The following is a 72,089-nucleotide window of genomic DNA, read 5'->3' on the forward strand; positions in this document are numbered from 1 at the left end:
AAATAATACAGAAATCAATATTAAATGTGATAATAGATTATTTGGCTTGGTAGCAATATAATATGGATAGATGCATGAAGAACGAGGTGACAGATCAAGTATTGGCGATGGAATGTTTGTCAAGGTGCATTGTCACTTCATCTTCCTCTCTTCTATAATTTTTTATTACATGTTTACATAAATCAAGTTTTTGTTACATATTTTTAGTATTAGGACTTATAACTTCAGCTCTCCTGTCCATATCCCATATTTTCACATTCACTTAATGTGGGTTTTTGTAACCTTCAATTACTGTTGTGACAAACTTGATCACTTGTGTTGGTAGAGCAGACAGAGTGTGACCCCATGAAAATATTATCGTGGAAGAAGATACCAGGTGGGTACACAGCATGGTCGAGAGTGGCATAGAACCTGTGATTGATGTAAGCACGATGGTCGATAGTGGTATAGAATCTGGGGCTGATGTATGCAGCATGTTTGAAAGTGGTATAGAATCTGGGGTCGAGGTATGAAGCATGGATGAGAACGGCATAGAACCTGGGTTCATTACACAGCATGGTGGGGGGGGGGGAGATGGTACTTTGGGCACATTGCACATCACATATTCAGTATATAGAACAAGTCTAGTACCGGTTAATTATAGTTTGTAAACTGAGTTAAGTTAATCAGCTCTTCATCGAGAATAACCTTTAAAATGTTATTCGCAATCATTCAATCATTTCTCGAAATTTTAATTTTAATTCTAAGTGTAAATGTGCCCATAACAAGTGTTAACTGTGATAGATAAGAGTGAAAAGATAATGGGTCATATGAGATTTATTTAAACATTTTGTAGGCACTATTCAAGAACAGTGCTCCATTGAGCATAACTTTGGAGAAATTGGTATGAAGAAAACAATAAGTAGTAAGCAATTGCTTAGGAATGTACCTACATAGTCTCCCAGGCTGGCGCTTTTTTTTTTTTTTTTTTTTTTACAGTATTTATTCATTACCTGCTTAGGAATGTATGCAGAACATCAATTTGGAGTTTATGGCTGTTTATTTTTTTTTTTTTTCTTATCGACTTTGGAGATCAGTTTATCAGATTTCTTAAACGTACAGTACAGTACAGTATATGTAAGTGAATATCAATATTTCTTTCTTTTTATACTTTGGTCAGTATTTTACTAACCCTTTATTTAATATTTGTCTTTTTAATCTGTACTGTATTTGTCACATTTTAAAAAGTTTTAGCAACACATTTTAGGAATTCACAGTATTTCTGAAGCAAATCTGCAAAGCATATACCATGTCATGTAATAATGTCCAGAGCTGGTTGTACATGTTATGTTTTCATTATTCAATATACCATACAAAAGGATAAAAATGGGGGCGATAAGTAGCCACCTTTACCTCGCATCATATTTTCTATTCATTATTTTCTTGTACACTGTCATAAGTGGAAAAATTGGTTTATAGCCTCTGCTTGTTAATTAACATGATATTTTATCATTCATTATGGGTATGTACATTTTTGGAAATGTGATTAACTGTAACTACCATTTACTAGAGTTAGCTGCTGCTGACTGTGTTTGTCCCACCATCACAAAGGTATCAAGGTGGAAGTCATGGCAGTGAATGTTATACAATTTTGGATGAGTTTTGAAGGAAGAGTAATCATCATGCAATATCTTCCCTGTTAATAATCCCTTAATTTATGTGTAACTATTATTTGGTTTGATGTGTACATAGGATTAAATGTTATATCTTCATTAGATAGTAAGTTACCAATATTTTAGCCACTGCTTGAAAAATTAATACATTGCTAAAATTCCAAGACATTTGTATAATTTGCATAAATGTGACATGCAAGTTTGTGCAGATTTGTGGCTCAAGTATTGTGTGAGTGTTGGGTTGGCCCTTGAGTGCTGGGTTAGCCTTTGACTGTAGATATGCAAGCTACAGGTTCCATGGTACAAAATGTGCCACGACCAGCTATTTTGGGTGATCCTTAAGCAGAGCTCATTTATCCTGTGCTGCAGATGGTTAAACGATGCTCATAATGCTGCAAGTTTTTCTCACCATAGTTGCTCCTGTCACAAAATTCTGTCATGCAGTTGACTAATATGTAACTTTTTTAGAATGCAGTTTATGTATTAGAATGCCCTTTTTTTTTTAATGTATTCATTGAGTATGATATTCCTTAGTTGTTTTAGTCTTTAGTTGTTTCTTGTTGTATTGTTATACAGGTTGTCTGTAGAGGATGATAATGTTCTATACTGTCATTTTCCCTGTGTGTATAAGCTGTTAAATTTTATGTTGTATGTGAGAAGCGTTTCATCGTGTATACCTGGCTGTCCCAAAATCATCACCAGATACATGTGCCAATTCATTAATTTTCCAGGCCAAACCTATTTAAAACCTTTTGGATTGAGTATGTGAAACTTTGAGGTTTCTTCTGTTTGAAAGTGACATGTGGCTATTTTCCGGACCATCACCAATAATAATTTTAAAAATTATTTTAAATTTTGAGCTAAGCTCGGTCTGTCTTTTTATAATTATATTTTTCAAACAGACTGTTTATATATTGACCCTCAACTGGTAATACAGGAGTATTCAAAATTATCACTTAAAAATTTTGGAACTTCCAAAATCAAAAGCAATTTCCAAATACTGTACAGTATTAAAATAATAAGTTGCAAAATTTACTAAAACTATAAAATCTATATACAGTACAGTAATTGCAAGTGTCGCAAATTTGTAGTGTGGCTTGAGAGGAGGGCCACATTTGTGGCTAGCCATTTTTTCTCTCCCAGGGTTGATGCTAATATGACCAGAGCCTTTTTATCATAATATATTTCCAAAATATATGAGAAATTATTGTTCAGTGATAACCACAACAGTACAAATATTGCAAAGCACAAGTGCATGTGTTGATTACAGTACTGTAACTTTTTGAGAAAACTGATATACACTATATCTGATATAAAAAGCTGATATAAAACTACACCCAAGTGTAGTTACAGGATGAGAGTTACACTCGGGGTGTCCCATCTTCCCATTATTCTGTCATATGATGCTTTGAAACTACTAATGGTTTTCACCTTCGCCACCACCTCATTTAATTGTATTCACCTTATTGTGCATGCCGTGGTTAAGGTCTGCTCTTTCGGCCCGCCTCTCAACAGTCAATTGTTTTTGTTACTAACTACTAATTCTACACTCTTCCCCCTTCCCAAACACACTCCTTCCCAGGAAGCAGCCCGTAACAGCTGTTTAACTCCCAGATACCTATTTACTGCAAGGTGACAGGGGCATCAGGGTGAAAGAAACTGCCCATTTTGTTTCTCGACGGCGCCGGGAATCGAACCCAGGTCCACAGAATTGTGTGTCCAGCGTGCTGTCCATTCAGCCACCAGCGCCCCTATAATCTGCATCTGCACTATGTGCAGATCAAGGAGCTGTTAGGAGCATGGTGTGTGTGTGTATATCCATTTTAATAGGTTGTTAGGAACATGACAAATACTATTACAAAAATGTTGCCAAGTGGATTAATGTTCATGTTGACAAATTTATTACCATGATAGGTTGCTTATGAGTGGTTCCAGCAGTGTCTTAGTGAAGGAGTTCTTCTGTTATGCTGCTGATGGAAAGGGTCAGTTCATGATCATTTACATATTTGTGAACCCTGCACATATTTATCATAACATTCATTATTTGAAAGTCTTTGGTGAAAAACTGATACTTGGATGGAAGGTACTACTTGTGAAATCGATCTCCGTGCTCTTACCTTAGTCTCACTTATCTAGGCATTGAGAGACACAAATTTGGTTAATAAATAATAGTGATTAAACTTTTTTAGTTACTGGTAATAAATATAAAGTGTGGGTAGATAAAAGGATATTTGATAAAGCTATGGCACATGTTATAAAGGACATGCAGAGAGGAAGAGGAGAGTAAGCTTATACAGATTACCAGCACTGTACAGTATTATGATTACAACAGTCACTAGTGTTTGTATCTCTCTCTCTCTCTCTTTTTTTTCTCTCTCTCTTTTTTTTCTCTCTCTCTCTCTCTCTCCCCCTTAGTCTTAGTTAAGTCACTGCACCATTATCATTCATACTATTGTGTTGTTCTTTAGCTGTTAGATTTCTGAGAGGTTACTTGAGTTCTGTTGGAGCTGAGAGGGAACAACTGCTAGCTACCTTAATTTCACCACTATGCACATTATTGAGCAAGCACCTGTAAGTACTCATCAGTTTGTATTTGAAAAGACATAACAATACTGTATTTCTTCATTTTTTCTTTATAGTGGAGTGACGCTAAATAGCATTAAAAATGTACTGGACACCTGCTGCCTCAAAAGAACGTTTGTAATTTTTCACTGTTTTATGCCCAACATTTTTCTTTTTATTAGTGCAAAATATATATCAAGATCTTGAGTGTAAGGTATACAGCATTTTATTCCACACTATCACTTTGGAAAAGGTAAATTTGTTAATAATTTCTTGATTTTTTACCTATTTTTGGGCACTAAATTCTGATATAGTGAATGTGTTTACTCACTCCATCAAAAATCTTTTATTACTTTTCCATTGCAACTAACTGGAACAATTTTATTACAGTACTGTACTTTAACAGATCCATCTGTTGAATCCAGATTTCTTGCATACTGGGTTTGATTTTATCTTCTCCCAACTGGTTATTATTGTCAATATCTCAAGAATGCTTTATCATATTTGCTCGAGATATTAATTACATTACATAAGTTTAATAAAAAAATTATGGCTACTATTAAAATTAAGCAATGTTGCTCTATAGCAACTGGACATGTGAATCATCAGAAATATTGCATTCTTTCTTTGCCTACAAGTCGTATATTCCTCGATAAAATCCTTGGTGAATCTGACTCCCTTGACGTCACCCTTTTTGTGTTTTTGCTCTTATATTGACATCCTGAATGATATGTTGAACCTCTTGAATGTTCTGTGACAGGGCTATATAACTTTTTAAGAGTTGTAGGTTTTGTATTATTATTGTCGTCATTTATCTGCATCTTTTTATTACATATATCTTTGATGACTATTCATTTTTTTTTTTTTTTTTTGAGTGGTTGTATTGTAGATGGGCCTCTGGGCCTCTGCAGTCCATCTATTCTCTGCCATATAGGCCCCCCCTGTGGTGACTGCTTTTCCAAATTGGACGGTCCTGAGCAGTCGATTTCCAAGTATTGGGGATGATGTCCAGGTCTTTAAGGGTCACCTTGAGGCAGTCCTTGAATAATTTATTCTGCCCCCAAGCTGAACGCATGCTCAGACATACAGTAATTCCCTGACTATGTGGATAAATGCTGTTTAATAGACATGCATACTGTATTGTAGTGAAAATGTCCAATTAGGACAAGCTTGTGTGATGAAATTATAAGGAATCTTAATTAAATCAAAGGTCTGTGAAGGATAATAATGAAGGGGATTTTTAGCTAAAAATTCATGTAAATGCTGGTGAGTTTTTCTTTTATTTTTTTACCTGGGTAAATACAGGAGCAGATTACTTCTGACTTATGTTGGCAGGCTTTGCATTCTCCCTTCCAATCCCTCATCTTGAGCCTTACCCAACTAGTTTTTCCTGAAACATAATATGCCAGTAGGTTTATAACTAGTTCCCCAATTACTGCTGGTTGAACAGGGGTGAATGGTTTAGGATTAGTTCCCAGTCTACCCTCTATCCAGTGCTTGAACCCAGCCGAAATCACTCGTGAGCATGCTACCACTTCACCAGTTACATGGACTGCGAAATGCTAAACAAAATTTATACATGTAAGGCCGACCGAAATTGGAATTGCAACTTAATATGGTGTTTGTGCCTAATGAAAGCCACTGGCAAAATTTTGAATGTCCCAAGACTGCAGAAAAATGGATTTTAAAATCAAGCACAGTATTATGAACTAAGAAAAATGAAGGAAAGAAATGACCACCCAGGAAGACATTAAAAAAAAGAGATTTAATTTGATACAGTATTGTATAAAAAAGTTTAATGTAAATTTACAAAAGGAAAAGGGTTTGCATGAGCTAGCAATAGGAACACAAGGTCACAATTTAAGAGGACAGAAAAACCATACATTATATACTGAAGACAGTTGGAAGTGTTTCTTTACAATTAGAGTTGTAGATGGTGGGAGTGAGTATTACAGTAAATACAATAAGCACTGGAAATCATTCCCTTGTGAAAGGAGCTCAACCTGCATTCCTTCAAGAGGCAGAGGGCTAGGGAAGTTATAAGGAATAGATCAGATAAGGGATAGTAGCTGCACCAAATACTTAGAAGCAAAGAGGTAGGTCTAAGAAGTGAATCTCCCAACCTGTAAACCAAACTTGGATAATTATGTGAATACGGGATATAGTATTTGGATGCATGATTGGCACGTGGCAGTCTCGATAAAAGAGAAGCCAGGATGGAGAGAACAAAAGTAGGCTTTCGAAAAGTCAAACTTTAAATCTATAAATGGAGAAACAATCCCTTAGGCTGGGGTTTGTGCAGGTATTAAACAAAGGAGAACAGAGATTTAGATTACAAAAATTTGCAGGAAGACATTGACAAGCTGAATGACTTATCCAGCTGGTGGGAACTAAATCTCATCCAAGACAAATGTAAGGTAATATGGATGAGAACAGAGAAAAAACTTTGATTAAAAAAAAACATATCACGATGAGTTCTGGCTGAAGCACACCAGCAGAATGTGTAAATATGGAAGATGCAAGAATAACACACAAATTTCAATAAATTCTTCGGAATATTGTACATTCATGTGTAAGCCCAAATTTTGAATATGCAGCAAATGCATGGAACATTCACCTTAAGCACAAACAAAAATAGATAAATTAAAGTGATTTACTACCAGACTAGTCCTTGAATTATAAGGTTATTGTACGGGTTAATTAAAAAATAATTAAAGAAAAGAAGACTTTCATAGGATATCTATATTATCTGCCTGAGAACATTGTGAGGGAATTTACAATTGCTCAAGCAGGCATTTAGCATAGTTTAAAGATATGATTAAGACAGTGTTCAGTATCTGGAACTAGCTCACCACAAACATAGATGAAATATATACACACGTGCATGGTTTAAGCCTGAGACTTGCTACCCCATAAACACAAATTGGTATACACACCATGTTTAGAATGGATAAAAGGTGAAATACAACCACCTCTCTTCTGAAGCCACATGTAACTATTCTCTCACATAATTATACACTTATAATATGCAACTTTTTTTGGTAGCTTGGATTTAATTTAGTATGGACCATTACAGAATACCTCATAGCTATTGCATGTTTTTTTATGATGCTGTATAGCTATAATTTCAATGGTGTCTTATTCATGCTGTTAAGAAGCCTACCTCAACAAATGTTTGCAACTGTTGTAGACTATAAAATACATTACTGGGTATTGAAAGTTTTAATATAAATTCCTTAGTTACAGAAATTCATTATTGGCTAGATCTTCAGTATTGTTAGTAAATATCAATAAGGGGAGTTTTGCTGTGTTCCTAGTCATATTGGCATTGACTAGCAAATAAGGTAGCAAAGTCTGCCATTTAAACATGACCCCGACTGATTACTATCCAATACAAAATTCAGCCTTATTTACATGATGGATAGCTATACAGTATACAACACTATATTCCATACCATCAAACACAATGTTTTATGTGGGCTGCCTCCATGCTACCAGAACCAAAATGGGTAACTTCATTAAACTATTTTGTTATTGGCCACACTAGGTTGACTAATGGAGAAGAAGTTTGCCCATTTTTGTCCAAATTGTCCTATTTCATTCAAAACTTTGAATATCTGAATTTCATTTTTGAATTTCCTGATATCAAGGATGGTCATAAATCGTTTCTCATCGATTCCCTTAATGAATGACATTAGGTTCACTTCTTTTTAACTTTGATTCATTCAGTATGGCTAAGCTTGCATCTTCCTGCTCTCGTATTGGGAACTTGAGTGCTGAACAGTACTATATAATCTAAGATACCTTGATTGTACCTGTAGCTTGAATAGTGCTTTATAGGCATACTGGTATAGTTTTTTTTGTTAATTACTTACTCTCAAGGGGTAGAGTTTCAGCAAGTTCAAATATTGCAGATGTTCTATGGAGTATGTTTTGGCACCTCTCGCTGCCATTTTGTCAGTCAGTCTTGCTGTCTTACTTTTAGTAATTCTCAGCCTCATATTATTACTCTCTTTGCATTCTACTCTTTTTAATTTGAATTTACTACAGGTATTACAATACCATGCTTCATTTAGTGCAGTCGAGTCACAGACGAAAGGTTTAATTCCTGTGGCAGGATAGAAGTGCTTGGGCATTACAACTGATTCTTTTGTTTACCTACATAGGCTCATCTACATTATTTACTGTCTACAGAAGCAGTATGTAGGTACCCATGGATGTGGATAGCTGTTTTGCATTGCATTGTGGGGGAAGGACCCCACTAGGCCAACCCTAAGGGGACCTCGATAACCAAACAGACTTCCTAGTACTGTCCGCATCTATGGGAAACTGTGTACAGTACAGTACTCAAGTTACTGTCTTATAAACTGGAAGCACTTGGTCATTTTAGAACCACTGTATACAAAGAAAAGAAGAACATTTATTTTTGAATGTGCTTTATGAGCTTCATTATATTTGCATTACCATATACATTAATGTTAAGTATGTCTACACACATTTAACCTTACGGTTTAATAAAATTACAAATACAGTACTGTATTACAACAATAATTAGGAAAATTTATATTACTATATGAATTTTCTTGACAATGATGGTTTGGCCTGTTAATGAATTGGTATTGAACAACATATTTAATTACTTCATTGACTTGGTACAGTATATAAAAGCAAAATTGCTTAGATATAATGAAAAAAAAACATAAAAATAAATGTTAGAGAGTGAATGCACATCCATCTCGTCAGCACCTGGGATTTCAGGTCTCGAACTGATAGATCTTTTATTTTACACTTGTGTGTTATGTACTTCAGCTGTCCTTCCTTCACTTTACCATATATTATGTATATTTTTGTATAACCTTTTTATTTTGAAAGTAATACTTTGGCTCTAGAATATAATTCTTTAGTCACAGGTATGCATATTGCAGTAGATATACAAATGCCTATTTGCAAGGAATACAGTATATTCATTAGATAGTTCAATTGAAGAGGAGCCATCATTTGTGCCGGCAGGTCAGCCTGTCTAAATGCTTGTTGCATTGGTGTATACAAATGTGGTCATGATTAAGTGGGAGATTGACAAGTTGTTTTGGTACGTACAAAATATGGTCTTAGTTCAGTGAGTTAAATATTTTCTGAGTTGATTAATGCAAAATTTTTAATATACAGTACTTTAGTTGAATTGGTGAAAGACGTTTTTTCTGGGTTCTTGATACATTAGTAAATTTATTATTGGTTCAAATATATGTTTTATGATATTTAAGGGTTCTTTTGTGGGGGAAATTCTTAATATCATACTGAAAGTTTAATGAATTTTACAGAATCATCAGGCTGAGCATGGTGCCTTTAATTTATTAATATTGCATTCAATAATAATTTATATAAATCATTTTTATTATTTGTTAAATTATATGTAGCAGGATTAAATTTTACATGTGAAAAATTAAATTATGGCATTTGTATAATAAATGACGTATTTCACAATTATTTATCTTTAGAAATAAAAAACATTCATTTGCCATATTCAATAATTTTGTTGTAATGTGTGGTTATTGCTGATTTATATACTTACAGTACTGTACCAGTGTGTATTCACACATTTTATTTCCTTCATTTGTTATTTATTGTTTCAAAGCAATATCTGGTAATTCTGTATTTCATCAACCTTATATTTTTACAGTAAAAATATATAGTGCTTCCGTAAAGTAAGTCAGAATTTTGAGCAACCATTGTATAGTGTTAATGTCCTTGTATTCTTAATGGAATTCAATACAATTTATCAAGATTTTTATGCAGAATTCACAAACTTAATAGTTCAAATACAGCAGCATTTGTTATTGTTTTTCTTAATATCTTTGCCAAGGAACTAATATATGAATGGATAATTATGTTTTCAACTATGGAAGTTTAGTTATTTATTTTTAAAAGGTTACACCACTGAAAAATGTTAAGCTAAATTAATCTAGTTTTGTTTTTTATTTGTTTACTGTAAAGCCTCAGCTTTTCACATTTAGTTATAATAAAAAATTGAATTAATATTTACAAACAAATTTTCATCACATTTTATATACTGTCTACGCTCAGTAATCCAAGTCATAAGGAGCCCACCCCTATTTGAGTTAGCCGATTTTTTAGCCAGTTATGTCCAAAAATGAACACATTCTAATTTATTCAGGTTTCTCATTCAGAAGTAATTGCAATAACCCAAATTTCTGTTCAAGTTGAAAGTCAAGCACAAGCACTCAAATTTATTCAGATTTCTCATTCAGTACAATCTTTTTATAAAATCTTTTCTTTTAAATTTTTTTTCAGGTTATGTCATTACTGTATTATGAATTCATTATTATGAATTAACCCAACAACTTGGTTAGGTTAAAAGGTAAAAAAACTTGAACATGAATTCATTCCGAGATTTTCGTTACAGCTTATTACTGAGCTCTTACAGTATAATATTAATCACAAGTATATTTTAAGCATATTATGTTAGTTATTACTAAAATATCAATGACATTGTCAAAAGGTAAGAGAAGTTACTGTCAACTTACCACCTACCACTAATTTCTCATTTGTTAGGTTAATAGAAAATTGGTCTTGTAACTAATGCTGGGGTTTGCATTTTTGTTAGTTTATAATCCAATGACTATATTTGTTAATTAATAACTTGTTAATCCTTCCAACATTATTTTTTCAAGTACTGTATATGCATGTTGATGGTGACTGCCAGTTGCACAAATTAGGTTTAGGATGAAAGGAAATATGGCCAACTATTTTTGTCCCACCAGGGTATTAAAGATATCTACTCTGGATTCATTTTATATACATAATTAAGTCCTGTGTTATTAGGTAATTAAAGAAGACTGTAAATTTGAACTAGAAACTGTTTTACATTTTTTTTAATTTTGTGATCAAGCTTTAATAAAATATTCATTATCATAGGTTTGATTTGCACAGAATGCTATTATAGTTTTGGGATTGTGGTTTGACAATTAGGTGCCACCTGTTTTCAGGATTTCTCTGTTTATTTGTGAAGTTCAAGTGATGTTGGCGGGTGGCCAATTCTGAGCTGACTGGTGTTGCGACAAAATCTTAAGTGACTGCAGCAGGACCTTTTGTGGAGCAGGGCAGTGTTCAGGGGTCAGTCATAATGAAGGCTTGACCAGGTATGGTAGTAACAATTTTGCATGATATGAGCTGCATGTAGAATTATAGTAACGTAGTTGAGCATTTGTTGAAAACTAAATAAATGAACTCTGGTATATCCATGTGTAATTGGATGTCCCCCCCCCCCCCTTTATGCATAGAAATGTTAATAAAAATTATTATTATGAAGAATGTGTTTATTGAATGTTGGCCTTTGACACTACAAAAATATGATTTAAATGTATTCAACAAAAGTTGTATTAGATTTTTTAATGGCAATTAAATTTAGTTAATGCATTTAGCATCCTCAGTTCTTGATCATACAAGATAATTGTATAATGGATATACTGTAATTTAATTGCCCAGAGTCGTTCATTTGAACATGACCTGCTCTTCTGCTGCAGTTTGTAATCCTAGCCAGACCTACAATGATATTTTAATAATATGTATTTAAAATATATCTTGATCCCCATCACAGCAGTTTGTATTATAAGTTGATGCTGCTCCATTCATTTCATTAGTTCCTCTGCTCAACACTTCCTGCCCTCTGTGGGACTATCGCCAGACTTCTGGACTTCACTTACACATTGCCATTTTTGTATTATAGCTCACTAATGCTAGTTCAGTATGTACAGTGCTCAGAGACTTAATTTTATAATAAACTCTTAAAAAGTATTTTTCTTTTCATTATTCCTCTATTAGGTATTACAGTCTAAGGGTGACTAATTATTCAGCCTTATTGTGATTTTTGTGATATTTTGTTTCGAGACAGTGTCTTCAGGACACAAGTTAGGATTAACTTCAAACATGTACCACTCATGTAAGGAAACCATGTAGGGCTTCAAGTTTAAACTTTGTATGGTCATACTGCAAAGCTTCTAACTAAAATTTTGGAGACTATCACTGATGTTCGTGTGGAAAACATTGGTAATTAGATTTTTATTATTATTGAGAGGTCTTTTTAATCTGCTTCAACTTCACTCAAGAGTTTCGCCTTGTGGTGGTGAGTGAGCTCACCCCTGGGGTCGGTGGAGGGGTTGTCTTAGTCTCGTCTGCCCTTATCCGGGCGATGTACGTACAACTCCCCTCAAGAGTTTCACCCTGTGATGAGGGGGCCTCACGTATGACTACCCGGGGGCTAACAGGGGTTACCTTGAATACCTCTCTTCTGTCTTTCTGGCGCTGTACATGCAAAATGATCAAACGTCGTTTGATACTCACTGGAGTTACATGGGTGTCCAAGCTGGGGCGAGGAGGAGAAAGACGTCTTTGCATCGATGTAGAAAGTAGAACGATGTTGTGGGACTTCCCTGTTGAAAATGGGGGACACCAACATTGGACAACGCACCCCTCCCTGCACTGACCAGTGCTTGGCCTTGCTTGCTGTCCTGGTAGGAGGTCTCGCTTGGCTCTGGGGTTCAAACATTTGAAATAATGATGCATGGAAACTGAAACGGCTACACAAACACAAGCTCTTGGGATGAACGACCAGACTTCGAGGTCGCTCTTTTTCCCGAGGTAAGGCGCAGGTCTCCTGTCTTAACTCTTTCTCTGACATGACCTACTATTGTGTGTTACATCGCACTACTCTTCCCTATCTTTCTTCCATTCCTGAGTTTCACAACCTTTTCCAAACTTTAATCCCCGATACCTCCTCCAGCTCCCCATCTTCCACTCAATGATCTGAGGCCGCGGGTGTTCCTCACGGATTACTAACCAGAATTCCATCCTTTCCACATTTCTACCTGCTGGGTTGGTGCCACTTCTCCGCCTCCAACTTCTTCTCTTTGCCACGGCCTCGCTTCATGCGGGTCGGCGTTCAATCCCCGACTGTCCAAGTGGTTGGACACCATTTATTTCCCCCAACCCATCCCAAATCCTTATCCTGACCCCTTCTAAGTGTTATCAGATCAAGTCAAATATTTATTCAGGTAAAAGTACATACATACAAGTTGTGTTATAAACATAATGTTGGATTTCTAGATAGGGCTAGTACATACAATGCTTAAAGTCACTAATAAGCACAGCGTTTTCGGCAAGGTGTGGGAGGGATGGGAGTTATCAGGGGAATGCGCCAAGCCATTACAACTATTTAGCACTGGGAAGGGGTCAGAATAAGGATTTGGGATGGGACGGGGGGAAAGGAATGGTGCCCAACCACTTGGACGGTCGGGGCATTGAACGCCGACCTGCATGAAGCGAGACCGTCGCTCTACCGTCCAGCCTAAGTGGTTGGGCACCATTCCTCCCCCCCCCCCGTCCCATCCCAAATCTGTGGGAAAAAACACTTGGACTAAAATTTAATTAATACTAAATGAGATCAAAGTATAAATTGAGTTGAAAAAAAGAAAAAATCATGGCGGAAATCAGTAGTTATACAAGTTGGTCAACAAACAGTATTTGAAAATAACAGGACTTGGGTTGACATTTAGTGGATGGGGTGGAGGTAAGTTAGGTCACATGGCGCTTATTAGGTAGTACTTAGTTTTTCTCTTAAACTGGTTGAGAGAGGTACAGCCTTTGACTTGATTGGGAAGGTCATGCTTCTGGAAATTAGTTAGTTTAGTTTAGTTCACTTATTATGCACCCCATACCCATCTTGTGGGCAGTAGTGGAAAGGGTTACAGAGGCACATAATGGGCTCAGGGACTGAACCCCACAGTTCATTTAGCTAAGCAAGATACAATCTTGATGAGCTAGTTACAAAAATTCAATATAAGTCGTTAGTTAGTTGGACATTGGATGAAGTAGTTTTGAAATTGCGCGGGTTAAAGGGACCAATGGTGGCCGCGGGTGTCATCGACCAGCTGGCCGCCTCTGTTGTCATCACTAACACTAACACACCATCAAAATATTACACTAACAATTCCTAATTATGCGAACAAAATTGATTACAGCTATCGTCATTTATTGATATATATTTTAATATATATTAAATGAGTTAATGGTTGTATCTGTGTGCGAGGCGTGTATGTGTGAGAGGCGTGAGGGAGGCGCGGGGCCGGGATTCCGCACACCAGCAATCATGCGGCGGCCGCTACTGTGGGCCGGGTTATTCTTACTCTCCGCCTGCATGTGTGTCTTAGCCAAAATTAGAGACCCATATGATATTCTTGGCGTCAAGAGAAAAGCTGATACCCAGGATATAAAGAAAGCTTATAAAAAACTAGCCAAAGAATGGTAAGGTGCAAAGGGAGTGTCTTTTGGAGTGACGAGACTAGTGGTGTATTTATGTGTAATGTAGCGGTTTACACATGTGTAAGAGGTTAATGTGTACTCTATACATGACAGTGTTTATGTTCTGTATGAGTTCTGTGAATGGCACACTTTATATTTGTGTGTATGGATTAGTGTGAGTCGTGCCATACTGTGTCGTCACTCCGGTGATAAACATGGGTATACTGTACTACCAATATATTATATTATTGTAAGGGATGGCTTATAGTTAATGTACTCTACTACCCAATCACTGCAGTCAAAGTCTTCATACTTTCTGCTCAATTCATCACACGCTTATTTTATAAAAAAATTGTGTATCTAGCACATAGTAAAAATAATCTAACCTAACATTATATTCACCTGGAACTTGTGTATTTCCTTCTAAAGTGTTCTTTATCTGTTTATATCTATAAAAAGGAATGTCATTTCGAGCGTGGGCCAGACGCAAGGGGCTAACATCACTAAACTCTGCAGGGTGACTGATCTTTCTCCGGGGATGGTCATAGGCAGTGTGGGGCCCAGTGGTCCCTTTGCATGAAATGGCAAATAATGCTAATTTCTAATCTTGCCAAACAGATTGCATCAGCACTAAGAATTCCCAGCATATTTTATACATGATTCAATGTTAGTTTGTCTTAGATGGTTTATTGATACAGACAGTGTTTAGTGAAAATAGAGATGAAGGGTGGGGTTAGGTGATGAGGTAGTTACTCATACATGAAACTTTTGATTAAAAATCTTAAAGTAGTAGTATTAACTATTTTCATTGGAATATGCATGCATCATTGTTTATCAATAACGAACTTTGTCAAGTCTTATTATAGGAGTAGACATATTGATGAAACTTGTGCTGGAGGCTTAGCTCTCATGAAGGTTTACCGTCCGTGGCCTATGGGGACCTTGATAAGTCTTAAGTTCAGATTATCCTGTTTTTGAAAATGGATTTATCTGTAGATCTTTACAATTTACAGTTAACTCCCTAACTGCACACATGTAAATTAGGCCAATTTACATGTGCAATGGGGCACATAACCAATTGTGTGGAAAAAATTAAAAAAATTTTTTTTTAGTTTAGCTGTAGCGAGATGAATAAATGTAAACATAAAATTATGAGAATTAGTATTTTGTCTATTTGTAATAGATTCCTCCTCATAATTCACATCATAAAGGTTCAAAAAGTCCTTGAAAATTTGCTAGGCATCAATGGTTCCTGGCATAGACATTATTAAATGGATGGTGATGCACCATGCATGGTGCCAGTTTTTTGTATTACTTCCCAGAAAGGGAGTTAAGGTTTTCAGGATTTTTATTCAATATGGCAAATGAGTGCCAGAGTTCTCCAGTGTTGAATGATGTCCACATAGAATCTTTGGGAATGTTTTATATAACAGAGCACATTAAATTTGCCACAGGTGATAGACGCACCAGTCCATACTGTTTGAGAGCCACAGGAGCAGTTAGAGGGTTAAGGCCACCTCATGTCTTAGATGAGAACAGATCAATTTTAGTATTTTCTTGTTGGTGTTACTGGCAAAAGTTGAGACATGGCACATTCACATTAGGAATTATGAGTGTACTGCATTAGTTTAATTTTCTGGATTTGTTGCAGGCACCCGGACAAAAATCCATCACCAGAAGCTGAACCAAAGTTTATCGAAATCAACCAAGCATATGAGGTGAGAAATAATTTACTCAAATTATTTTTGTGTATTTTTGTAATAGAGTAATGAACTTTGCAAGTGTAAAGAGTTGTCAAGTCTCTTAGGTGTAGTCTCAGTCTATATCTATAGTATAAGACAGTAATATTTTTGTGCTTGTTTGTCTCTGTTTTAAGTTGGAGGCCAGATGCTTGGGGCTAGCCTTTTAGAAATTTGCAGCGGGCAGTGGTCTGGGCTACGGGAGGGGCATAGGCTCCTCAGGATGGGCCTAAATTAAATGCTTTTAAGGAATGTCAACATTTATAGACCCCTACTAAAGTGGTTTTCATGGAGTCAAGTGTGAAATATTTGTTGTTTCCCATAGAGTTTTTAGACCTTCATAATATGTTCTGCGAGAGCTCCAAAGAGTTGTTTAAGTACAGTATTTCTAATACATTTTCCGTGAGAAATGGGAAGAGTGGGGGATGAAAGGGAGGAGGATGAGTGGGTGAAAAAGGGTGAAGAAACCCGGTGAATTAATAAACTAAACATGACTGTGTTTGGCCAATGAAGGATTTCGATAGTGCCATTCATTCAAGTGAGGTCCTGTTGCATTATGTTTTATCACGTGAAAGGCTTGGTAGAAATCAAAATATTAATTATGCATGTAAATGTATTACACAATAATTTATTCATGAAAATAATCATAATGAAATCCTAAATCATTCAGTAACAACACTGTTATACTAAATGAGCAACATAGCAAGGTCACCTAGGACATTTGTTGAAATTATAATTATTATTTTAATATTTGTTTTTAGATTGTCTTAAATTGTTTCTTGGATGTAGTTACCTATCGGGGCTTTTTGTTATATCATGATACCTCTTCTTTCTTTGTCTTTGAACTTCAAAGTTACATTTAAGTGGTTCCATTCAAGCATAGTCTCTTTGTATATACAGTACTGGATAGTACTCTAATGTATTCAATACAAATTATTCTAATGCTTTACTTTTTCCAGTTGTTGATGGACCCTGAAAGGCGGCGGTTGTATGACTCTACAGGTCAAACGGAAGAACAACCTAACTTCCGCAAGCAACACGATTATTCCTCATACCGACGATTTGATCCTTTTGATGATATTTTCAGTACATTTGGAGGGAGTTTTCGCTTTAATTTCAAGCATGGAGATGGAACAAATATATATAAAAAGCAGTCTATAACATACAAGTAAGTTCAAATTCATCTAAGGAGAGTTTTCCTGTGCACTCTATTTTTTTTAGCATTTACTGAATTTTTGCGATTGAAGTGTGATTTTAAAATCCCCAAGACTAAGTAGTCTTTGTACACTGTACAGTACTGTGTATTATGCAAACATGATGGGTTTGCAGAAAATGGACTGTATTTTTTAAATTCTTGCCTAGTATCTTGGGCCTAAGATTCTCAAAGGGTATTGCATCTCTTTCCAGCATTCCATAGTATGTAGGTCATGAGGTCACAACTGTGGGAACCGACCTGTGAGATTTATATTTATTTAATTTATATGAATATATATAGAATTTATATTTACGTTAATTTATATACTTCGATAGCAATTTGTATAATGATAAGTGGACTGTATTTCTGCAATAATCTCATAATCTCACAAATCGATCCTCTACACATTAGGGGGGGGGTTATTAAATTAATATATATATGCAGCCAATCAAACTACAGAAATAACTACATACATTAAAGAGGTTCCTTATCTTATAGTACAGCAGGTTAGTCCACCAGGTATAACTAGGGTGTAGACACCAAATTATCCTCTTTGAGGTAGCTTCCATATCACCCAGTAACTGGTGCACAAATCTTGCATCCTCGTCTTGACCTGTCAAAAGTGCGCTAGCTGTGAAGCCAGATACCTATATATGACAAGTATATCAGAGAAAACAGTACATGGAACATGAAGACCTGGCTTAATTACCTTTAGTTTGAGGCTTCCATGTGATCTAACCGGATCACCCTATATAATGACATTAATGGCCACTAATGATAAATAATGGGTTTCGGAAAGAACACTTAACTTGATTTGTTGACAGCGTGTTGACAGATGGTACACCTTTGGTATCCATAACACTACGTCCAAGTAAAATTAACAGGAGCCGAATTTGCTCCCGTGTGAGCCTCTGGTCTCGTATAACAATGGCTGTTTAACACTCCATACTATTGACGTTACTGGCCGACATTGTCCAGAATGATAGGAGCCGAATTTGCTCCACACGTCTCGGAGGTGACACAACAATGGCTCCCTCCTTCCTCCACTCTGACGCCTGGCTTACATTGTCCAGATTTCAGAACGTGATAGAAGGGTCACATTTACTTTACTTTAATATTGATAATTAAGTTAATTTATATAAGATGTTTTTATGATGGTAAAGTCCAAAGACTAATGTATTTAAGAATAATTCCCACCATAATAGGTGGTGAATTATAATAGTATGTGGTGATGATATCCCGTTTTCTATAGACGGTAATTCCACTACAAGTTACGTTTTCTATGGGTAACTTGTTGGTAATACAGTTATTATCTGTATGATTATTAAATGGTGTCGGATTTTCCGACAACAACTTGATGAGGGTCCACGGCAAACTGAAACTTTTGTCATTTTTATTTCATGTGTAGGGTGGGTGGTGGGGGAGGGTTATTTGTTAACAAAATCTGTGGTTGTTGGTTTTGCCTTGAGCCAGTTTATGGTGCAAGAAGCCAACTACAGTGCTGAAGAGATGATGCAAACCCTGTTGAAAAGCCAAGCCCTACACAACAACTGATATGCACTCAGATTATATAATTCACTTTTGTAACTCTCAGGGTTTGTAAAATATATTCAATTCTGGAATATATATTACACTGTATGTACTGTATGCGTGTGTGTGTGTGTGTGAATTTGTATATGTTATACCTGCATGTACATATTAGAAAATTTGTATACAGTACTATATGTGTTTGTTACTTATTAGTGGTTTTAACCATGTATCCACATAGTGATCTACCATTCTCTTGGTTTAGACCTCTTAGTTAACTGCCTAGTTTTTTGAACGTTAAATGTTATTCTTTTATTGCATTTGTGTGTTGAATATGTGTTCACGTGTAAGTCTGGTCAGTGTAAGGTGGTGGTTGTTGTCCTGCCAAACTGTAGCTATGAATATATTCCGTAAAACAAGTTCTGAATAATTAATCCAAAATCATTAAATAATAAATTTATATGAAGATATTTTTGTTTAAAATTTTGTAGCATTTATGCATGTGTATATGTATACCTAATACTTTTATACAGATGTATTTGAATGTATACATTTGTTTATTTGTGTGTTTTATAATATTTGTTTTATGTACTGGTAGAAGCAAATTTTTTGGAAAGTTTTGTTATGCAATATCTTGAAAATAGCAACATATAAAGATTTTAATAATAATAGGAAAGTTCACCTCAGAAAGTATTATTCCAGTATACGTAACACATTATGTTTTGAAACTACTGACGGGTTTGGCCTCCCCCCACCTTCTCACTTAACTTATTCCAACTGTCTACCACTCTGCAAAAGTGAATTTTCTAATATTGGTTCAGCAGACTTGTTTAGTTAGTTTAAATCTATGTCCTTTTGTTCCTGAAGTTCCAGGTCTCGGGAATTCTTCCCTATGAATTTTGTCGATTCTCAGTTACTATTTTGTATGTAGTGATCATATCACCTCTATTTCCTCTATTTCTAGTTATGGCATATTTAATGCCTCTAACCTCCCCTCATAGCTCTTGTCCTTCAGTTCTGGGAGCCATTTAGTTGCATGTCTTTGCACCTTTTCCAGTTTGTTGATGTGCTTCTTAAGATATGGGCACCATACAGCCACTGCATATTCCAGCTTTAGTCTCATAAAGGTTGTGAAGAGTTTCTTTAATATATCATCATCCATGTATTTAAAAGCAATTCTGAAATTGGAAAGTATAGCATAGGCTCCTCTCACAATGTTCTTTGTGTGGTCCTCTGGGAATAGTTTTCTATCGAGAAGCACCCCCTAGATCTCTTCCTTTAACATAATTTTGTAAAGCTTTTTCACATAATTTGTAGGCTGTGTGTGTGGGCCTATTTTCTTCTATTCCACATGCCATTTGCCAAATGGTGCTCTATACAATTATTTTGTCTAGATCTTCTTGAAGTGCTTGACAGTCGTAAAAGTTTCTTATCTTCTCTCATATCTTAGCATCACCAGCAAACATGTTCATATAATTCCGTGTTCCTTCTGGTAGGTAGTTTATGTAGATAATGATCAGTGTATTTAATCATTGTTTAGTGCAAACAAGCTAAGCAGTTTCAGAACCCAACATATAGAAGAAAAAAAAAAGGGATTCATCAGTGCATCCTAGGAGTGGACTGTATAGAATATAGATACAGAAGTGTATGCAGATAGATGGAGAGATATAGATATATTGTTGGAGGGATTGAAAGATTACTACACAAATCAGTTTTAAAGTAGTAAATTATTTGTTTATGTAAGATAATTTAAAAAATTTTTTGTTTTGAAATTTCATAGTTGTAATAATTTCCTGCTTGATTTATATATGTTGATGACATGTACCTGCAGTGTTAGGAGAAAAACTCGAATGCGGCTTATCAAGTAAATTAGTTTTATATTAAGTTATATAAAACCTCAGATCTATTTTAAGATTAATGTTGTTCATGAAATCTGAAATCTTTCAGGTCTTATCAAAACTCAATTATCCCATTAAGCAAGAAACAGCCTTACCTGATCCTTTTCTACTCAGACTGGTGCATAGCCTGTGCACACATTGAACCCATATGGAGAAGACTGGATGAAGAACTGGCACCCATTAATTTTGGCATGGCCACTGTATGTACTAATTTCTTTCATTAACTGTTATATGAAGGTGTGTGTGTTAGATAAGGTACTTGAATTGTTTTCCGTTTAATTAGTTTACTGTAATTATGAAGAAATGTTTTGCATCTATATATAGTTTAGACTGGATATATTCTACCAGCAAATAAAAGAAAAACGTAAGTGCCTTCACACATGTTAAATTCATTTTAATTGTTGGCCATCTTTTAAATAACTTAGTTTTATAAAAAGTGTGTAAACAAAAAATTATGTATAATTAAACCAGTTAGATTAGTCTTGTGATGCTTATTTTGTTATTTAGTATTTTATATGCCTGTTTTTTTGAGTACTGTTGTGGTGTTGTGCGTTGTCATGTTAAATATTTTGTTTTGTTTAGCAATTTTAAGCTCTTTTAGATATTTTTTTCAGATAAAGCATTTAGTAGTGGCTCTATAGTGTACTCTCAATTATTCATATAATGCCTAACCACGTGGGCTGGACGGTAGAAGGTCGGTCTCGCTTCATGCAGGTCACCATTCAATTCCCGATCATCCAGGTGGTTGGTCACCATTCCTTGCCCCTGTCCCATCCCAAATCCTTATCCTGACCCCTTCTAAGTGCTATACAGTATAGTTGTAATGGCTTGGCACTTTCCTTTGATAATTCCCTTCCCTATCCAAATCTAATTGGGACCAACCTCTGGTCAGTTAATCTGAAGATCCAGATAATCCAGAGATTCTATCTCAAATCTCCAAGTTATTTATCCTTCAATCAAATAATCCTGAGATCTCAGCCTGACAAGATATTATATCTCAATGTGATTTCCCATTTATTCAGTCTATGGATTATTTAACTGGTGGTTTCATAAACTGGAGCCTTTTCCTGAACCAAACATGTCAGTCAATATGGAGATTTCAGTTAATAGAGAGCATTCTGTATAAAACAAAACAGATAAATGTATGGATAAGGTAAGCTTTCACAGTTACAAATTCTGCACATAAAATATTGCTGCTATTCACTGGTAGCTGTCAGGTGCATTGAGCTAGAAAACAATTTTTTTTTATTGGCAGGAAGACATAAAGTAACAAGACAATATATTATTACTTCAAACAAAATTAGAGTAATTGTGCTTTAGTGGTCATAAACATTTTCACCAGAGTTATACCTCATATGTTATCTAAATGTATAATTTATCTTATTTCTTCTCCATAATTTATGATTTTTAAATTATTGTTTAATTTACATTATATTTTTCATCACAAAATACAGTACGGGAATTACTGCTGCAGTTTTGTTTTTGATTTGCTGAAATTTCATAAGTATATGTCTGACTTCTGCTTACCAAGTGATTTTCTTGTTTTCGTATATATCTTTTTTTTTTTTTTTTTTTTTTTTTTTAAGAAATCTTACTAACACACGGTAGATTGCCTCAAATTTAGAAAGAGTGGTGCTTTATGACTCCAGTGTTATTCAGTATACTGTATTTGTTTTTTACTTTAATAGTGGTAATCTGTACAGTTTCCTAAACTATCTATAGTCTATTTATCTCACTTAGGTGTATATCCTAATACAATATACAGTAGAGTATTTGTTTGTAGGTGAAATATTGTTTGTAGGATATTTAAAACCAAATTCTATGGTTTGTTTTTTATTCTGAGTTGGCAAGGTTTTCGTTCACTCAAATATGGTCCTCCTACCTTTTGAAAATGAGTTTAGAGGCTGGGGACATGAGAAATAAGCTAGATGTGGTTAATTTTTTGTGCAGGCATGTTCATTTGACAGTTGGCTATTATATGTTGAAATGAAAATTTCAATAAGTGCAATCCTCCCATATGGCTTGGGAAATACATCCTGGAGGCATCTCCGGTTACAACGAATCCCTAACTGCAATGAATTGGGGTTGGTCCCATATAGTTCCTTGAACTGAGGTTATACTCTACAGTATTTCTTTTTATTTATATTTATATTTTCATGTAATCTCACCTCTCACTTTGTTCCAAAGCTTTATTTTCAGTAATTATAGTATGTTTAATTCTTTTTAGTTATCTATTTGCTCTTATGCTTTTAATTTTTATTACCTTTAAATATTTTCATCCAAGGATTATAATCATTAAAATGTTTTTATCATGTTTTGTTTTTAAACTCATACATCAAGTAGCTGCGGTATTTGTTAATTTCATAAAATAATATTTACCTAAACCGTATTATAATTTTTGTTACCATTTTATAGAACATGTTTTTAAGCATCTTTATTTATGTTCTTGTCCAACTTTCAGGTTCATGCTGGTCGAGAAATTGAGCTTGCTAAAAAAATTGGTGTGAAGACTGTGCCATACCTGGTGATGCTGCTGGATGGTCATCCTTACCACTACACAGATGCCTCACTCAGCATGGTCTCTTCTTTGGGTAAGTCTCAGAATCTTGGTCTTCAGCACGAGACAGTCACATCAGTTTCCATTGTCTACATTTAATATTTCTGTGATTGACTCTATAAATATGTTTTGACTGGAAGTCGGTTAATAATTTATATTTGCAGATTTCATACGTAGCAAGTTCCCACACAAACTGGTTCAACGAATAACAGAAGAAAACCTGGAAAGTTTTCTCAATGGATGGATGGATAACCGGGTAGGTGGTCCTAAAGTAATGGAATCTTTTTCTCATTCATAATATTTATGTAATTAATGTATGTTCTAACTGGCTCAACCTGAATGTTACTTTCTGCACTAGAAGGCTCTAAACCAAGTTTTCATAACACATCCAAGGGATTCCCATGGATCATTAACAATATTTTTAACATTTATATTTCAAAATTTGACGCCTTGAAAGGGCTTTGATGGGACAGATTTGTAATTGAAAGTCCTGCCAAATTCATTAGTGTATTCACTTAGTTAATGCCTCTCAGTTGCTCCATCAACTTGACTCCTAATTGTTTGTTAATCCACTATGACCAGTAACTTTCCATGTGGTCTGGTTACTTAGCTGGGGAGGGTAGTGATATATTTTAATTCGAGACCTGTCGAGAGACCTACTTTCATTAATTTAACGTCATCAACTGCACTGGACATTACTTTTGGAATGCCCAGTGCACTTTTAGAACTAAGTGCAGTACAAAACTAAAATTCATTTTTTAGTTCTCATATCTTCAAGCCACGTTATTGTGACTCATTGTCTGCATTCCTTTTGGAGATATGTGGTTAATTCTGTCCAGGGCAGCTATTTGTTTACCCGTGAAATCAGGTCATGACCGAGTTGTTCCTGGGTGTACAATATTTGTATTTTGTGTTTGTTTTCTTCACAGGTTTCCTTTGCCCTTATCCTACGCTCATTTTGGTAAACATCGGCCAGTAACTCTTAGCCTTGACCCTTAATACATTTCCTTCTAATACCTTTCCTTCTCCTAATACCTTTACTTTTCCTGTCATATCTTGATGGAGAGTCTGGTAACCTGTTTCTGGTTTTCCCTTGTGTCACTCAGAATGTGATTTAACGCAAGGCTGAGAACCTGGCGTTCATTAGGATTCTGCCATTTGGTAACAGTCGGGGAGAGCAGCCAGATGGGAAACGAGATTTGATTAGGGCACTGCTTGGCAGTCTCTAATTCAATGTAGGACTTGGAAAGGCTCCAATTGTTTATGTGTTAGCCTTCTGTAGTCACTTTAGGCTGGATTAGATTGAGCTATTCTTCAGTACATTCCTTGCACCAGCATGACTTAGAAAAGACATTTAAGATGATTCCTGCTGCACCTTACAGAATGTCACCCCTCCATTGACAATTGTTATCCTGTTCACTATGACATTGTGATCTTGTTCAGTAAAGAACTGCAAGATTTTAAAAATAAAAGTTGTTTATGGCAACAATTGTTTCAAATGAAACCAGAATTTCTTGGAGTTTCTAATAAAAAACTAAATTCTAAACTCTTATTTCTAAAACTTGGAGTTTCCAATAAAACATGTGATTTTATATGAAAATAATACCATAAAATATGGATTTGCTAAATGAGATAGCTATTGTATGGAAGTATAGTAAATCAATAATACAAGAATTTGATGGATGTGACATTGTGTTTTTAAACTGCATATTAATTAGGTTAAAACAGGTGTAAAAACATTATTGACTTTTCAATGTCAGGTTCGTGTGTTAATCTTTGGGCGTTTGGACATCATCAGACTGCGTTACTTGACGGTTGGTTGGGAATTTCGTGAAAGAGCTGTGATAGGGTAAGTGGTATTGTCTACACAATTTTTCATTTACACCTTTGTATGGAAATTGTTTAAAGTATTAATATATTCTCTTGACTGCATGAAGACATTACATGTTAATATTTGTTACTAACACACAAGATTTTTATGAACTTTAGTTGGTAATCCTAACATATTTTAAACAGACAATATGTATTATGAATGAATAATAATAATAATAGTTTCCTATGGTTTAATAATCTTTCTTCATTATTACATTTAAAGTCTTGCTTCACTTTTGTATAAAATACAATACCAGTATTGGTCTCATTCTATTGTTTGTGAGTTTTCTTACTTTCATTTTATGAAGACAAATTACCTGGATATTACCTAGATATTTACATTTAAGCATGGGGTAACTTGTGATGCAAATTGTCATCCTGCCCTCACTGTCATAAACGGGCCCTATGGAGCATTGAGAGCTTCTTAGAAAGCATTGAGAGCTTCTTAGAAAGCATTGAGAGCTTCTTAGAAAGCATTGAGAGCTTCTTAGAAAGCATTGAGAGCTTCTTAGAAAGCATTGAGAGCTTCTTAGAAAGCATTGAGAGCTTCTTAGAAAGCATTAAGTATCATGTTTCAGAGAGGAACTTTTGACATTCACTTAAAGCCTGATTTTTTTCCTTGTTATCTTTCAAATTTTAGCTTCATTGGGTGTGATTCAATGTAGATATTTTATGAAAAAGCTTTTTTAGAATTGAGCTAAGACAAATTAGGTATATATTTTTTTTAACACAATGCTCAAAACCAATGAGAAAAAAGAGCATCTTAGGTATTAGCTCTATTTTTTCAATAGAATTAATAAAACTTAGGAAACTTTAAAGATTCTGTGTGACAGTTTTCAAGATTGCAATTTTTAGTATTCTAAGATTTTTGGATTAGCCAACAACAACAAATAAATTTAGAGTGTAAAGGGATATTCAATGTGTTAATTGTTCGTACTTCATTCTGCTTGACATTTATTTACAGAAAACAAATATAGTACAGTATAGCCTATAAATATAATTTTAAACTCTAATTATTTATCTCTAATCCCAAGATATGTACAGATGGATCGTGGAGATACTGACACTATTCGCGCACGCTACAGCGTATCCAACAAAGTTGACACCTTGCTTGTGTTCCATGAAGACATGCATACACCAGTGGCCTCGGTGGCAATGACAGACTTGCCTTATCCTACTATGAAAGATATTATTGAAGGCAACAAATTCCTGGTCTTGCCTCGGCTTTCCTCACAGGTACTCCAATATAGCTAGAATGCTGCAGTGATTTGCTCTTTGAATGACAGTTTGAAATGTTTATATGTGTATCTTCAATTCTGAATGAATATAGAATGATTTTTGCTGCCAATATATTGGGTTCCATCATTTAGAAGAATGCAGGATTTAATATAATTATCTGAAGTATTGTTAATCCCTTGTCATAGCCGCAAGGATGAAAATTCAACAAAATTCAAAAGCACTGTTAATGAACATGAGCACTGCCCATCAAGTGTCAAAATTTATTAGTTTACATACTTTTCATTTATGTAGTTGAGGGTCACTCGACTTGTAATTGGGAATTCCGGGTTTGAATCCGGGGTGGGACAGGAATGATTGGGTGTGTATCCTATCACCTAATGTGCTTGTTGACCTAGCAATAATCAGGTACTCAGGAGTTAGTTTGTTGTGGGGTTAGTTTGTCCTGGGGAGGTTCAACACATTGACCTTGGGAGGACCTCGATATAATCCTAACATGTGTACATACACTGTCTATCCCAGGACAAAAATAAATGAATTAATAATCATGGTCTGAATTTTTTAGCTGCCATTTATGAAATACAGTATTCTTGATATTTGACCCTTTGCATTTGTGTTTTTTAATATTAAAATAATTTTGTTTTACTGAAATAAAAGCTAGTTCCTGTAAAGGAGTATTTAGATATTTTTAAACATCCTGTCAGCCGTGCAGTATAAATAGAAACTGCACAAAAACTGTGTGCATGCTTATATTTTTAAATTCTTATAAGGAATAATTTTGGATTACTACTGAATTATTAGATTTGTTTCATAAAGTGAATTCAGTTTATGCATCTACTTTCAGTCTGTGTTTGATGCCTTATGTCCTGTGGAGTCGGTGAGGTCTCGTCGGCGACTGTGTGTTGTATTGGTTACTCAAGATGACCCGGCCCACGACCCCAGTCGAGCAGCACTGCGAGAATATGCAACTGGTGACCAAGCAAGAGAGAGAGATCGAGTTCGGTACACTTACCTCTTCAGGGAGAAGCAAGTAGAGTTTATGAATGCTCTTACTGCAGGTACTTTCAAAAATAAATATTAGTTTGTTAGTATCATAAAGAAATGACAAATGTTGATGAAAGATCGATTGTGAATTATGCAAGGTGAAAATCTATTTTTAGGGATGCGTAGGCCTCAAGTACAGTATCATTAATATGGTGAAGGCATACTGAATCCCTGTCAACACTAATTACAATATATTATCTTATTCAAAAACACACACACATGTATGCATGTACACTAGAGAAAAAGGAAGAGTACAAAAGGTGGAAGATGTGATGGAACAATTGGGTCAGGCACTAGCAAGGACCTTTACAGAAGTAGTCAAAAGGTTAGAGGCAAGGCAAATAATAAAAGCAACAATGATATAGGCTGTTTGATCAAAGTAGGTAGTGAACTGCAACAACCAAGAAATGAAAGGAGCAATCAGTTATTATAATCAACCTGCCAGAACCAGAGGTAGCCACATGGCAGGAGAGAAGAAATAGAGACTAGGAGGAGTTCAAAGGAATCCTAGATAGAGTAAGGCAAGTAAGGCAACCCAAGAAATACAAAAAAAAATTGTAGAATAGAGAGGGTCCAACATAGATGACAAAGACCAGTGATGGTTACCTTCCAAAGAAGATACAGCCAAGTGTTCATTGAGCAAGGAAGAAAGAGAGGAAGCTAAGAGAAATTGAGAGGAAAAGTGAAGGGAAATGGAGTTGAGGGAAACATGAAGCGAGAGGAGGGCAGGAGGAGGATAATCAGGCACAGCAAGAAGGTTTTACACCCTGGTGAGGAAAGAGACCAAAGGAATGAGTGTGTGTGTGTGTGATTAGACCAACGCTCACAAATTCCAACCACTGGAATGGGACTAACCCAAGGAGATAATCTACCCCCAGGAGGAAACTAAGCAGCCCAGCAGAAATGAGCAGTGAACTGCATCCTTATCATTGCAGTTACAGAGACAAAACTGACAAACATAATAGAGGATGAAATATTCCCAAGAGGAGGCCAGGTAGTAAGAAAAGAAAAGATAAACAGTGGGGGAGGGGGGGGAGGAGGAGTAGCCCTACTGATACAACAATATTGCAACTTTGAGGAGAAGCCAGTGACCACTACATAATCACATTTGATTACATTATAGAACTGAAAGAGAGATTTGGAAACAGGACAAAGAGCATGAGAGAGTACAGTAGAGGGAACCACAGGAGGGTTTGAGATTATCTGTAAAGAGGTTCAACAGGAGACTGAAATAGAAGGAAAGTTGGTAAATGAGATAATGGAACTCTCAGCACACAAATGCAAAAAAGACAGCAGAACAATTCATCTCTCTCAGGAGGAACATGGAAAAACAGAGAATAGCAAATCCATGGTTCAACATACATGGTAAGGAGAAAAAAGAGAAAACAAAATCGTATGGAAAAGTATAGACATGATGACCAAACCACACATCAGTAGTTTCAAAGCATTATATGACAAAGAGTGCTGGGAAGACGGGACACCAAGAGCGTAGCTCTCATCCTGTAACTACACTTAGGTAATTACACATCAGAATATGAAGAAATGACGATGTTTCGGTCCATCCTGGACTATTAGTGTCGTTTGGTCAGATCTTCAACCATGTTATTATGACTCGTCATCTGCCTATAAAGCATGGGTACAGAGGCAAAAGGGAGGAACTAAAGGGGGCCAGGTATGAGTATACAAGAATTAGGAGAGACAGCAAAGCAGCAGTTTGAAAATGACATTGCAGCAAAAGCAAAGAGCCAGCCTTAGCTGTTCCACAGCCATATATAGAGGAAACAATAATATGAAACCATGTTATCAGACAATGGGAACAGAGATAAATACTTTTGGAGAATGATAAAGAAATGTGTGAAGAACCCATCAAAAGGTTCCCGGAGGTCTTCAATGCAGAACCAGATTGGTATCCAAGTAGGGGTGACAACAGACAACCAGAAACACCACCAGACATTTGAACTTAATGTAGAAGAGGTTAAAAAGACAACTGGAGGAACTGGGTGTAGAAAAATCTGTAGGATTAGACCAAATATTACCATGGTTACTGAATGAAGCTGCAGAGATCTTGTCACTTGTTAACTATAGTGTTCAACATTACACCTTGTTTTACTAATTTAATGGCTGCTAATTTTATTCAAGCAGTTGATTGTTTGGACGTGCTTTTACTTTGTTCTGGGGTTTTCTCGATTCTGGATTGATCTCTGATCCCCAAGCTCTCCTCTTTTTGGAAAAGAGCAATATTCTCGGGTTGGCTCTTGGTAGGCTTGAGTGGGTTTCAGAGGCCTAGTGTTATTCCAAAGACTTACCAGCCCCAGTACCATAGCTCAAGGAGCTTTGTGTGTGTGTGTGTACTCACCTAGTGTGGGTCAGTAAAAAAGTGTGGTTCATTACATTTTACATTTGATTTTTTGTCTTGTTTATCAGTCTATCATTGACTTGTATATCACATTCTACACATTAATTTTTCTGCTGCAGTTCTCATCACCCAGTGTACATAGAATTATGATATTGTTTATTCAAACATGAAAATATGTGCTTTTTGTAATGTAAGGATTTTGTTTTTATTGTACAGGTTCAGGCTCACCTGTTGAGACCAATCATCACATAGTAATCCTGTGGCGTAAGGACCAGAACCACCTGAAATATGAGTGGTTAGAGGAAGGGTGGCAAGTGGAGCCAGACAAGCACAACAGCTCTCGTGAAGCACTCAAAGCAGCTGTTCAGAGACTCCTCCATTCCAATCAGGCTATGCCATTTGAAACTGTTGTCCAGGTTTGTGTATACTGTGTAACAACACAGCTGTGTCTCTGTCATGGCAGTTTTAAACTAAAAGATAATCAAGTCTTTTGCTTAAACTAATTATTCATTGGCATTAAAGGGTGGCTGTTCAGACACATGAGTGCATTTCAAATGTCGCTGGAAGATTCTCGGTATGGTCACCCATTAGAAAGTGGGCAGTTCTCAGTGTGAATGTCATAAATGTACATACTCAAGATTAACACTGTACTGCAATCCTTATCTTTTAATGCATTTGGCATATTTAACATACAGTATATACATTTATTTACTGCAGATGCCATTCGTGTATCTCGGTATTTCAAATGTATATTTGCTATAAACATGCAGTCCTTTTATCATAATTTTTGTATTAGGGAATACAGTTTTAGGTTATCATTATCAAATTGAAAAATAGTAAATAATTATTAAAGCTGAATGTCTATGTCATGATTATTAGGGATCTAGTTTTGAATAAATTCATTGACATGCACAATTTTGATTTTCAGGAGTTGTTTGATGAACATGCCCAAGGCATTGTTTGGAGAATCATCAACAAACTTGTCTCTGTGCAAGATTATCTGAGGTATGTGAATTATTTGACTTGCATAGTAGAGATGTGGGCTAGAGTAGGCTAGTAGAGATGTGGTGACTCCGCTGGCGACCCATATGTCATGCAATCAGACATATGTCCCCTGCACTAGTGGTGAGTAGAGTGGGCTGGAGATCTGTTTTCCAACTAAAGTAAACAAATGGCTTTGGATCTGAGGCCCTTGTCTGCCCAGACACCATGAAAAAACAAAGAAAAACTCGTGTAGTTATGTGGTGTGTTTGAGGAATAATTGAGGGACGGAAAATGCTGGCGGTGGTGAAAGTTTTAATGATGGAAAGTCTGATGAAAAATGAATTAAAGTTTATAAAAATATGAATGAAAATGAGAGGAGTAGAGGAAGAGTATGCCTGTTAATAAAAAGTGGTAGTGGACAATTAATATCTCGTATTGCAGTTCAAAGGGCTTGCACATGAAATAAAAGTTTGAGAAATTGAAGTTAGTGAATGTGATTGCATATGCACTATGTGTCGAGGAATAAATTGGTGGCTGTAGATTAAACAGTTTTAAATGAGCATATACATATACAGTAAATAGAGTATACAGTATACATAAATATATAGTAAATTATGACATTATTAAAAGTCTAATTGATTATGATTGCTGAAGGAAGTACAGTACTGTATATTAAAGTAAATATGAGATGAAAGCAGTGAAAGGAATTTCTAATTGTTTACCTAATAACATGTTAGGGCTTTATAATAGAAGGTTAAATGATAAAAGGGTGCTCATATTTCTTATAATGTTGCCTCCATCTGTGAACTCAGTCCCATCATACTAAGCAAATTCATGCATCCTTAGCTTCCTGTTCATTAAATCAGGTGAGTAAATCCAGCATGGAAAGTATGTTTTCTAACCAAAGAAAACACCAAATCTAGGTTCGTTGAATCGAGGTTCTGCTGTAATGTAAAAATTTACATTTAATAGAAAATCCAATTTAACGTTAAACATCTTAGTTGGGCATGATATTATCTGCGGGATATACACTGTGCATATGTGCAATGCACTGGATGGTACACACTTCTGTTTAACACAAACTTATTTGAATGCTGTTTGTACACATATATATAGTTAATTTATGCTAGTTATTTTTGCTCTATCCACAGAGACAATGTAAGTCAAGATGATTTACTTCCTGCTGTGTCTATCCTGGTGACAGTGTTGTTCATTATTGCTGGAGGTTACGTCATGTCGTATTTAGTGTAAGTTACAGAGCATTACAGAATATGCGGGTTACATGAACTTTGTGTTAACTCTTGTACTGTGGATACCATGCATATACTTCCCTTATTGTTGGGGTTGAGCTTTATCTTTTTGGCCGCACCTTTTAATCTTTAATCAGTGTCATGTGATAACATGTTTTGTACATACAGGTTAGTGGAGGCAGCCTCCAATTTTACTTTTGTACATCAGCTTTGGATGATGAGCTGTATTCTCAGAGCTGCAATCTCTGGGTTCTAGCTTTGAGAATGACAGTAGTGTAATGTCAAAACAATAAACAAACTCTGTTCAGCATTTTGGGAAGACAGGTAAGATCACTATATTAATGGAATTTATATATATATTGGTGATGCACAAACTGTAGTAATATTTTAGTTATACATAAGTTTAAGCACTCCTAACCTTGCATAATTTAGGTCTGTGAATAGTCTAACCAAATCACGTAAACTAACCTAGGCCTCTACTGAACTGTTTTTACATAGTTTTTATTGTAGCTTGTACTAAGTTTAACAAACTTAGTGTGTGCTATTCTCAACATGCTAAGCACATTTGTAAGGGTATTGTGGTACTTAGGAATGATAAGTACATATATGTTCATATAAAAATGAGGCTACTACTAAATTTAATGATGCATAAGTGTATAATTTAAAAATATTGTTTTCAGAAAACTAGAAGAAGAGCGAGTGGGTAGTTCAGAATCCACATTCATAGACCAAAATGGAAAAGTGACACCTCAGCCTCAACTTCGTGTACATGAATTGCGAGGAGAGACGTACAATGGCCTTGTTCGGATGTTGAAGCCAGGGTGCCGCACTATTGTGATGCTGTGTGACTCGGAGAGCAAGGCTAAACTTATGCCGAAATTCCATAAAGCGTGTTGGCCATACAGAAAGTAAGGTTATAATATATATTTCAATTATTCTAATTATTGGCTATTATTTGCCCATTATATTTGCTTGAGTATCAAATTACAGCAGTAAATAACAAAAATGCAGTGAAAACTGCAACCCTTGAGCTGTCATACTATTGTATGAACTCCACATTTACTATAGCTTCTCGAGTGCTAATGAAAGATTTTGCAAGCAGATTTCATTGGTGGCTAATGTGTTAAATTAAAAGTTCTACTAATATCACATTTTTATAGTTTCTGATTGTGCTCATTGTGTAACTGTGTAACTAGAATTTCAATTTTGATAGTGCTTAATATTAGTGGCTGGTGAATAGTGTGGAACACTTACTTATTCCTAAACTTTGTCATACCAGATAGCAGGCCAATCAAATTAGCTGCTAGGCTCATACATGAAGTAACTCTTTATTATTTAATAAAAAGGTGGCATCGTGTGGTAGTGTGTTGGTGGGGAATAGGTGTGTAGAAAATGTTGTGTTCATCCCAACCCGGAGTATGAGTAGCATGCCACACATCTCAGACTTTTCCTCCTTGGGCTGGGCTTTGAAAGGAGTGAGATGACAGTGATGGATGAGGTTTAGATACACCTGCAAAAGTATCTGCTAACGTAGACCACCACCGATATTTGAGATTATTTACCAAGGAAATATGCTGGGCTTTGTAACTATTTTAGTGAGTGAGGAAATTAGTGAATTTAGGAGTGTAGGAGTGTGTACAGGATGAGTGCAGAGTTAGTGAGTGTGGTAGAGAGAGTAGGTGTGAGGAGAGATGTAAAGCGTTGTTGTCTGGTGTTTACTGGAGAGAACAGATGAACATTGCATGGGTATGTGCTTTATAATAATAGTGCACACAATTTAAATTATTGATCACTAGATGAGTGGTTCACCAGAGAAAGGGCCAAAAACTGAAAAATCTTATTTCTTGGAGGGAGGATACCAAATGATACATTTGATAATATTAATATTTTCAGAAACAAAACCTTGATGTTTGCTTTTTTAAACATTGAGCGAGCATCGGCAATGGAATGGTACAAGCGCATACTAGTCCTTGGGCTTCCTGAACCTCGTGATCTCAACATCAACCCTAAGAACACCCTTGGCACTGTAATTGCACTAAATGGACATCGGAAGTACTACTGCCTGTTCCATGCCAAACATCCTGAGACTGTGTTTGGGGTAAGCTTCTCTTGATAAATGAGTGGATGGAAGTATAGGTAAAAAATGTCAGTAGAATGAGTAATCACTTCAGAAGAGTCATAAAGCATACAGACAAGATAAGTGTTTAACTTTCTGTATTAGAGACAATTAAATAGGGAATAGAATTGAAGGATAACATGAGCTTTGTTTCTAGAGGTATTTGTTGAGCAAACTTTGCTTGTAAACTAACGTATTGAACATTTATAAGAAGATCATGATTGATTATTGCTATAAATGGCAGCTAGTTTATTATGCACCCCATGCTTACCTTGCAAGTTGTAGTTTGTGCACCCCTTACTCATCCTGTAAATGGTAGTTTATTGTGCACTCCAAATTTACCTTGTGAGTGGTAATTGTCCACCCTATGCTCATCTTGTGTGGAGTAGTTTATTGTATATTCCATATCCTGTGCACAATAGTTTATTGTACACTCCATATTTATCCTGTGCACAATAGTTTATTGTGCACTCCTTACTTGTGAGTGATAGTTTATTGTGCAATCGTTACTCATCCTGTAGGTGGTACTTTATTGTGCACTTTATTGTGCACCCTCTACTCATCCTGTGCATGGTAGTTTGTCATGCTATATTAACACTTATGTAAGGGCTCACTGAATATAGTTTGATTGTTTGGCACTTCTAATTCATGTAGGGTGACCTCATGTTAGATCTTGTTCTACCTTTGGTTAATTTGAATCTGCATAGAAACTTAGAAATGTAAACAATTAAGAGCTTAAATTGGATACAAGATAAAAGATATAATCAGATCACTAAAAAGTATTGAAATAACCTCTAAAGGATCTAGGAATAATAATGTTGGATAATTTTACATTTAGTGAGCAAAACAAATCCAGCCATCGGCCATTCTTCTTCTGTAATGGCTTGTGCCTATCCTACATGGAATACTGCTCTCTACTTGTCTTTCAAGGCCGTTAAACACTAAAATTACTGGGATCTTAGCGAAGCATCCAGAATGTACTCCTTGGAGTGGAGGTGAGAGAGAGATTTCATATAATATATACATGGAAGATTCTTGATTGTCAGGTTCCAAATACAATATTTACAATAAAGTAGCTTACTATAGGGGAAGATATGATACAAAATATCAAATATACCCATTGAAGAGTATATACCCATAGACTCATAGACGGCTGTATGAGTATAGGAGGCCTACAGCTTTTCATCTTCATTCTGACATGTAAGACATATCATTGGAACAAAAGTTTAAATTTTCAAGAGGGACTTGGACAGGTTTTTGCATGAAGTGCCAGATCAGTAGAGTTGTGATGGATGTGTGTGCCCGCAGACTGCTGCAAGAAAACAGCCTTATTGATCAAGTTATTGCCAGAAAATTGAGACTCCAGTTGGGCAGTGCAAGTAGAAGAACTCTTGAAACTGGATACAAGTGGTCTATAGGTATTTCTTGTATATCTGAAACAACCTCCACTTCCAAATTAGAATGTGACAAATTAAGAATTTATGCTGAAGTTGAGAGTTAAGCATGAGTCAGGAACAGAAAAGTGATTTTGAAATGAAAACTCTATTGTAGTTAGAATTAGATGGGAGTAGAGTGCTACCTGAAGGCAGCCCATTTCTGAATTTGCCATTAAAATAGCAATTTTTTCCATTCAAAACCTAACCTTTTAGCATAACCAGAAATGTACAAACCCAAGCAACCCATCTAACCAATCGACCACGATGCATTGAAACATGAATATTTGTGAACTATTACTTAATGGGTTGCATTTATAACGTTGGTTTCAATAATGTAAAAAACGTGACTTAATAGTTGAAAGGACAAGTTGCTGAAGGAGTGGTAGTGCCTACCCTTATGTATAGATGCAAGGTGCTGATATAGCATGATCATAAATAATTAAATGTTAATGCAATAGAAAATCAGTATCTGAGAGTCATTTGTGGTGTTAGTTGGGTAGATGGAATATGGAATTAAAACATCGAGGAGATACAGCCATAGAGAAGCCACAAGACACACAGTATAATATACTGAAGACTGTGAAACCAGGAACAAACCAAATGTGTGACCAAAATAAAGAAATCCAGACAGTGAAGAATAGCAAAGACTTCACTAAATCAAATATCCATTACCCAAGGCAAAGGGAAAGAAGTTCCGAAGAAAAGATCATAATAAAAAAAATGAGAGGCTCAAAATCGAGGAAGGAGGAGAAATTCCAACACCTTTCTGAAGGACTAAGCACACTCCAATGGTGGGAATGGTATGGTCATAAATGAAGGAACATCACATCACACCCAAAAATGGAGAATTGGAGATCAAGATTGAAGGCAAGAAGCAGCCCAGTCAAAGTACACCTAAACAAAACTATTATATTAGGCATGAGCTGCCTGTTAACAAAAACAAAATTGAATGTTATGAGAACAGGGACAAAAGGATACTTAAGCTTCAGCAGAGCAAAACAATGCTGTGGAGCTTGCCAGGCCACTATGGCTATGAGAAGAAACTCACCTGTTCCCTATATGTGTGGTGATAACTTCTCTTGAATTTCTGAATATCTAGAACACTGGAGAGACAGAAGGTATTTAGACAAATCCAATAAATGAACCTTTGAGTAAGGGGACAAGCTGGAAAATAAACCGATTGGAAAACTATGGAATAGGGCCGGTAACCAAGGCTGAATTGGCTAACAAATGTGTGAATTGACACTTGAGAAGCATTTCCTTTGCAGTGGAGTCTTCCTTTCCAACCTAAGAGAGACTAGACAAACCTAAGAGAACACATCCCAGCAATTTTCCCGTAGGCCAACATCTTCCAAGTTTCTTGGTTTACCAGTGTGGAATGTTGACCTACCCAATTTGTTGCTGATCCTGTCCAGAGACGACTTGGATCTTGTCTTGGGGAGCAATTGTTGGGAAAGCTCGACTGTGGTTCTTAGTCTTCCCAGCTTGCTGTCTTATTTTGGTAATTACTTACTTGAGAAAGTTTGGAAAAGATGTTTGGTTGTAAATACACAAACGTTTTATTGTGTGGTGCCAGTCTTTTAGTATGATACCAGGAGAATTTCACCATTCAGTAAAATAGTGGAATGTGATGGCAAAATGTTTCCAAAAGTTTCCAGTGTTGATTCATCTATTATTTTATATTTTGTTTGCAAAATTGCTGAATTTGGATTCAAATTGAGGCAAGAAATGGCCAGGAAATATTTGTACATTATTGTGCCTTGTGTACTACCAACAAAGTTATGTGCTAGTATGTCAGTTGTCTGAAGGTACCTTTGGTATGAAGTCTTTACTGCACTGTAACAGTAAAGAGCTTGTTGCTGTGTTATAATTTTGCAAATGGTGAGAAAACTTGTATTGAATAAATACAAACCCCTCCTATATCATACACTATACAGTAATGTAATTGGTGAACAAATTTAAATGTATGTTAGAAAATTAAGAACATTTTGATATCTAGCCATAAATATTTGTCCTAAAAGAGCTTACATGACAGAAGGCTATTTGTAAAGTGTGTACAATTAATGTGCATCAAAATTTTTCACCAGTGTTTGCATTACTATAAGCGTTGCTCCTTTCAGTTCACTCCAAATCCAGGCGCACCCGAGACAGAAGGACTCCGCCGAAGGGTCAGTACTGTACTATATACTTTATTTGCATTCTTCAAAATTGGGATTCATAAGCAGAGCTAACATCAATTTCAGGAGGAGGCTTTCTTTATTTCATAATGTTGCCTGTCTTTTAATAAGAAATAAGTGTTTGTTCCTAGACTGAATGGTAACGCATGCTATTCTTTGATATACTAATTTCTAGTCATTTGCTGTATAATATGTATGTGTGGTTATATACATACAAACACACAATTGCCCTTAAATACATGCATAGAGAAATGCTTAAAATTATTCTAGAAATTCTGAGAACAGCATGAAGCTGCCCAAAACAAAAGCCAACAGAAACACTGCCTTCAAGGAATCTTCCACGGAAGGTGAAAATCTAAATGAAGGTAGAACAAAAGACAATTGATACAGTAACAAAAATTGCCCAAAAGGAGCACGAAAGCACGAGCTGTCTGCAGGTGCAAGAACATCACAGACAAGTTCAACAAGGGGGACAAAGCACCCACCTGAAAAATCAGTGAGAAAGGTTTCTCCAAGGCTAGACAAGGCAACACTATTAGGCATTAAGCAGAAATCCAAAAAAAATCACAACAGAAAAGACATCACCACAGAAACAGATACTAAAGGCAAAGTAGCTGAAAGAGAGGAAGAGACAGAGAGTGCTACACACCCGCATATTGCTAATGTGAAGAGAGCCGTAAGTGGGGGACAATAGAAGGTCTGCCACATGAACACCTTACACCTGACTATACACCAGGCCTAAAAATTCCACGTGCAAGCAAAGATAGGCAGAGAACCTTGATTCATTGAGAGAGGTCATGATGCCAATCCACTGGAAAAAATAAATGTGTTTGAAAGGGAAGGAGGTTCAAACACAGAGCTCATATGGCCAGAAACCATGGCTGAACTGGCTACCATTAAACCAGGAGGAGGAGGATCTGGCCTGCACATATCAGCTTGGCTAACACAAGCAGTCCAACAGGAGGAAAGATGTACAGGTAATCCAACTGACTCCTGTATAGATCAAATGCATCCACCATGAGTGGCACCTTGCAGCCCAGTAACATGGCCATATAGCAACTTTAGACAAGGTGATTGAAGAAGTAGAGCAGATACTGAAGCGATCATACCAGTCTGAAGAAACAAAATTGGAACAGTAAGCTAGACAAGAGATAAAGAAAAATCCAAAATATTTATCACATGTGAAATCAAAATCATAAAACTTCAAGAGTGCTGGACTTAAACTTACAAATGAAGGTTCATACACAGACAACGATAAAGAAATTAGCGAAATTCTTAAAGAACAGTACGAGGCTGTTTACTACCTCAATAAACAATATGAAAGTTTAAGATCCAGACACCTTCCTTATTAATGATATCCAGTCCCCTGACAATATTACTGATATTAACGTGAGCACAGTAGACTTTGAAAGAGATTTCGACAACATGCCTGTGCACTCGTTCCCCATAACAGGTTGTTCTGGAGACTGGAACATATTGGAGGGGTGACAGGTAAGCTTCTAACATGGATGAAAAATTTCCTAACTGACAGAAAAATGAGTGCAGTAATCAGAGGCAAGGTATCGGATTGGAGGAATGTCACGAGTGGAGTACCACAGGGTTCAGTTCTTGCACCGGTAATGCTCATTGTCTACATAAACGATCTACCAGTGGGAATACAGAATTATATGAACATGTTTGCTGATGATGATAAGATAATAGGGAAGATAAGAAACCTAGAAAATTGTCATGCCCTTCAAGAAGACCTGGACAAAATAAGTATATGGAGCAACACTTGGCAAATGGAATTTAATGTGAATAAATACCATGTTATGGAATGTGGAATTGGAGAACATAGACCCCACATAACCTATAAATTATGTGAGAAATCTTTAAAGAATTCTGACAAAGAAAGGGATCTAGGGGTGGTTCTAGATAGAAAACTGTCACCTGAGGACCACATTAAGAACATTGTGCGAGGAGCCTATGCTACACTTTCTAACTTCAGAATTGCTTTTAAATGCATGGATGGAGAAATACTAAAGAAATTGTTCACGACTTTTGTTAGACCAGAGCTTGAATTTGCAGCGGTTGTATGGTGCCCATATCTTAAGAAGCACATCAACAAACTGGAAAAGGTGCAACGACATGCCACTAAGTGGCTCCCAGAACTGAAGGACAAGAACTACGAGGAAAGGTTAGGGGCATTATATATGCAAAAACTAGAAGATAGAAGAAAAAGAGGCGATATGATCACTACATTCAAAATAGTAACAGAAATCAATTAAATTGATAGGGAAGAATTCCTGAGACCCGGAACTTCAAGAACAAGAGGTCATAGATTTAAACTAACGAAACAAAGCTGCCGAAGAAATATAAGAAAATTCACTTTTGTAAACAGAGTGGTAGATGGTTGGAACAAGTTAGGTGAGAAGGTGGTGGAGGCCAAAACCGTCAGTAATTTCAAAGCATTATATGACAGAGTGCTAGGGAGACGGGACACCATGAGCGTAGCTCTCATCCTGTAACTACACTTAGGTAATTACACACAGTATTGGTTTATACTGGCAGCAGTTTTTCATTTTGACAAGTTTCATTGAATATGACTGCATATTCCCTGTTGATTATTTTCTTGTTCATGGCTTCTATTCCTCTAACTAGTACTCTTGCTTCTGGGTTTAATTAAAAGAAGAATTCTCCAAATGTCATATTTGTTCAAGGTTGACTAAAATAACAAAAAATTAACTGTACATAATGTATTATACTGTACTTACTGTAATTTACACAATGTTTCGAACCTAGAAGGTTCATTCTCAAGTGAGGAGTGAGAAGATATGAGGGAACATCTGATTTATTTCACTGGGAGGTCAGGTACATAAATAATTGTTAGGAGAAAGCGGAAAAAAAGAGAGTAGAGGTAAGGTGAGGTGATGGGTCAGTTTACAATGCATAAAAAAATAAGTCAGGTAATAGGATAATTGGAGATCAGGTGACCGTAGTGGGCATGGCGTTTTGGGCAGTGACGTCATCGTTGACATTGCACGTTCCGGTCTTGCTCTCACTCTTGTGGTGGGTAGAGTGAATAATTCTGTTATTTGCATATTTATGGTGGGTTGTTCTACTTTTATGTGTAGAGCTTCAAGAATTTGTAATCAACTTCTATATTTCCCATCCCTAATATATAGTATAACAATATACAGTTTAACATCTTGCAGTTTTACCTGTACTGGCTATGGTGTTAGAAATGCTGAACTATTTTTGTAAGTATTGTATGTGATACACTATAATAAATCCTCTTGTGCCTTGCAGCTTAATTTCTATTGTTTATGGATTTCAACATTTTGTTTCATGTTAACAATGATGCAGCCTGTACGTTCTGGCATCAGTGGAGACTTCATGGGCTTCAGTGACAATGAATCCGAGTCAGACTCAGATCTGGAGGTTGGGGACAAGAGGAAGGATTCAGTTGCTTCAGATGTGAGTTAATGCAAGTTTTATTTTATTTTAGCAATCTAAACATTTCATTAATATAAATTATATTAAACTTGTTTCTTGTAACCAAGAAACTTGTATACATTGTGATTAAACATTGTTCATTGCTTAATGGTACAGTGGTTAGCATATGGGCCTTACAATTTTTGTGATGATTAATAGGCTAGAGTTCACAGATAGTGAACTGGGCAGACATTATTCTTGAATGAGAGAATTTTGATAAACTTGTATTTATTGTTTGTAATAGGTATCATGAGTGTTATCTAAAATTTGTTTAATCATCTGTAACTAGCATAATGTTATACAGTACAATACAGCTATACTAGCTTGGCACTTTATTTTGCTAATTGTTAACTTCCTCAGACAGTTGCAGTTTAAAAACGGGAAATTTTAATAATTAGGCAAGATTATTTGCTGCTACATTTTAGCACATGACAAATTTCATGGCTTACATGTGTTAAGTTTGTGTAGTTCAAATGGAAAAATGATACTCCATAAGGCAGAGGAGTCTCTTAAATGGTGTGTCTAGTCAACAATTTTAAGCACATTTGGTGGAATAATTTTTTTAACTAAGGATATTTATTCTGTTTATAACAATAGCTTATGTAGACCTACTATTTCTTACAAGTCTTCTTAATTATTTTTTAGTAAGCTCACTACTCAAGTTAATGTATTTGCTACATAGGTGTACATAAGTAATCACACATCAATACTGTACAGTATATTGCAGTTATCAAAAGGTTAATTTGAGGATGATCTATACTTAATAATAATACTTTTAGCAATAAATGTTTTATATACAGAGGCCGCTGCTTAACTACTACAGCAATATACTGTTCGAGGAGCAACTACTGGAGGGTCTGAGCAACTGGCTCGACCGCCTCTTTGAGGGCTCTACACTCCGCTACCACATCAACTACTGGCCTGACTGGCCTGGGAAATAATGAATAATATATCTAATGGGTTTATTTATTTATTTTGTATTTGTAACAAATTTTGCCCTTGTAAATTATCAAATTAAAGTTATATAAGTATCATACTTTCCAGAATTTAAAATTTATTTGTTAGTACAGCACTATTTGTATATATAATAAAATTTTAATTTACTTGTAATGCGAATAATAATGTAATTAAGCGGTAAATTGGTAGCAATCCACTTATAGCATAGCACTGGCATATATAAATTAGCCAGAGATATTGTTATAATAAAAGACTTTCCAATGTACAAGCCATTACTGTATCTACAACATTACCCATTACAGCATGTATGATGCAAGCACACATTCCAGCCATATCTATAATATGTATATGCAGAAAATATATATATATATATACAGTATATATATATATATATATATATATATATATATATATATATATATATATATATATATATATATATATATATATAATATATATATATATATAAATAATATTAGACACACAATGAACAAAGACAAAGCTGTTATCAATATTTTGTGTGAGCAAGCTCATTATGTCTCACAATGACAGTTTAAACATTATAGACATTTGTCCTTTATATTGGCTGTTCTAATAATGCATACATACATATACATAGTGTATAAAATACTATGAATAAATCCAAACTTACAGGTAATGTTGAATAGTTAATAGTAATTACCGGTAGTTTAAAGTTGAGACTTTTATAAAGTATCACCTTTTCCCATATAGAATCTCATTTTATATTATCTATGGAAGTAAGGGGATTTACACTTGTGTGACGAGCGGCCCTTTGAAGGCTGAGCCATTGATGCAAGTAGGAGAGTCAGTGCTACAGGAGTGTAAGTTCTCTTACAGTTGTTATCTCTAAATGAGGGACTGATCACACATTATCACAAATTGTAGAAGTAGGCAGACTGTAGATACAATGAGCAGTTTATCACTACATATTACAATTATTAATGAGGCAATCTGTAGTTTTCTTAGTCACATTAATTCATGAAGGAACTCTACTCTTCCATTTAGATTATTATTGACTACCTGTCTCCCATCCTTCTTTGGAACAATAGACATTTCTGATGAAATCTCTTGGATAATTATATCTACCAGATACACTTGTTATTCAGAAATTGGGTGCTGAGAAAAATGAGCATATATTTTTTTTTAAGTTTTTACTTTCTCATTAGCTTTCATTTAATAACATACTTAATAAGAAATTGTTAATTACTGTCAATAATACATTTTATTACTAAATATTTTTTAACAAATGTAAATAATCACAGCTGTTGCCAGAAGTCCCCATATCAAGTTAAACTTGTGTAGCAAGAAGCAATCAGCCAGGGATATAGGCGTGTTGCTGGGTCTGTGAATACAGTATGTAATTGAAAGTTGGTATTCCCACAGTTTACACTAATCTTATAAGGTATGGTTGTATGTGGAAGGTTGTTTAAGGGATGGCATACAAGTAATAAAATACGGAATACAGTATGGTTCATGATAGCCTTAGTTTTCTTGTGCAGATTTTAAATATAGATATACTGTATATAAGAGACCCCAATAGGTTTGAGAACCTATGCACCAGTTCATTAAGTGGTGAGTACCTGAGCTCTCAAACATAGTAATGAGCTGCATTACCTAATAACTGTAGCTCATTTCTTGCAAATACAACCCATCCTCCTGCTTAGATAGTACTTTTTGTAACTATGAGCACCATAGTACAAATATTGATGTACTAAGGAATTCGTAGAAGTTTGTACTATTCACTGTATAGTTCGAAAAAATGAAGGTATAAAACAAACTTAAATATTCCTGGGCCTAGTACAGTAGGCCTCAGATACTGTGTAGTAGGCCTAGGAAGGTTAGGTCAGGTTAGTTTAGTTTATCTTTGCAACATAAATAGAAAATCTTTTCCGGTTTGTCCAAATTCAATGGTACCGATTTCTGCTTTGTAATTGCATTGTACTCACTTAGTTGTACGTCGGTATATGAACGATGTACAGACGTACATGTCCTCATCGTTATAATAAGTACTACCATAATAGAGGATGGCCTGGAATGAACGAGACTGCCAAGGTGTGGATTAGGGGCACATCAGAAATGCCAAAGGTGCATGACCCCGTTGTCATGTACTCAACTTGGGCTTAAAATAACCCAGTAAAAAGTAAGTGCCAATCTCAGTGTTCTTATTCCTGCGTGCAAAATGGTTTTTGCACTGAAAGGCAAAATAGTGATTACTATTACGTGAAGTAAATCCCACTGGAATGCTCAGACATTTCAGTGGGAAACCATTTCGAAAAGTAAAATTCCAGAATTTTCTTTTCGAAATCGACTTGCAGTCTGTATGCATGTCACCTTGTATACAAGTGCAGTACTGTATCTTCAAAATTAAGCACTTGTTTCACAAATGTGGTATGGTAAGTGGAAAAGGTGGAAGTGTGTTCTTGAATAGTAAAATAAAATCTCACCATAAACTGCTTGTAACCAGGTACTGTACTGTATGGTATAGATAGCATTACAAATGAAATTTATTCATTATCATATTTTGGAATGCGTTCAAGAAAAAGACAGATTGCCTCCTTAATTTAGATTTTTGTTATTATAATAGTGTGTACAGTTAGTAAATTTTTAAACAATCTGTAGTCACCTGTAGTGTCATGCTAAAATGTTTCTTGGTAGTGAGAGTTTATTATTTATAATGTACATCAGTTTTTCACAAGCCATGAGCTTCTTTCTCATAGACAAATGCAGCAAAAGGCTGTCTTTGTTAATTAAATGTGATAAAATATGTAATATGTAATTTATTATTTTACAAAATGATATAAACCAAAGACTTTGCTATATTGTTACCAAATTTTGTAAATGTTTGTAGAAATTCAGATTTAGGATAGTTTAAAAAGTTAAATGTTAGACAAATCTCTTATAACAAGGACACAAGATGTCATGATGACATTATTCATAGACAAATTAGTGAGAAAGTTGCTACACTACTTAGCTATTGTTTGGAATGCAAAACAAAGAGTTTAGATCTGCATTCAATAACTTCCAGTCTGCTCAAGGTGAGTAATATGTTAAGTTTGTTTACATTTTCAACATAAATTTAAGGAAGTAGAACTAATTTCAGCTCTTCATGTACTAGCAGATACGAGTCGTTTGTAATCAATAGGGGCTAGAAATGTAATGTGCCATAGAAAGCTTGACAGTAGACTGATGAGTATGAAAATAGATATGACTATCTACAAATGTCAACTATATGTAATATTTCAGATTACATAAAGGTAATTGGGTAATAATTCAGCATTTCCTATTTAGTAGTTGGATGAGCTTAATAAGGTGGTTGCCCATACTTTCACTGCCTAGTTCTACATATATTAAGGGACACTTGAACTTTTCACTGCGCCTTCTGACTACACTTGCGGGTCATCTTGCCTATACAGTACATAAATGTTTTGCATGTTGTCAGTATTGGTGTTGAATTACTGCACTTGTAATTCAATTGCCAAAGTATGTTAGAAATATGGTAATTGATATTTAAACCATTATAGGTCTGCTTGTATCATATGTCCCTTAGGTTCTTTTTTTTTATATATATAAAATTGTACTATAGTTAAGGGGTAGGACATTAAGTTAAATCTCACTAGTATACAGATTGCGTGATACTGCATCATCACATTAGCTGCTGCTCACTGGCACTGAGTCCCCCAGGTGTCAGATGATTCATATTCATAAAGATACTACCTCATCACAAAGAAATCATTCCATCACAAGTTGCATAATTTAACTGTCATGGTAATAGTGTTTTAGTGTTAGCCATGTGGTTGAGGTCAAACATATGGCCTATAGTATGTTTTCTGGGGGGAGCCCCGTCGGCTCCCCGGAGCTTTACCGGCTGATATGCTAATGTCAGACTTTGGCATCAGTCATGTGTATGGAGTTCTAGGGCCTACCGGGGACCACGAGCCAGAACCTGGCCCCCTCAGAGAGGCAAGGGGAGCAATGGCCTATAGAAACCCCCGTGTGGTTGGAAGCATTCTATGTCTGCCATCGACCGGGTCAAGCATCCAGAAAGGTAAGCATTCCAAAACAAACCCCTATTCTGGTGAAAATTGCTACCTAAGCCGAACTAGTGAATAGAACTCTTCAACAGAAAACACGGAAACTAGTATGACGTCATACGTCACCGCGCCGCTGTCTGCGCAGCTCCCCCCTCCCCGGGAGGGGGAAGGGGGAGCCCCAGACCTCCCACGCCGGCTATCCACCCATCAGTTCTTCGGCTGATGCTATAGGCAATGGTTATGTGCTCCGGCTCCAGTGGTTGTTTCAGCACTGTACCTAGAGTGTGGTGTCTGTTTTCTAGGTGGTGCGTGAGCCGGGTGTGATTCTTCAGTACTCGGGCTGCATGCGCCTAGGGTTCCCTTCCCTAGGTGCCCTGTAAGTACTGCCCTTGGGGCTTGGGGCCACCTTCCACAAGTTCCTTGGGTCCTGCCCCTGCTTGGCCGTTTACCGCTTGGTTTTCGGCCGCTCTTTGTGTGCTCGGGTGTTCTGTCTCCCTTGTTCGCCTTAGAGTAAGGGGCAGTGTTTGCACTGGTGGGGCGCGGGGTACTGTGCAGCTTGTCTTTACCAATCATAGCGGCCGGCTCTGTTCCGCTTGGGTACGCTGTCCTCTTGCGGGGTTTTCTTTTTCTTTTGTTTATATACCTGGTGGGGGGGTCTGCCTTCGTTCTTGCCCCTTGTGTCCCTTGTGTTCTGAGTATTTCTGGTGGTACCCCCTGCTAGGTCCCCGTGAGTGTACACGTCCCGGGGGTTCAGCTCTTAGAAAGTTGTTTGGTAGCTTGGGTGCCGGTTAGCAGTACCCTGCCTGGGATTACCTGAGCGCGAGTCCTCTTAAAGTAAACGCTCGGGACCCTGGGAAACCCCTGGGGGCGCGCGGGTCCGATGGATGTGACCCCAGAGCCCCCCCCTCGCTTCCAGCGAGTTTGAGGGTTGCTCTCACCTTTTGTCTCTGGGTGACTCTCTGTTTTGCCTCCGTCTGCTGCCTGTGGGGTCGGTGACACCTTCGACCCGGTGTCCTGCGAGTTTGGTTGCTCGTTGTGGCTCGGTTACCCAGTTGTGCTAACAAAGCGGGTGCGGGCAGCAGGGGCGTTGCACTTGAGCCTTGGTGGTGGCAACGTTCTCGTGGTTTCCTCCCCGGGAGCCCCGGGGCTGCCCCGTTGTATTTCGTTTTTCCCCTGGTTCACCCTTCCTGCCTGCATCCGGTTCCTTACCGTCTGTAGGTTCAGGGCGGGGTGTTTGGTGGTGTTGAGACTCGGGCAGTCTCGGGGAATTCCCCTTCCGGGGTAGTGACGGGGGCATTTGGGCCTGTTCCTCCAGCCGTGTTGTATGAGTCTGCCAGTGGGCTCCCTTCCTTAGTGTTTTCACGGCTGCCCCGGTTTTCTGGTACGGCCGGGGCTTTGGGGGAACGGCTCGGCCCCGGGGCCTGTCGTGTAGGTTCCCGGGGCTGGGGAGGGGCTGACTTGGGGGGCCTTGGCCCCGTTAGACCCCGTGGGGGTTTTATCCCCCTCTAGGCGGGGCTTGTGGTTACGCGGAGTGGGGTTTTTCCTCCCCACTCGCCGTACGTGCTGTTGGACGTCGGCCCCTCCCCGGGCTCGGTTCCTTGGCCTTTGAGTCGGTTGGTTCCGTCCTGTGGGTGGATGTTTCCTCCCCCGCTTTTTGGGACGGTGTTTTTGTCATGTTTCCCCGTTCGATGGGGTTCTGCGTGACTTTTGATCTCGGGTGCGCCTGCGCCTTCGTGTGCCTTCGGGACTAGTGTTGGCTTCTGTGTTCTCGAGGGTACGGGAAGGTTTTTCGCTACTTCCCGCATTATTGGAACGTCTGTCGGCTCCTAGTACTTGTCGCCCTGTTGGGCTACTTGTCGCCCTGTTGGGCTACTTGTCGCCCTGTTGGGCTACTTGTCGCCCTGTTGGGCTACTTGTCGCCCGGTTGGGCTACTTGTCGCCCGGTTGGGCTACTTGTCGGCCGTTTGGGCTACTTGTCGCCCGTTTGGGCTACTTGTCGCCCGTTTGGGTTCCCTTTTTTTGGGCTCTTAGCTTCTTTGGCCGGTTTTCTTGTTCCTGCTTCCTCTTTTGGCTCTTTTTCTCGTGCAATAGTCCTGGCTGGCGCCTTCCCGCAGGGAGGGTGTGCGGTTCGGCCAGCGTGTTATGCGCATGCGCCGTGGAGTTTGTTTTGGTCTGGGCGATGGTTCAGTGCTGGGGTTTTGCGCCCTTTTTTGCTACAGTGCTTCGCCTCTCGTTCTTCTCCCTGGCTGCGGTATGTGCCCCTTTGCGCCAGGGGTGTCCTGGTTCCCAGTTGTGGGGAGGACACCGCGGTTTTCTGTGTCATGGGTGTGGACCGCCTCCTTCGCCTCTCCCTGTTCTCCTGCGGGTCCGGCTCTGGCGTCTTCACCTGGCGGTGCTCCCAAGTTCTTCTGGGCACGGTTGAGTCGTGTCAAGTTCGAGCCACCATTCGCCAGGTGAGTTTCTGCGGTCTGGCGTCTTTTGGCCGGGCGCTGGATGCGGCGGTGTTCATATACCTGTCTTTATTTAGGTATAATTTTGTACGACTGAGACCGTTCGCACACCAGTGACTGTCCCTTTATCACCCCTTCCTGTCCCCCTCCTGTGCATGTCCAACCCATGCTACAGTCGTTCAGGGGACCCTCCTTTTTTAATGTTGTGAGGTGTGGGGGTTGTAGGGTTGGTTCTGTACTCACCTGGTGAGGCTCCTGGCTGTGCTTGCAGGATTTGAGCTCTGGCTCTTGGGTCCCGCCTATCTGGTAGAACTTGCGGGATAGTACCAGTGGAGTGCAGTGGTGCTATTGGCACTTTTGGGGAACACTGTATTACCATCAGTGGTCTGTGCTTGTTACACGACCTACTTGCGAGCATAAGCCTTCTTGCTGGTTCGTCCGTGGACTTCCAGGGCGCACTGGCCTGTTTTCATATGGCAGTTCCGGCCCGTCCTGGTTGTGGGGGTATGTGGGCCGGTGGACTGCTCCTAGCAGCTGCCTGGTGGGCCATCCTCTGGCCGGTCTGGCCTGACCTTGGGCCGGGCTTGAGGTGTAAAAGAGCTCCCAGTACCTCATCCAGCGGGTATCGAGCGGGGTTTCTCCGCCGTCGGTCGCCTGGTGCAGGTTTCTGGGCCTGCAGGGTTTTGTCGTGTCTCCGTTGGCCCTGTCTGGGGTCTGCCTGCTCCGTTCTCTGCCTTTGCAGAGGGGAGTTGCTATTTACATGTTGCATGTTGCAGTGGTGCCTGTTGCTGCTGCTGCTGCACGTGAGCATTGGTACCGTGTTTCACGGTGGCGTGTCCTTGTTCCTGTGTCCGGTTGTGGAGTGGCGCTTTGCTGCCGTTTTGTGCCTGGGGATTGCGTGGGGTTTTTGTCCCTGCCTGATTGTCCACCCCTGGTTGTTCTCCTGGTTTTTTTTTTTTTTTTGTGCTTCTGCTCTTTCTTCCTGCCTCTTCTGCAGCAGGAATGTTCTGCGTGTGTTCTTAGGCGTTGGTCAGCCTGTGTCCTGTGATGTGCTTCTTTGTCTCGGTCTGTTGCAGTTGTTCGGGCCCCTTGGTTCGGGTCCTGTTCTGGCGGCGACCCTTCCGCCTTCTTTGGTTTTCCTAGCTTGCCCTGCCGGTTGTTGTTGTTGTTTTATTTTTTTTGGGGGGGTTCTTGCGATGTCTCGCGTCGGACCCGTCGTTTCTGAACTCCTGGCGGGCTTGCATGCTTCGGAGTTTTTCTGTTCGGCAGACGTTCCATCTCCTTGTGCCGCCTGGGTTTCGGTGGTCGCGCCCGAGATCTTCTCGCGGCTCCGCCTTTTTCCTGGGCTCGGGGGGGCCTTGTCGGGGCTGCTTATGTTCTGCCTCGTGGTCTCGCCTCCGGTTGGTGGTCGGGTGGCTTCGTGGTAGGTGTCCCACCTGCGTGCTTCTTGGCGGCAGTATGGGGTATTTTGGCGGTCCTTCCTTTTCCTGTCCCTTCTTCGGTGGGTCCTTCTTGTTGGCTTGGTTTACTCTCGGCTTGGTTTTCTAGTGGGGGTTGGGGGCCGTCGTCTTGCCACATACTGTCGCCTCTTTTCGTGCGGCGCAGGCGGAGCCGCTTCAGCTTGCTTTAGGTCTTGGTGTTGCTTCTGCACCGTTAGTCAGCTGTCTTGTGCGTCATTTCACCTCCGGCCTGTTCGTGCGCCGCTTGCACCATCCTGGTCTCTGGTCAGCGTGCTCTGTCTTCTCCTCGGTTGGTAGTGCCCCTTCGGTTCCGGTGTGTTTTTTCGTCGGCTCTTTCCTTTGGGCCTTTGCCTCTGGGGGTCGGTTCGCTGTGTTTTCTTGCTCCTTCGGTTTTAGCGTTTTGGTTGTTTGATGGCAGCAGTCTCCTTCTTTTCTGGCGCGGGGTGGGGCTGCTGCATTCTGGAGGGGTCCAGGGTTTGTTGGTGCTTTGTTGGTCGGGCCGGGGGTGTGTCGTTTTTGTGTTCAGTGGCGGCCCTCTGCTGTTGTTTGCGTGCCACGGCGTTTGGGTCCGGAGCGCGTTTTGCGTTGATCCGGTTCTGTTCTTCCCGGTTCGCGGGTGATGGTGTCCCGGGTGGTCAGCCGTGTTCTTGTGGCTAAGCTGCCTGTGTTCTTCCCTCATGCCTGTGGCGTTCGTGGCTTCGCTGCTCTCGCTGCCGTCTGGGCGACGTGGCCTTGCAGTCTTTCGGGCATGGATTTTTGGTGTTCGTGCAGGGGCCTTGCTGCTCGTGGTTCTCGTGTTGTTCCCGGGATTTTCGGGGCTGTGGCGCCTTGGGTTGGCGTTTGCTGCCGGTTGTCTCGCCTCCTTGGGGGGTGCGTGGTGTCCGCCTCCCGGTTTTGTCCCTTTGACCTTCCTCTGTGGGTAGTTAGCTCCGGGGAGCCGACGGGGCTCCCCCCAGAAAACCAGCGTTGAATGTAATGAAACGCCATTTTCTGGGTGAGACCCGGAGGCTCCCCGGCAACCCTCCCTCCCTCCGGTCGGCGTTTTTCGCGTGTTTTGACATCCAGCCTCAGAACTGATGGGTGGATAGCCGGCGTGGGAGGTCTGGGGCTCCCCCTTCCCCCTCCCGGGGAGGGGGGAGCTGCGCAGACAGCGGCGCGGTGACGTATGACGTCATACTAGTTTCCGTGTTTTCTGTTGAAGAGTTCTATTCACTAGTTCGGCTTAGGTAGCAATTTTCACCAGAATAGGGGTTTGTTTTGGAATGCTTACCTTTCTGGATGCTTGACCCGGTCGATGGCAGACATAGAATGCTTCCAACCACACGGGGGTTTCTATAGGCCATTGCTCCCCTTGCCTCTCTGAGGGGGCCAGGTTCTGGCTCGTGGTCCCCGGTAGGCCCTAGAACTCCATACACATGACTGATGCCAAAGTCTGACATTAGCATATCAGCCGGTAAAGCTCCGGGGAGCCTCCGGGTCTCACCCAGAAAATGGCGTTTCATTACATTCAACGCTGGTTTTTTAGTCATTATAGATTAATCAATCGTGGATCTGGATCAAGAGAACATGCCTCAAATTTTGTTTAATAAAATTATAATTACAGTGATCAGTAAGTCAGTAGCTTTTACCCTGCAAAGCTTTTAATGTACATAATGTGTAGTCATAAATATTTGGACAGTGACAGTTTTGTTTTGGCTCTTGTCCAGCACATCGTATTTGAAAAGAAACATTGCTTATGAGGTTAAAGTGCAGACTTCTACCTTTAATATGGGGTGAACCGAGTAAGAATTATGAACATTTGTGTCACTTTCCAAATACAGTACTTTGACTGCACTGTAAATTTGCCTTTGGAAAAATGTTTCCAATAAATATTTTTTTTTTCCTTGACACTTTTCTGAAGTTGGATGTCCCAAGAATTCCTTCAAAATGTTAACATGAACCAAGTCATAATCAAATAATTGCAAGAAAGGACTTCACTCCAAAGTACATACAGGTAATATATTGGGTGTTATTGCAGTGTTAATTATACATTTATATTTCATGACCAAAAAGTGGATGGCCGAGAAGCACTATCAACGTGTTAAAATGTCAACAAAGGGCACAAAGAATTGATGAATCACAGGTGCTCATCAGCCTTATTTTGTGAGACACTAAGCATTAGTTTTGGGCTGCTTAGGCCAGTCTTCACCAGAATCTTTAACCTGTGCAAAATTTTTGTTGTCCCAAAGTACAGTATGGCAATTCAATAATGTACAGTGAATAAGAATATGGCTCATCTGAGGGGGGGTCCATAGAATTACCCAAATCCTGCTAGCATTGCATAATTAATGAAGAAATATGGTATGTTTACTCACTATAATGTTGGTACTGAATGCAGAACATGATCAAACCTATTTTTACTCTGAAATATTCAAATTTCATAACAAAATTGGAAGTAATTATGTAGCAGGTGATGCCATAGGAAGTTGAGGGTCCAAGAGACAATGTTGTGGAGCGACGTATCCAAGATACATTGGTCAATGGGTTTGAAAAGTTGTCTAACATTACCTAACCCAAAATATCTTTGCCTAGCCCAAACTAACCTTACCTAACTCAAAATAACCTTGCCTAGCCCAAACTAACCTTACCTAACCCAAACTAACCTTGCCTAAATTTGCGATAATTTGAGCAAAGAAGTGGGATGACGATCACTGTGTACAGGAGGCTGATATGCCACCAAACACACTCCAGGTGACCATAAATCTTGGACAAGTCACTCCACAACATTGTCACTTGGACCGTCGACTTCCTATAGCATCACTTGCTATATCTTTACTTCTAATTTCGTTATGAAATTAGATTATTTCAGAGTAAAAATAGGTTTGACCATGTTCTGCATTCAGCCCCAACATTATAGTGAATAAATATATCATATTTTTTCATTACTCATGTAATGCTAGCAGGATTTGGGTAGATTTGGGTAATTCTATGGACTGCATCTGAGTAGCATTTGAGAGTTTTGACCATTTTCTGGAGGGACTGAACAATGGCTCCCTGAGGCCTTAGTAATCCTCAATGGCCTAAGAGAGACCAGAGTCAGAACCTGGCCCCTTTCACTAAGACACAGGGAGCAGGGGATTGTTACAATCATCCTCGGTAAGAAAACATACAGAAAGTAAGCAAAGCAAAATAAGTGTAAGGTTCATAGAAAGCAAAGGACTGAAACAGGCAAACAGTTTACTCAAACTAGGCCGCCCTACCCCATTATGGCTGGTCACCAACAGGTGGAAGCTCCTGGCTTTCACGTCATCCAGATTTAGGTTCTTAAAATGAAGAAAAGACTGAGCCCACACAACAACTCCCTGGGTCTTAGAGTTCACCCCTGAGAAGCCATCCTACTGTGTAGGGTGCCTTGCCTTGGGCAGTGCATGGGTCTATGATTCCTCTGCGAGGCCATGTGGTTGAGGTCATTCAGGGTTTATTGCTGTTCGCTGGGATTTATGTGGGCGCATGCGTGTACAGCATGATGCTCACACTCCTGTGTAGTTATGTTTATCATGTAGACTGCGATCAGTGACAGTTCTTTCAGTGAGTGTCTAGAGTGCCCGAGTGTCCTGCCTGGTTCTTAACTTCAGGCTCTGGCAGGCCCCACAGGTCTTTGGTGTGGCTAATTGTGGTTTGAACTGCTAAACCTGCACTCACTACTTGTGAGTTTGAAGGTTGAAGCAAAACCAATGGTCAATTAGATTGTCTTGCTCTGGAACCTGTTGGGTGGATATTACCCTTTACCAAGTACCCTGTAACATTTGGGCTCACTGGTCTGCTATTTTGGTTCATTGCTGCATCTTTTTGCTTTTGTAGTGATGGGGCTATACAGGTGGCCACCTCTAATGGAATCAATTGCCTGTTTTTGTGTAATTACCTAAGTGTAGTTACAGGATGAGAGCTACGCTCGTGGTGTCCCATCTTCCCAGCACTTTTTGTCATATAATAAAAGGATGTCTTCGAGTGGTCTACGGGGGTCGACCTGAGGACAGTCGTGACCCCAACAGGTAACCTTTAACCAAGTGTGTGGCTTGGTGCTTGTGTGGTTGCCCCAGAGTTAGCCTGTTTCACTCAAAGTTTTTGGGTTGGAGCAGCTGGTGCACTTTTCACTGCTACTGCTTCCATTTTTTATCTGGCTTCATTATGTGGACCCCATATACACCAAAACCCCCCCACTACATAGTCTTCCCGGCTTGATGCCTTCTTTTGATTTACTTGTACATCCCCCCTTTGGTCAAGGATGTACAGGCTCTAATGCCCCTAATGTCTTAGGGGCATTAGATAACCCTAAACTGCACGGGCAGTACGTACAGGGCACCTAGGAAAGGCGGCCCAAGGCGCATACAGCCCCAATGCTCTAGTGTTATTCTTGGCTTGCACACCACCACACAGAACAACAACGCTATGGACAGCACTGCTCAAAAGGATGGAGCCAGAGTCGATCGACTGCCCCCAAACACAACAGCCACTGAACTGGGGTTGGATAGCTGGTGCAGGAGGCCTGGGATTCCCGCTTAACCCGCTTGGGGCAGACAGCAGGGCGTTGGCTGTGGTGACATCATGCTTGTTTGCTTGTTTTCTGATTGGGGAATTCTGTTTGCTCGTTCAGCTTTTGGTTAAAATTTTCACCAGCTGTAGTTTGTTTTGGGATTCCTACCTTCCTGGGTGCCTGACCTGGTAGATGGCAGATATAGACTGTTTCCAACTACAAGGGGGTGTCTATAGGCCATTGCTCCTCGTGCCTTTCTGAAGGGGTCAGGTTCTGGTGCTGGTCCACGTTAGGCCTAGAACTCCATCAATTGAATGTTGCCACAGTCTAATATATACACATAAGCCCAGTATAGGTCAGTCTCTCATCCAGAAAATGGTGTTTCATTACATTCAACACTGGGTTTTTTCATTGTAAAATTCAAACAAATATAGGTTATCTTGAGATGATTTCGGGGCTTAGTGTCCCCCCCGGCCCAGTCCTCGACCAGGCCTCCACCCCCTGGAAGCAGCCCGTGACAGCTGACTAACTTCCAGGTACCTATTTACTGCTAGGTAACAGGGGCATCAAGATGAAAGAAACTGCCAATTGTTTCTCGCTGGCGCCCGGGATAGAACCTGGGACCACAGGATCACGCGTCCAGTGTTCTGTCCGTTCAGCCACCGGCTCTCTAGGTGGTCGAAGAAAAAACACTAGAAATTGTCGTAATATTTTGAATAAATAGCTTTAAGCTTGATGGTACCCAATAATTCTTCAAATTTTTATGTATAATCACAAGGTTTATAATTTTAATAGGTACTGATGTAATATCAAGAGTTATAAAATCTTATTATTTGGATTCATAAGCAGAACCCTATTCTCATGCATTTCTATAGTTAAAAACATTTCAATGATGTTAGTAACATTTACCTACAATGAACCAAAAAATGCTATGTGGCATCAACTGCTCTCTAAGGGTAAAGAAAAAAAATGTAAGAGCTGGAGCCTTTTACCCCCAAAAAGCAGTACACGAGTTCAGTTATGTTTTTTAAAGTTCCTTCAACTTGTGATTTTATCATTATCCTATTTCTCATTTTCATGGTGTGAATAGACTTTCACCTGAAAATACTTGGAAGTAATTTAAAAAAAAAAGACTAGATTCGAATATTAAGTGACACCTATCCTTCAGCAATTCAATCTATGCTCTATACCATTACAGAGAACTAGTGCCAAATTAGTTTTACCAGATACTAACAAATTGCCTTCCTTAGTAAATATAATAATATTAGACTAAAGTTAGAGTTCCAGGACTAAGCACGTAGAATGACTAGCATATTGATAAATATGGAAAACTTGTTTATCTACAATTTGTTTTAATTGTACCAATAAATGTTAATTCTTGGAACAGATAATTATGTACAGTAACTATAAATTATCATTGTACTAGACAGGAATTTAATCTTAAAAAAAATATGAATTTGGCAAGTAATTATAATTTAGTATAAAATCATTTCAAATATAAGGATTTTGGTGTTTAAGCTGCATTCCCAAATTTATTTTGAAGTTCCAAATATTTCTTGGGGAGTGTCTTGCCTTGATTTTTTTTTTTAACCACCCTAGGACAAACTGAATTCATTTTGTCGTGTTTGTTGATCTTCCTTTTGATTGTGAATACGTTTCATTTGTTTAATTAGTAATATTTTGTTCAGACAGTTCATAAAATCTAATAATCCTGACAGATTAATTGTTAACCATATGGATCACTTTGGTAGATGTAAACATTGATGTTGATGAGTATTGTATTTGTGTGTGTATATGACATGCTACTATACTCAAACTCATGCTTAGGCATTGTATGAGGAGCATAGAGCCCATATTACTCACTGTCTTTTGTCATCATATGTATTATCTACATTTTTGTAATCAATTGAGTGTTTTTAAAAGTGTGTTAATTTAACTTTGTGGGAGATAAACATCAACATTATTTATGGAGATGACCGAGAGGTTTTGTACAGTAATTACTGAATATTTCACAATTATGAACCAAGTACTGTAATTGTAAAGAACAATCTTGTATTTGTATTTTTAGAACTGAAGTGCAAAGTTCCTATGAGTTACTAATTTATAATCACAATTCGTGCTGCAGCAGGGGGTTCAGAGCATTATGTTTAAAGGTTCTTTTGGTAATTAATAGCACATCTTTTTAGCTGCATATAAATTGTTAATTTATTAAATAAAAGAACTGATGTAATTTTAAATACTCTTAGAAATATTGTATAGATTATGTGACAAATTTCCCATTTGCAGCAGGATGATGATACATACTTTAAGTATACTGTACATGTACTCTACTGTTCAAAGACAATTTCAGTGTTATTTATCAAATAAATTGTTGTGATAGAATATATTATTATTGCAAATACTCATTTTATATTGTACAACAGAGTTTGGCCCACAGTGGAATTACTTTTTTTATTTTTTTTTAGGGGAAGGTAAGATACTGTATTAGTAGCTCCCCGAGATGCCCACCTGGAATCACAGAACCTTAAGTACCAATGACTCATGAGTGCCTATTGTGGCTTAAAAGCAGACTCTGGTCCCCCTGCAATAGAGGCAAAGATGATCTTGGGAAAACCCTGATCACATACCAGAAGAAAAACCTACTAGAAAGCAAAAGTGCTTCAAAACCAGCAACTGCATGGTTAACATTTGCAACCCTCACTCGAACAATGTAGACACAGCTAAGACTACCAGCTTCCCACCAGATGATAGCCCAGGTCATATAAGGGTATATGTATGATACTTATAAGAACATATGTATTGTTCTTATAAGGGCATAAGTATGGTACCTTTTTGGGCATATGTATGTTACTTATAAGAGCTTTTGTATGGTACCTCAATGGGCATATGTATTGTTCTTATATGGGCATATGTATGACACTTATATGGGATTGAGTATGGTACCTTTATGGGTATGTGTTTGGTACTAATGTACTTACGTACCTCTATGGTACTTACGTACCTTTTGCCTTACACAGACAGACAGTCATCCGTATTTTATAGATATAGAAGATAGACAATGGTTAAATCAAGTAATAAAAACTTGACCAGCGGACGAAGACAAAGATGGGGTACATACAGCCCGCCGCCTGCAAAGAATCGGAGCCCTGGCGAAATCGTCATTTTTCACAAAACTCAAAATCAAAACCAGCCATAGAATCGTTTTGAAAATGGTACCATTGTGTTTACCACAGCAATTTACCTTTCTTTCTATAAAGTCTTTCTTTGCTAATTTTAAATATTAACGCCTATACAGCCATATTTACTGAGATACAGCCACCTCAAATATCAAACCTATCATCGTGTTTTCTCAACAAATTACTAAGGAAAATGAGTTTTAAAAAATGTAATAATAATCAAAATGAGCTAAATAATAAATGGATAATCAAAATAACATTATATCAGTATTCCTCATGTATTTAGAGACTACTATGCATGGTGCGTATATGGGCATATGTATGCTACTTATAAAGGCATTTGTATGGTACCTATATTGGCATATGAATGGTACTTATATGGGCATTTATGGTACTTATAAGGGCATATGTATGGTAGTTATAAGGGTATATGTATGATACTTATAAGAACATATGTATTGTTCTTATAAGGGCATAAGTATGGTACCTTTTTGGGCATATGTATGTTACTTATAAGAGCTTTTGTATGGTACCTCAATGGGCATATGTATTGTTCTTATATGGGCATATGTATGACACTTATATGGGATTGAGTATGGTACCTTTATGGGTATGTGTTTGGTACTAATGTACTTACGTACCTCTATGGTACTTACGTACCTTTTGCCTTACACAGACAGACAGTCATCCGTATTTTATAGATATAGAAGATAGACAATGATTAAATCAAGTAATAAAAACTTGACCAGCGGACGAAGACAAAGATGGGGTACATACAGCCCGCCGCCTGCAAAGAATCGGAGCCCTGGCGAAATCGTCATTTTTCACAAAACTCAAAATCAAAACCAGCCATAGAATCGTTTTGAAAATGGTACCATTGTGTTTACCACAGCAATTTACCTTTCTTTCTATAAAGTCTTTCTTTGCTAATTTTAAATATTAACGCCTATACAGCCATATTTACTGAGATACAGCCACCTCAAATATCAAACCTATCATCGTGTTTTCTCAACAAATTACTAAGGAAAATGAGTTTTAAAAAATGTAATAATAATCAAAATGAGCTAAATAATAAATGGATAATCAAAATAACATTATATCAGTATTCCTCATGTATTTAGAGACTACTATGCATGGTGCGTATATGGGCATATGTATGCTACTTATAAAGGCATTTGTATGGTACCTATATTGGCATATGAATGGTACTTATATGGGCATTTATGGTACTTATAAGGGCATATGTATGGTAGTTATAAGGGTATATGTATGATACTTATAAGAACATATGTATTGTTCTTATAAGGGCATAAGTATGGTACCTTTTTGGGCATATGTATGTTACTTATAAGAGCTTTTGTATGGTACCTCAATGGGCATATGTATTGTTCTTATATGGGCATATGTATGACACTTATATGGGATTGAGTATGGTACCTTTATGGGTATGTGTTTGGTACTAATGTACTTACGTACCTCTATGGTACTTACGTACCTTTTGCCTTACACAGACAGACAGTCATCCGTATTTTATAGATATAGAAGATAGACAATGATTAAATCAAGTAATAAAAACTTGACCAGCGGACGAAGACAAAGATGGGGTACATACAGCCCGCCGCCTGCAAAGAATCGGAGCCCTGGCGAAATCGTCATTTTTCACAAAACTCAAAATCAAAACCAGCCATAGAATCGTTTTGAAAATGGTACCATTGTGTTTACCACAGCAATTTACCTTTCTTTCTATAAAGTCTTTCTTTGCTAATTTTAAATATTAACGCCTATACAGCCATATTTACTGAGATACAGCCACCTCAAATATCAAACCTATCATCGTGTTTTCTCAACAAATTACTAAGGAAAATGAGTTTTAAAAAATGTAATAATAATCAAAATGAGCTAAATAATAAATGGATAATCAAAATAACATTATATCAATATTCCTCATGTATTTAGAGACTACTATGCGTGGTGCGTATATGGGCATATGTATGCTACTTATAAAGGCATTTGTATGGTACCTATATTGGCATATGAATGGTACTTATATGGGCATTTATGGTACTTATAAGGGCATATGTATGGTAGTTATAAGGGTATATGTATGATACTTATAAGAACATATGTATTGTTCTTATAAGTGCATAAGTATGGTACCTTTTTGGGCATATGTATGTTACTTATAAGAGCTTTTGTATGGTACCTCAATGGGCATATGTACTGTTCTTATATGGGCATATGTATGACACTTATATGGGATTGAGTATGGTACCTTTATGGGTATGTGTTTGGTACTTATGTACTTACGTACCTCTATGGTACTTACGTACCTTTTGCCTTACACAGACAGTCATCCGTATTTTATAGATATAGAAGATAGACAATGATTAAATCAAGTAATAAAAACTTGACCAGCGGACGAAGACAAAGATGGGGTACGTACAGCCCGCCGCCTGCAAAAAATCCGAGCCCTGGCGAAATCGTCATTTTTCACAAAACTCAAAATCAAAACCAGCCATAGAATCGTTTTGAAAATGGTACCATTGTGTTTACCACAGCAATTTACCTTTCTTTCTATAAAGTCTTTCTTTGCTAATTTTAAATATTAACGCCTATACAGCCATATTTACTGAGATACAGCCACCTCAAATATCAAACCTATCATCGTGTTTTCTCAACAAATTACTAAGGAAAATGAGTTTTAAAAAATGTAATAATAATCAAAATGAGCTAAATAATAAATGGATAATCAAAATAACATTATATCAGTATTCCTCATGTATTTAGAGACTACTATGCATGGTGCGTATATGGGCATATGTATGCTACTTATAAAGGCATTTGTATGGTACCTATATTGGCATATGAATGGTACTTATATGGGCATTTATGGTACTTATAAGGGCATATGTATGGTAGTTATAAGGGTATATGTATGATACTTATAAGAACATATGTATTGTTCTTATAAGGGCATAAGTATGGTACCTTTTTGGGCATATGTATGTTACTTATAAGAGCTTTTGTATGGTACCTCAATGGGCATATGTATTGTTCTTATATGGGCATATGTATGACACTTATATGGGATTGAGTATGGTACCTTTATGGGTATGTGTTTGGTACTAATGTACTTACGTACCTCTATGGTACTTACGTACCTTTTGCCTTACACAGACAGACAGTCATCCGTATTTTATAGATATAGAAGATAGACAATGATTAAATCAAGTAATAAAAACTTGACCAGCGGACGAAGACAAAGATGGGGTACATACAGCCCGCCGCCTGCAAAGAATCGGAGCCCTGGCGAAATCGTCATTTTTCACAAAACTCAAAATCAAAACCAGCCATAGAATCGTTTTGAAAATGGTACCATTGTGTTTACCACAGCAATTTACCTTTCTTTCTATAAAGTCTTTCTTTGCTAATTTTAAATATTAACGCCTATACAGCCATATTTACTGAGATACAGCCACCTCAAATATCAAACCTATCATCGTGTTTTCTCAACAAATTACTAAGGAAAATGAGTTTTAAAAAATGTAATAATAATCAAAATGAGCTAAATAATAAATGGATAATCAAAATAACATTATATCAATATTCCTCATGTATTTAGAGACTACTATGCGTGGTGCGTATATGGGCATATGTATGCTACTTATAAAGGCATTTGTATGGTACCTATATTGGCATATGAATGGTACTTATATGGGCATTTATGGTACTTATAAGGGCATATGTATGGTAGTTATAAGGGTATATGTATGATACTTATAAGAACATATGTATTGTTCTTATAAGTGCATAAGTATGGTACCTTTTTGGGCATATGTATGTTACTTATAAGAGCTTTTGTATGGTACCTCAATGGGCATATGTACTGTTCTTATATGGGCATATGTATGACACTTATATGGGATTGAGTATGGTACCTTTATGGGTATGTGTTTGGTACTTATGTACTTACGTACCTCTATGGTACTTACGTACCTTTTGCCTTACACAGACAGTCATCCGTATTTTATAGATATAGAAGATAGACAATGATTAAATCAAGTAATAAAAACTTGACCAGCGGACGAAGACAAAGATGGGGTACGTACAGCCCGCCGCCTGCAAAAAATCCGAGCCCTGGCGAAATCGTCATTTTTCACAAAACTCAAAATCAAAACCAGCCATAGAATCGTTTTGAAAATGGTACCATTGTGTTTACCACAGCAATTTACCTTTCTTTCTATAAAGTCTTTCTTTGCTAATTTTAAATATTAACGCCTATACAGCCATATTTACTGAGATACAGCCACCTCAAATATCAAACCTATCATCGTGTTTTCTCAACAAATTACTAAGGAAAATGAGTTTTAAAAAATGTAATAATAATCAAAATGAGCTAAATAATAAATGGATAATCAAAATAACATTATATCAGTATTCCTCATGTATTTAGAGACTACTATGCATGGTGCGTATATGGGCATATGTATGCTACTTATAAAGGCATTTGTATGGTACCTATATTGGCATATGAATGGTACTTATATGGGCATTTATGGTACTTATAAGGGCATATGTATGGTAGTTATAAGGGTATATGTATGATACTTATAAGAACATATGTATTGTTCTTATAAGGGCATAAGTATGGTACCTTTTTGGGCATATGTATGTTACTTATAAGAGCTTTTGTATGGTACCTCAATGGGCATATGTATTGTTCTTATATGGGCATATGTATGACACTTATATGGGATTGAGTATGGTACCTTTATGGGTATGTGTTTGGTACTAATGTACTTACGTACCTCTATGGTACTTACGTACCTTTTGCCTTACACAGACAGACAGTCATCCGTATTTTATAGATATAGAAGATAGACAATGATTAAATCAAGTAATAAAAACTTGACCAGCGGACGAAGACAAAGATGGGGTACATACAGCCCGCCGCCTGCAAAGAATCGGAGCCCTGGCGAAATCGTCATTTTTCACAAAACTCAAAATCAAAACCAGCCATAGAATCGTTTTGAAAATGGTACCATTGTGTTTACCACAGCAATTTACCTTTCTTTCTATAAAGTCTTTCTTTGCTAATTTTAAATATTAACGCCTATACAGCCATATTTACTGAGATACAGCCACCTCAAATATCAAACCTATCATCGTGTTTTCTCAACAAATTACTAAGGAAAATGAGTTTTAAAAAATGTAATAATAATCAAAATGAGCTAAATAATAAATGGATAATCAAAATAACATTATATCAATATTCCTCATGTATTTAGAGACTACTATGCGTGGTGCGTATATGGGCATATGTATGCTACTTATAAAGGCATTTGTATGGTACCTATATTGGCATATGAATGGTACTTATATGGGCATTTATGGTACTTATAAGGGCATATGTATGGTAGTTATAAGGGTATATGTATGATACTTATAAGAACATATGTATTGTTCTTATAAGTGCATAAGTATGGTACCTTTTTGGGCATATGTATGTTACTTATAAGAGCTTTTGTATGGTACCTCAATGGGCATATGTACTGTTCTTATATGGGCATATGTATGACACTTATATGGGATTGAGTATGGTACCTTTATGGGTATGTGTTTGGTACTTATGTACTTACGTACCTCTATGGTACTTACGTACCTTTTGCCTTACACAGACAGTCATCCGTATTTTATAGATATAGAAGATAGACAATGATTAAATCAAGTAATAAAAACTTGACCAGCGGACGAAGACAAAGATGGGGTACGTACAGCCCGCCGCCTGCAAAAAATCCGAGCCCTGGCGAAATCGTCATTTTTCACAAAACTCAAAATCAAAACCAGCCATAGAATCGTTTTGAAAATGGTACCATTGTGTTTACCACAGCAATTTACCTTTCTTTCTATAAAGTCTTTCTTTGCTAATTTTAAATATTAACGCCTATACAGCCATATTTACTGAGATACAGCCACCTCAAATATCAAACCTATCATCGTGTTTTCTCAACAAATTACTAAGGAAAATGAGTTTTAAAAAATGTAATAATAATCAAAATGAGCTAAATAATAAATGGATAATCAAAATAACATTATATCAGTATTCCTCATGTATTTAGAGACTACTATGCATGGTGCGTATATGGGCATATGTATGCTACTTATAAAGGCATTTGTATGGTACCTATATTGGCATATGAATGGTACTTATATGGGCATTTATGGTACTTATAAGGGCATATGTATGGTAGTTATAAGGGTATATGTATGATACTTATAAGAACATATGTATTGTTCTTATAAGGGCATAAGTATGGTACCTTTTTGGGCATATGTATGTTACTTATAAGAGCTTTTGTATGGTACCTCAATGGGCATATGTATTGTTCTTATATGGGCATATGTATGACACTTATATGGGATTGAGTATGGTACCTTTATGGGTATGTGTTTGGTACTAATGTACTTACGTACCTCTATGGTACTTACGTACCTTTTGCCTTACACAGACAGACAGTCATCCGTATTTTATAGATATAGAAGATAGACAATGATTAAATCAAGTAATAAAAACTTGACCAGCGGACGAAGACAAAGATGGGGTACATACAGCCCGCCGCCTGCAAAGAATCGGAGCCCTGGCGAAATCGTCATTTTTCACAAAACTCAAAATCAAAACCAGCCATAGAATCGTTTTGAAAATGGTACCATTGTGTTTACCACAGCAATTTACCTTTCTTTCTATAAAGTCTTTCTTTGCTAATTTTAAATATTAACGCCTATACAGCCATATTTACTGAGATACAGCCACCTCAAATATCAAACCTATCATCGTGTTTTCTCAACAAATTACTAAGGAAAATGAGTTTTAAAAAATGTAATAATAATCAAAATGAGCTAAATAATAAATGGATAATCAAAATAACATTATATCAATATTCCTCATGTATTTAGAGACTACTATGCGTGGTGCGTATATGGGCATATGTATGCTACTTATAAAGGCATTTGTATGGTACCTATATTGGCATATGAATGGTACTTATATGGGCATTTATGGTACTTATAAGGGCATATGTATGGTAGTTATAAGGGTATATGTATGATACTTATAAGAACATATGTATTGTTCTTATAAGTGCATAAGTATGGTACCTTTTTGGGCATATGTATGTTACTTATAAGAGCTTTTGTATGGTACCTCAATGGGCATATGTACTGTTCTTATATGGGCATATGTATGACACTTATATGGGATTGAGTATGGTACCTTTATGGGTATGTGTTTGGTACTTATGTACTTACGTACCTCTATGGTACTTACGTACCTTTTGCCTTACACAGACAGTCATCCGTATTTTATAGATATAGAAGATAGACAATGATTAAATCAAGTAATAAAAACTTGACCAGCGGACGAAGACAAAGATGGGGTACGTACAGCCCGCCGCCTGCAAAAAATCCGAGCCCTGGCGAAATCGTCATTTTTCACAAAACTCAAAATCAAAACCAGCCATAGAATCGTTTTGAAAATGGTACCATTGTGTTTACCACAGCAATTTACCTTTCTTTCTATAAAGTCTTTCTTTGCTAATTTTAAATATTAACGCCTATACAGCCATATTTACTGAGATACAGCCACCTCAAATATCAAACCTATCATCGTGTTTTCTCAACAAATTACTAAGGAAAATGAGTTTTAAAAAATGTAATAATAATCAAAATGAGCTAAATAATAAATGGATAATCAAAATAACATTATATCAGTATTCCTCATGTATTTAGAGACTACTATGCATGGTGCGTATATGGGCATATGTATGCTACTTATAAAGGCATTTGTATGGTACCTATATTGGCATATGAATGGTACTTATATGGGCATTTATGGTACTTATAAGGGCATATGTATGGTAGTTATAAGGGTATATGTATGATACTTATAAGAACATATGTATTGTTCTTATAAGGGCATAAGTATGGTACCTTTTTGGGCATATGTATGTTACTTATAAGAGCTTTTGTATGGTACCTCAATGGGCATATGTATTGTTCTTATATGGGCATATGTATGACACTTATATGGGATTGAGTATGGTACCTTTATGGGTATGTGTTTGGTACTAATGTACTTACGTACCTCTATGGTACTTACGTACCTTTTGCCTTACACAGACAGACAGTCATCCGTATTTTATAGATATAGAAGATAGACAATGATTAAATCAAGTAATAAAAACTTGACCAGCGGACGAAGACAAAGATGGGGTACATACAGCCCGCCGCCTGCAAAGAATCGGAGCCCTGGCGAAATCGTCATTTTTCACAAAACTCAAAATCAAAACCAGCCATAGAATCGTTTTGAAAATGGTACCATTGTGTTTACCACAGCAATTTACCTTTCTTTCTATAAAGTCTTTCTTTGCTAATTTTAAATATTAACGCCTATACAGCCATATTTACTGAGATACAGCCACCTCAAATATCAAACCTATCATCGTGTTTTCTCAACAAATTACTAAGGAAAATGAGTTTTAAAAAATGTAATAATAATCAAAATGAGCTAAATAATAAATGGATAATCAAAATAACATTATATCAATATTCCTCATGTATTTAGAGACTACTATGCGTGGTGCGTATATGGGCATATGTATGCTACTTATAAAGGCATTTGTATGGTACCTATATTGGCATATGAATGGTACTTATATGGGCATTTATGGTACTTATAAGGGCATATGTATGGTAGTTATAAGGGTATATGTATGATACTTATAAGAACATATGTATTGTTCTTATAAGTGCATAAGTATGGTACCTTTTTGGGCATATGTATGTTACTTATAAGAGCTTTTGTATGGTACCTCAATGGGCATATGTACTGTTCTTATATGGGCATATGTATGACACTTATATGGGATTGAGTATGGTACCTTTATGGGTATGTGTTTGGTACTTATGTACTTACGTACCTCTATGGTACTTACGTACCTTTTGCCTTACACAGACAGTCATCCGTATTTTATAGATATAGAAGATAGACAATGATTAAATCAAGTAATAAAAACTTGACCAGCGGACGAAGACAAAGATGGGGTACGTACAGCCCGCCGCCTGCAAAAAATCCGAGCCCTGGCGAAATCGTCATTTTTCACAAAACTCAAAATCAAAACCAGCCATAGAATCGTTTTGAAAATGGTACCATTGTGTTTACCACAGCAATTTACCTTTCTTTCTATAAAGTCTTTCTTTGCTAATTTTAAATATTAACGCCTATACCGCCATATTTACTGAGATACAGCCACCTCAAATATCAAACCTATCATCGTGTTTTCTCAACAAATTACTAAGGAAAATGAGTTTTAAAAAATGTAATAATAATCAAAATGAGCTAAATAATAAATGGATAATCAAAATAACATTATATCAATATTCCTCATGTATTTAGAGACTACTATGCATGGTGCGTATATGGGCATATGTATGCTACTTATAAAGGTATTTGTATGGTACCTCCCCCTCCCCGCTCAGCTCGTTGTCGCCGTGTGGGGGCTTCGTGGGCGGCTGCTGGAGTGTGATGCTCCTTAGGACAGTCCTCTGTCCTTTTCTAGCCTTGTGCTCCTGCTGCCGTCCTCTCCAATTCTGCTGGGCACCTTTTCCTTTTCCTTCTGTTTCGTTTTTCTCCCCCCTCTTCTCCTATCTGCTTGCCGTTTCCTGCCGACCTTTTGCTCGTTCTGGTTCTTCCATGGACTTCTTCTATTTTGACGCCCGGGTGCTTGAGGAGGCATACTCATGCACCCGTAGAACTGCAGTACCCGACGTCGAGAGCGAGGGGACCCTTTTATTGTCAATCCCCACTTCGTCACTGAACCCGATCTCGACGGACTGTCGGTTTCTTAAGGTGGCGTTTGTGGGGCGTATACTCACGACGCACCCCTAGGAGGCCCCGACAAGATCGGCGATAGCTTCTTGTTGGGTGTCCTGCCTCTAATTGTGGCTCCATGGTGGGTGTGGGGGCTCATTCGTGAGTGAATTCTTAATTTCGTCAAGATGATAACCCCTGTTTCGGCTGCTTCTGGCTTACCTTTTCAGGCTCGTGGGGTGGGCGACCAAGCCCCCGAGTCGGTCCGTATTGGAAGACCGGGCTCTGTAGCCTCCGCTGCATTGGGCCCCGACCTTGCTCCTCCTTTGGCCTCTCTGACTCCTTCCCCTGGCTCCCCTCCCTCCTCTGTGGTTGGGTCGAGCCCCAAGCCCCCAGTGGTGACTACCTCGTCCCCTGGCGCGGCTCCTTCTCTAGTTGTAACTACTGCGCCTTTTAACCCCTCTCTCTCTGGGGGTTCTCACCGCCGTTCTCGTCACGGCCGCCCTCGCTCGATTCCTTCCAGTTCTGCTACCTATCAAGCCTTGTTTGGTCCCGCTTCGTGGGCCAAATATTTTGATCTCCTCCCTCTTGATTCTGCGCCTCCTGACGATTTCTCCCTTCATCGACATCTCATTGATTCCGTGGATGCCTCCATTACTTTCAACCCCACTCGTCTCGGTACACGTGTCGTTGCTGCTCCTTCTCAGGATGCTGCTTCCCGCTTGGCTGCCTTATCCTGCCTTGGCGAGACCCCCGTTCGGGTCTCGAAGAACGCTCAATTGAATGCCAGTGTTGGCACTATTTTGCTCCCGCCCCATGTTGCAACCGGTGTTCGGGACCTGCGCGACTGCCACGACGATATTCGCCATATCCTCGCTGCCCAGGGCCATTCTATTCTCCAGGTGGACACGTTTACTCGTCCCCCTCGTGGTAGTCGCCGTCAACCCCTCCGGGTTGTGAAGATTACCTTTGATGGTAGGACCCTTCCACCCTCTGTCATTCTTGCTGGTGCTAGGTGCTCTGTCCAGGAGTACATTCCTTCTCCTCGGCTCTGCAACAAGTGCTGGAGGTTTGGGCATGGTGCCCTCCGCTGCTCCGGGACTGTCTCTCTCTGTCCTTTGTGTGGTGGCGAAGGTCACTCTAAGTCGGAGTGCACTTCTCCCCAGGCTCGTTGCCTCAACTGCGGTGAGGCCCATCCTACCTTCTCCCGTGCGTGTGTCCATTACAAGCTTGAGGCAGCCGTCCTCAACCTGAAGCACCGGGAGCGTTTATCTTTTCCTGAGGCGAGGCGCCAGGTTCGCCGGCTCCCGCCTTATGCTAATATCTCTTATGCTCGCGTGTTGCGCTCTTCCTCTCCTCGTCCTTCCCGCCTTCCTCAGACTCACAACCGTTTCCGGGCCTTGGACCCTGATGCGCCCACTGCCCCCTCCTCTGTTCCTTTGGGTTCTCTCCCGAAGAATCCTCCTCCTGGTCCTCTGTCTGGGGTTCCCCTTCCTTCTACCCGGTCTGTCGTGTCTTCTGTGTCTTCTTCCTCGTCCCCCTCCGATCCTCCTTCCCATCCTCTTCCTCCATCTATTGGCTCTCCCCACCGCCTGTCGGTGCGGGCGGATGTCCATCGCTCTCCTAACGGCCGTCGTGTGTGCTCTCGTTCGGCTTCTCCTGTTGAGACACTGGAATCCGTTGCCCGGTACGTAGTTGCTGGGACACCAGTCTCTTTAAGTCAGAAGCGTAAGCCTGGCTCCTCTCCTTCCTCTTCCCCGGCGGGTAAGAAGGCTTCGCTTTCTTCCTCAGCTCCTCCTTCTGGCTCTGTTGCTCCTTCCCCTCCCGTTTCAGTGCTTGCGCCCCCTGTTCCTGCTATGGAGGTTTCTTTGGCCCCTGCTTCCCTTTCGGTTGCTGCTCTTGCTGGGGTGCGCTCCCCTCTTTCTACTCCCCCTCCTCCTGCTGCTGTCCTTGACGGCTCCTCTCCGTTGCCTCCTCCTCTTCCTCCTCCTCCTCCAGACCCTGCCCGCCCACCTCTGCTCTGTTCTCCCGTTTCCTTCCCTCCGTCTTTGCTCAGTTTACCCATGCCCCCTAACCCTGACTTTGCTGACCCTGATCCCGACCCTGATATTCTTTAACGTGCTCTGTTGGTCTTTCGCCTTTGTTTCTTCCTTGTTCTCTGTTTTTGTCCTTTCTCTTCTCGTCGTTGTCCATTCTTCAATGGAACGTTCGAGGTTATTACGCCAATTTCCTCGAACTCCAACTTCTGATTTCGCGGTTTTCGCCCCTTTGTGTCTGTCTCCAGGAGCCCATGCTTGGTGCTCGTCCTGGTCGTTTTCGTGGCTATTCCTTTCTCTCCCCCCCCCCCCAGCCATTGCTGGGGCTTCTAATTCTTCTGCTCTTTTGATTCGGGCTGATGTTCCCTTTGTTCCTTTACTTTTTCCTTCGCCTCTCCATTGTTCTGCTGCTCGTATCTTTGTGGGGAAATGGTACACAGTTTGTTCCATTTATCTCCCCCCGAGTGTCCCGCTCTCTCTTCCTGATTTGAAACACCTCCTGGACTCCTTGCCGGAGCCTGTGCTCCTGCTGGGTGACTTCAATTGTCGTCATTCTCTTTGGGGTGACGTTCTGACGAATACCCGGGGTCGCCTCCTTGAGCCGTTTCTCCTCTCTTCTTCCCTGTCTCTTCTGAATTCTGGTGAGCCCACTCATTTGGACTCTCGGACTCGCACCCTTTCTTGTCTTGATCTTTCTCTCTGCTCTTCTTCTCTTTACTTAGATTTCACGTGGCAGGTTCTTGATGACCTCCATGGAAGTGATCATTTCCCCATCCTTGTTTCCTTTTTCTCTTTTCGCCCTTCCCTCTCTTTCCCTAGGTGGCAGTTTGCTAAGGCAGACTGGACCCTATTTACCCTCAGTGCTGCTCTCCCTGACCTCTCCCTTCTGCCTCTCTCTCGCGCTCTCCTCCTTTTTCATGACACTGTCTTCAACGCTGCCCTCCGCTCTATTCCTCGCTCTTCCTCTCGGGGTCCACGGAAGTGCGTTCCCTGGTGGAATGCGGACTGTGCTCGGGCTGTCCGCTGTAAGCGTGCAGCCTGGAAGAGGCACCGCCGTAGGCAGACGACCGATTCTTTTCTTTTCTTTCGGAAAGCGAGTGCGGTGGCCCGTAGGGCCATCCGTACGGCTAAACGTGAATGTTGGGCATCTTATGTCTCATCAATTACGTCCGAGACCCCTCTGGCCCAGATCTGGAAGCGTATCCGCAAGATAGCGGGTAAGTTCGTTCCCGATGTTTCACCGGTCCTTCACCTCCATGATACTCTTGTGGCGGACCCGTTGCAGGTCGCTTCCGAACTGGGTTCCCATTTTTCTTCTGTTAGCTCTGGTCTTCATCTTCCCCAATCTTTCCTTCTTCGTAAACCTGTCCTTGAGTCTCGTCCTTTAGATTTCTGCACTCATCTTCAGCTTCCCTATAATGATCCCTTCTCTCTCTCTGAACTTCGTTCTGCCCTGGCCCTCTGCGGTTCTACGGCGGCGGGCTCCGATGGTATTCATTATGAGATGCTTCGCCATCTCCCTCCGGGCACGTCTCAGTATTTACTGAGTCTGTATAATCGGATCTGGGAGTCGTCGTCAGTCCCTGAGGACTGGCTCGATGCCGTTGTCCTCCCTGTTCGCAAACCGGGGTCTCTGGGTACTTCCCCTAAGGACTTTCGCCCTATTGCTCTCACAAGTTGTGTCTGCAAACTCTTTGAACGTATGGTTAACGTTCGTCTGATGTGGTTCCTGGAACACCATCACCTCCTCTCCCCTTCTCAATTTGGTTTCCGCAAGTGCCGCAGCACGACAGATGTCCTGGTGAACTTGGAGGTCTATATTCGTACTGCTTTTGCTGCGAAGACCTCCGTTGTTGCCGTCCTTTTTGACCTAGAAAAGGCTTACGACACCACTTGGCGTTATCATATCCTCTCTCAACTTCATTCTTTTGGCCTTCGTGGTCATCTCCCTCTCTTTCTCCGCAGCTTCCTCTCTCGTCGTTCCTTTCGGGTGCGCCTTGGTACCGCTCTCTCTCCCTCTTTTCAGCAATACGAAGGTGTGCCCCAGGGTAGTGTTCTGAGCACTACTCTTTTTCTTGTTGCCCTCAATGGTCTTCTTTCCTCTCTTCCTTCTGGTGTCTTCTCCACTCTCTATGTCGATGATCTTACCCTTTGTTGTCAGGGTGATGATTCGCCTCTCCTTCAACGCCGG

At 38.5% G+C, this 72,089-nt stretch overlaps 1 protein-coding gene across 2 annotated transcripts; it reads left to right on the plus strand.

Annotated features, from left to right (window-relative positions):
• Positions 1-14,280: 14,280 nt before the first annotated feature.
• On the plus strand, positions 14,281-42,611 carry LOC123766736 (dnaJ homolog subfamily C member 16 l(3)80Fg). Of its 2 annotated transcripts, XM_045756048.2 has the most exons (17): positions 14,281-14,531; positions 16,180-16,246; positions 17,227-17,435; positions 20,937-21,087; positions 23,349-23,478; positions 23,609-23,700; positions 25,205-25,293; positions 26,351-26,552; positions 27,397-27,610; positions 30,169-30,368; positions 30,881-30,957; positions 32,088-32,183; positions 32,867-33,094; positions 34,080-34,284; positions 37,859-37,906; positions 41,261-41,371; positions 42,190-42,611. In XM_045756048.2, the coding sequence occupies exons 1-17, from the start codon at positions 14,296-14,298 to the stop codon at positions 42,328-42,330; spliced, it is 2,496 nt and encodes an 831-aa protein (XP_045612004.1). In that variant the 5' UTR covers positions 14,281-14,295; the 3' UTR covers positions 42,331-42,611. The 2 variants fall into 2 exon arrangements, with proteins under 2 accessions (XP_045612004.1, XP_045612005.1); XM_045756049.2 differs by lacking the exon at positions 37,859-37,906 and having other exon boundaries at positions 42,190-42,456.
• Positions 42,612-72,089: the final 29,478 nt, after the last annotated feature.

This window comes from Procambarus clarkii, chromosome 60, assembly GCF_040958095.1.
Source record: "Procambarus clarkii isolate CNS0578487 chromosome 60, FALCON_Pclarkii_2.0, whole genome shotgun sequence".
In the NCBI taxonomy this organism is placed as follows: domain Eukaryota; kingdom Metazoa; phylum Arthropoda; class Malacostraca; order Decapoda; family Cambaridae; genus Procambarus; species Procambarus clarkii.

Excerpts from the sequence above, each read along its gene's own strand:
- LOC123766736 (XM_045756048.2), top strand. The coding sequence starts at position 14,296 with ATGGTTGTATCTGTGTGCGAGGCGTGTATGTGTGAGAGGCGTGAGGGA. Across the intron at positions 16,247-17,226 it reads AAATCAACCAAGCATATGAG|TTGTTGATGGACCCTGAAAG; the intron begins GTGAGAAATAAT and ends TACTTTTTCCAG. Across the intron at positions 30,369-30,880 it reads CATTTGAAACTGTTGTCCAG|GAGTTGTTTGATGAACATGC; the intron begins GTTTGTGTATAC and ends TTTGATTTTCAG.